Here is a 72089-nt window from a genome sequence, read left to right on the forward strand (position 1 = left end):
CCTCCACCTCCGACGGATCTGCTCCCAGGAGGACCAGTTCCACCACAGAACACACCAGATGGCCTCCTTCTTAAGTGACCGCAATTTCCCTTCCCAATTGGTTAAAGATGCCCTCCAACGCATCTCATCCACATCCCGCACCTCCACCCTCAGACTCCACCCCTCCAACCATAACAACGACAGAACGCCCCTGGTTCTCACGTTCCACCCTACCAACCTTCGCATCAACCATATCATCCACCGACATTTCCGCCACCTCCATAATGGACCCCACCACCAGGGATATATTTCCCTGCCCACCTCTTTCCACCTTCCGTAAAGACCGTTCCCTCCGTGACTACCTGGTCAGGTCCACGACCCCCTACAACCCACCGTCCCATCCTGGCACTTTCCCCTCCCAGCGCAGGAACTGTAAAACCTGCGCCCACACCACCTCCCTCAACTCTATGCAAGGCCCTAAAGGAGCCTTCCACATCCATCAAAGTTTTACTTGCACATCCACTAATATTAATAATTGCATCCGTTGCTCTCGATGCGGTCTCCTCTACATTGGGGAGACTGGGCGCCTCCTAGCAGAGCACTTTACGGAACATCTCCGGGACACCCGCACCAATTAACCACACCGCCCCGTGGCCCAACATTTCCACACCCCGTCCCTCTCTGCCGAGGACATGGAGGTCCTGGGTCTCCTTCACCGCTGCTCCCTCACCACCAGACACCTGGAGGAAAAACGCCTCATCTTCCGCCTCGGAACACTTAAATTCCAGGCCATCAATGTGGACTTCAACAGTTTCCTCATTTCCCCTTCCCCACCTCATCCTAGTTCCAAACTTCCAGCTCAGCACTGTTTCCTTGACTTGTCTGGACTTGTCCCACCTGCCAATCTCCTTTTCCATCTATCCACTCCACCCTCTCCTCCCTGACCTAACACCTTTATCCCCTCCCCCACTCACCCATTGTACTCTATGCTATTTTCTCCCCACCCCCACCATCCTCTACCTTATCTCTCCACGCTTCAGGCTCACTGCCTTTATTCCTGATGAAGGGCTTTTTCCCGAAACGTAGATTTCGAAGCTCCTTGGATGCTGCCTGAACTGCTGTGCTCTTCCAGCACCACTAATCCAGAATCTGGTTTCCAGCATCTGCAGTCATTGTTTTTACCACTGGAATGATGGTCTGGCTGATCAAGGAATGTGGAGAAACCTTGTGCCTGCAGTTGGAACAAGTAGGGGTCGTCCAGACTGAATATATTGCTTCAGTGTTGAGTCCTGAGAGTGATCTTGACTTTTATGAGGATATCGTGACATGGACGGATATGCCAGAACAGGTTTATGTTAGGAAGGAGGATGTGATTAAAATTTTGAAAAAATGTCACCCCAGTTAACAGAGCGGAAAAATCCGAAGTTATGCCAGGAAGTGAGGAAAGAAATTGCTGCACCTTTGAAGACGTCCTTTGCGGCTGCACTACCTCCTGATTGAAGGGTAACGATTATTATTCCTTTGTTCAAATAAAGGAATAGGGATAATCCTGGGGAAAAAACGATCCGTCAGTGCTATGTCAGTTTGGGCGAATTATTGGAGAGGATTCTGAGAGACAGGACTTATGATGACTTAGAAAACCATAGTCAACACGGACTTGTAAATGACAGGTCATGCCTCCGAAACCGAATTGAATTGTTTGTGTATGTGAAAAAAACAATCATGAAGGTAGAGCAGTGGATGTGGTGTACAAGGGTTCCAGCAATGCATTTGGAGTCTCATTCAGAATGGGGAATGAGGCATGAGGAATTGGGAAATCTGGCAGTCTGAATAATTAATTGTTTGGCCAATAGAGGACAGTGTGAGCTATTAGTTATAAAGTATTCAGCCCGGAGTGTGGTGACTGGTGGTCTTCCACAGGTTTCGATTGTGTTACCTTTACTCTCTTTAATTTTTATCAATCATTTGGATCAGCAATTGGAAGTTTGGATCAGTAAGATTGCTAATGACACGAAGGTTGGTGGAGTTCTGGATAGTGTGGAGGGCTGTTACTGGTTGCAATGGGACTTGAGAGGATGACACCTACCACCAGGGCAGCAAGGTGGCTCAGGGATTACAACTGGGTTCGATTCCAGCCTCTGTGGTTGTCTGTGTGGAGTTTTCACATTCTCCCTGTGTCTGCGTGGGTTTCCGGCGGGTGCTCCGGTTTGCTCCCACAATGAAAAGATTTGCAGTTGAAGTTAATTCGCCGTGCTAAATTCTCCAGTGTTCAAGGATGTGTAACTTGTGAGCACTAGTCAGGTGTTAAATGTAGTGAAATGAGTCTGCGGGTAACTCTTCAGAGGGACGGTGTCGACTTGTTGGGCCAAATGGTCTGATCTGGACTGTCGGAATTCGATGCTTTTGGGATGCAGACCAGATGGAATTCAAACCGGAAACGTGTGAAGTCATTCATTTGGAAGGACGAATTTGAATGCAGATTACAACATTTAAAACAGGATCCTTGGCAGTGTGGAGAAACCGAGCAATCTCGGAGTCCATGTCCATAGAGTCCTCAAAGATGTCACCCAAGTTGATCGGGTAGTTAAGAAGGCTCAAGTAATGTTGGCTTTCATTCACAGATGAATTGAGTTTGTGAGCCACGAGGTTATGCTGCAGTTCTATCGAACTCTCATTAGAACACAATTGGAATATCGTTTCCAGTTCTGGTTGTGTCATTATGGGGAATACATGGAATTTTTTGAAACGGTGCAGAGATTTAACAGGACGCTGCCTGAACAGCAGGGCATGTTATGAGAAGAAAGGTTAAGGGAGCGAGGGCTTTTCTCATTGCAGTAAGGAAGGATGTGAGGTGACTTGAAAGAGGAGTGCAAGATGTTGAGAGGCTGAGATAGAATGTATACCCAGATACATTTTCCCACCGTGGCAATGTTTATCACGTGGGCCATGCTAAATGGTAATTGGAGGAAGGATGAGGGGAGATGTCAGAGGTAGTTTCTTTACACAGAGATTGTTGGATGCGTCAAATTCATTGCCAGAATTGGAAGTAGAGTCAGGTACCTTAAGTACATTCAACTGTCTCTTGGATAGGCACACAGAAAATAATGCAATCAAGGTTCTGCCAGTTAATGTGATGTTTGAATGTGATAAAACGCCGGCACAACATCGAGGGCTGAAGAATTTAAACTTCCATAAGACTGCAAAGACTGTAATCGTGAGTATAAATTATTTGTGTGTAATGTTATCATTATCTTTGGAAATATTCATATGAATCGTAGATGGAAGTTCAGAAGGCCCAAGGTGCCATCAGGAGTATGGGCAGGAAGATAATGGTCTGTAGACCCTGTTGATGCATTAGCAGTCCGTTCAGACAACAAATAAAATTTATTGATTTACTGAAGCAGAAGAATCCCTGAATTCACTATCTCAATTATATCAACAATGGCCCATACTCGACAGTAGAGGGACAAAACAACTGTGGTCGCAGCCAGGATAGCGACTACACCATTGAATCTTCAGTCTGGCAAAAACCCGAGTTCTAATGAACGTGCACACTGGCCCCACAGGAGGAAGCGAGTATTTAATGAATTAGGTTTAATTTTTAAAACATTCAAGGGAGGTCTGTTTAGATGGCGATATGGCAAATAAAACACAGTGGACGCAGAAATAAAAAAAAAACTCGTGCCAGTTAAACTAGCTTCTTTTCGGGGAAACATATTTAAGATGTTACAATGGGATACTTTCGTTCAAATTAATCATTCATAGTCGACATGGTTTGCCAAAGGAAATTCATGCGTCTTTTACTTACTGGTTAGTAACTTTTTTTAATGTGTAAAGGAGAACGATTAGTTTTATTGAAGTTAGTTTTCCAGAAGATATTTTATGATATACCGCTTCGAAGGATACTGCTGGAAAAAAAAAAGACTCGGGTATGACATTTAACATATTGACATGGGTATAGATTGGGGGGAAAACAAAATGTAGACAGACTGAAAAGTTAGATCTTTTACAGGTTGGGTAATTTGTGCCAAAACGATCAGACCTGACAGTTCAACTTAGATGCATTGAGGAATGATATGATTGCGAATTTACTGCGACAAAATGATATATCAAACAGCATAAGCAGCAACTGATAGAAATAGCTAACCAATCTGACAATCAACGGATCACATCTGAGATCTGATCCCCTGATCCATCCAGTTGATGATATTGGTGGAGAATTAAATACCTCACCAGAGAAGCGGGCTCCACAACTATATCTGTTCCCAATGATGGAAGAACACAATGAAACAATGCAAAATATATGTCGAAAGGAGTCGGAATACTTTCATACCTAGTGACATTGGGAGATGTTTGGCGGCACTGAACAATTCAGAAGCGATGGAAGTTTGCAACATTCCCGCAATAGAACAGAACTATGCTCCAGAAAACTGCTGCTCTTTACAGGGCAGGCATCTATCAAAAATGGGGTACATTGCACGGATACCTCCTGTATCGAAACAAAATCAGAACAAATACATTCTGGTCGGCGACCGCCCCTGAAGCCCTCTCTCAATCATTGGTAAAGTGATGAAAGTTGTCATTAGCAGTGTTATGAAGCGGAATCTGCTCAGACACAAGCTGTGTAAAGATGCCCACCATGCATCCCTCCAGAACCATTGAGCTGCTGACCTAATTTCAGCGTCGCTTCAAACATGCACAAAGCAGCTGAATTCCACAGGTAACGGGAGAGTGAGAGAACTTGACACCAACACAGCATTCGATGGGGCCTGACATCAAGCGCTTCCAGGGATTAAAAAAAACTGTGATGAATGTGCACAGGGGGCAAACCCTCTGCCAGTTAGTGATAAACCGGTCAATAGGAAGATGAATATCATTGCCGGGTGTCAATGCATTTAGCTCCAGGCCATCGCTGCAGAATTTCGTCAGGGTAATGCCCAGGATCCAACAATCTTCAGCTCCTTCATCAACGATTTTCCCTCCATCATAATGTCAGAAGTGGTGTGTTCAGCCATGATTGCACAATGTTCAGCGTATTCACAACTTCTGAGATACTGAAGCAGTCGAATTTCAAATGCAACAAGATCTGGTTAATGAGCAGCCTGAGCCTGACAGCTAGCCAATAATATTCGTGCCTCTCAAATGCCAGGCATTTCCATAATTCTATCATATTATTGCTTTTCATGTCCATCCTGTCTTTTTATTGTCAAGCTCGAAGCGATTCACGTGTTTTTAATGTCTGATCAAATTGAATACACGAAGACACAGACATATTTCTGAAAGTAAAATACATTTACTGAGTCCGCTTCATATATATGCGAAATAAGATGTGAATGCATCATCTAACTTAATGTATATATCCAATAAGTGGGTTACAGTACCTTTAACACATTGAGTACTCTAGACAGACGGCTGGCAGACAGAACTCTGTTTTATTTTCCACAGCACCTGCCCACGAATCCAGTCTTATTAGATATTGAACAGTCCCATTGGCGGGGCTCAGCCCTTGATATTGATATTATTCTGAATTTGTGGTTATGGGCTGAATTTTCATTTCAGTACTTTTCAGTTTTCGGTGTCTCCATGCTCACTACTTTAAAATGTTTCTGGCAGACCATCAAGATGTTATGCATGTACCTCACAGAAAAAAACAAAATTATTTTACACCAGATGGATTGTCATGTATTTTCCCACGTTGTGTGAATTGTGCATTAATATGTCCAAATAACCCTTATCAATTAACCAGTGTGTTCTGATTTGAGGGTGTTATTCTTGAGCCGAACGCTCCATCTCTCATAATTCAATACTAATTATTCGTTTGCCCTCGATTAATACACTGTCTAAGATAGCATGCCTTCTACTCGAACATGAACCCAATATACAACCCAAGTAATGGACCATCGAGGCCATCTTTCCGTCCTAGACATAATGATCATATTCGCTCTGGCTCATCTCGTTGATGTATCAGCAGATTATATGAATGGGCGAGTTCCTTCCCATACCTTCAGCAGGGGAATAGTCCCTCGCCACCTGACATAACTGGTGTTCGGAGGGTAGAAGACAGGAGACATTCACTATGCTGAATCTCTTCTGAGACCCCAATAGCTTGTGAGGCCACTAAGAAACCTTGTTCTGTGAGAACTGGTCTGACTCATTCAGGCCGCATTAAAAAACACTCCAACTCCTCCACAGTCTTTTGTTTAATTGTTCTTCAGTAACCAGATCTGAACGTCTACATTACACGTCTCTTTAAAAAAAAAAGCCAGGACAAGAGAACTCCTTAAATTGACAGCACCGTCACACGTTCCCTTTGAATAAAAAGGAGGCTTCATTTTTGAAACCCTTAGACCAACTCTGCGAGTACAAAGTGTACGTTACACAGATTTCAAGCTTGCAAACATTCTTTCTGACAGTATATTTTTGCCCCATTACTCTTTCCACTGAACAGCTTCATCTTTCATCACCAGAGATGTGACAACACATCGGTAATTATGCTTAATCTTCCTGGATTTGTATGGCTGCAAAAATATCTTCGTCGAAACAGTCTGGAACTTCGGCCCTTAAATTGATCGAGACGTTTTAAGGAGTGATGCTCAGACATATTGCTGACATTATAATTTATTAAATGTTGTCAAGCCAGCATTAAACATAAGATTTCTGGCTGAACTGTGGACTTTGTTTGTTGCTGAGGATCCAAATTTCTGGAGGAAAACCGCACTAGGTCTTTCACGACGTCTTCTTCAAAGAGTACAGCACTGGTACGGACAACACATGCATCCACAGTCACCGAGGGCAGCATTCTGTAATTAGTTGTGATTTACACTGTGCTCAACTTGAATAAAACTTTTAGAGAGTCCGTTGACTCTTGAAATATTCTGAACTTGTTCAAGAGGTTAGTCAGTGGAGCAACTGCACTGCTATAATGCAGTCCGAACTTGCAATAAAACCCAGTCAATCATGGAATCATAGTACTTCCCTCTCTGTCGATGGTATCAGAAACATCCCAATAATCTTTGTCTTCACATCGCGTGGAGCCATCTATCAATGATCAATCACACGTCACAGGAGTGTGATTTGGACTGTTTCAAACTCACTCTCAGGCAGGTAGATAACTAGGCCTGGAAGAAAGTGATGCTGGAGAACAGAGTTAAATAATGTTGTGCTGGAAAAACACAACTGGACAGACAGCATTAGAAGAGCAGAAGAGTCGACGTTTCGAGCATAAGCTCCTCTGCAGCATCTTTTCGAGAATTGGCCCTTCACCAAGACTGCCTCCTGGCGTTGGTCAAACAATTTTGATAGATGCGACAAATGTTCATTCAAGTGTGACTAAATATCGCCAGGTCGCCGATGTACATCACTCATTTGGCTAATCCAGAAATGACATTAATGTTTAGTTTTGAAATGCGTTTGGAGATTGTTCATACAGAATAGCATGAGTTTAATTAGCTTAGCCCATTCGGTGTTACTTAACCAAAATGTACTTTGCTCTTTGGAATAATGATGCCTGTTATCAACCTTTGAGTATGCCAAATTTAGAAATATGAATTGCTTGTCCCACCTTATCAATGCAGTCTTCCAAACGTGAAATCGGATGCAAATCAGAATTTCTAAGTGCGATAGTTCGCACATAATCGTTGAGTATAACCTGTTTCTGGCATTACTAACATGGGTGACGTCCAGTCGCTGCAAATCACTGCTATTATGTTGTCTTTGAGCATACATGCACTCTCTTTTTGAATCTTTATCAACTTTAGAAGGTTACATTGATAAGGATATTGCTTAATTGGAGCATTCCCTATATCACGTGACATTCGGTTCTATTTGCCAGAATATTCCCACATTACTAACCATGTTATTGTAATAACTCTTTAAGATCATTTCAGATTTCCTCTGGAAGAGAACTCCATAATTTATTCCAATTGTTTTGAGAACTTCCTCATTGCCCAACTTAATTTGTTGCATGTCCAATTCAGAATGCACTGAACCTGGTTCTTCACTCTGTGTTATGTCCAGTAAAATATCCCCATTCCCACTTGAACATACTGTTTGAGCATACCCAAATTCTGTCCACTGCAAGATTTTTGTCTTTCTTGCGTTCTTATAAAATAGCTCACCTCACCCAATCTTCTATTGATTTGGTCGGTTCCATTAAATATTGTTGTTCAGGATTCACCGATCACTGGAAATTGCACTCTCACTTTATCTCCTCTATCAAAATGGATATTTTTGATATCTTTCTGTTTCCTATTTCATCACGTGCTGTGCTAGTTTAAAATGATGTAAAGTCAACTCACCCGCTCTGTTTTTCTTTGCGTCGTACTGCTTTTTCGTTGACTCTGTGGGAAATTTCCCAACTACTTTCGTTTATGCATCTTGTGGGACTATTCATCCATGTCCAATAACATGGCCCAGGAAGGTGACTTGGGCTTTAGCAAATTCACTTTTCGTTACGTTTTACCACCAAGCCTGCTTTCCAAAGTTGATCAAACAAGTCCGATAAATGCCATAAATGTTTTTTCCATGAGGGACTAAAAACCACCAGGTAATCAATATACATAACACAGTTGGGCAACCCAGCAATGATCTTATTAGTCAATCTCTAAAACGTGGCTGGAGCGTATCTCCGATCAAATAGCATAACTTTGACCTAATATTGTCCATTTCACGTTACCAAAGCCGAAATTACCTCTTTTGTCTCTGCCAGAGGCCCTTGCCACTAGCTTCTGAACAAGCCGAATTTAGAAATATCTGTTGTTTGTCCCACTTCTTCGACACAGTCCTCCAACCGTGGAATTGGACATGCATCAGTCTTTCTATCAGAGTTGCATTTGTGGTAGTCCACACATAACCATTTGGTACCATATGGCTTTAGCACCATGACTACGAGTGAACTCCAGTCACAGTAACTCACTTCACTTCTGCCATCTTGGCGGATGCACTGTATTTCCTTCTGGAAATCTGCCAACTTTCGATGATTATTCCAAAAAGGATATTGCTTAATCGAAGCATCATTTTCTATACATACATCATGGCTAATTAGGTTTCTACTTCCCAGTTCATTTCTGCATATCTCTCCATGTGATAGCAATAACACTTCCAGGTCATTTAGATTTTTTGTGGACAGTAACTCAACAATTTATCCCAATTTTTTACAACATGCTCATTGTTCAATTTGATTTGAGGACTGTTCAATTCAGAATTTTCTGAACATTTTGCTCCTTCTGTGATGTAATCATTAACACCTTCTTCGCTTGCTTACCTTCCAGATCAAAATACCTTTTAAGCATATTCACATGACACAGATTTCTTCCTGTCTGGAGTACTTATCAAGTAGTTCATTTCACTCAAGTTCTTCTCGATTTGATACGATCCACATAACATTCTTTTTAAAGGATCACCTGAAACTGGAAATAACACCAGTATATTACTGGTGTTGCTTCCTGAAGCTTGCTCTTATTCACGTTTTGTCAAACGTCAGCAGTCATCGCATCCACATCCAGAAAGTTTTTGACAGTGTAATCAAACAGAACTATCCCAAGCAAACCAAAACATGAAATAAAGATACGAACATCTATTACTCGCTGTTAAAAATCTCGGCAAGAACCCCTAATCTGTCATGGCCGAGGTCAGACCACTCAAAACAAACTTAAACAGGCAGTTCATAACATCGTTTTGCAATGTGTTTCGGTAGGTGCACAGTGAAAATTACCTGGATGAAGTTAGCGAGGTGGACTAACTGGTTTAAAACAGGCAAAAACATCTATTCATAATGACACAAGCGGAACAGAATAAAGAACCCCGACGGAACACATTCTCTCCAAACTGTCACAACAGACCCAATAAGCAAACCCTCTTTGAAACACTCTTTGAAACACAGTACAAAAACGATCAGATGCTTACAGGTTAAAGTTAGAAGTGCAGAATAGAGAGATTCCATGCAACTTATTGTTTAACGGCCAACCAGTTCTGGATTGAATGAAATTGCTCAACTACAGATCTGACCACTCCCCTATCATTCTACAGGTTACTTCTAAATCCTGAACACTTTGTCTGAAGACTCACCTGTGTACATAGATGAAAAAAGCCTCTAAAAATCATTTTCATTTCTGTACCAAACCAATTTGACTGGAGCCCGGACTGAGTTATTACCCATCTGAAAAAACTCAAGGGCAGAGTATCGTTGAGACAAGGAACAGCTTATTTTGAAATAGAAAGGACTACCTTTATCATACGACCTATTATGGCAATCGTACCTCTGAATGCTATATCCCTTCAATCGCAAACCAATAAAGCAAGACACGCTCCCATATCTCTTAGAACTACAATTTCTTTCCCTACCCCTCTTTGCAAGTGCAAGTTAACATTCCACTTGCAAAGTAATCGTGCACAGAAATCTGGCACATTCTTCTCATCCAACCTCTGGCCAGATTGCCACATTCTGGTGCAGCTTCTCAGCTTCCCCTTTGCTTTAATTCACCATTTCAACAGAATTCACTGTATTAACCTACTTCTCCACATCAGCGTTCACAGTGCTTTTCTTAAAGCATTCACTGTGCGACATTATTACAGTGAACATATCTGAGCCTTTTCTCTTCACTTTCCAACTCATGGGTTTGCTTTTGTTTACTTTGCAGTAGCGTATTCTTATTATCTTCAATTTGATCTCTTTTTAACCATAGCATCTGAGGATTTCTATTTTCCTGACTTTCTATCTCTTACACGTCGAAATTGATGTTGAAAAACCAAACATTGAATTCTCATAGAATCATCTAAGTTCAGTATCGAACCAAAATCCCTTCTGCCCAACAGTCCACATCTATGCTCCGTAGAGTTACTTAAAACCTATGTTTAACTCTGATTAAGCACCTAACCTGGTCATCCCTGCACACCATGGGAAATTTAGCATTGCCAATTCACTTGGTACGTATATCTTTGGATTTTGAGAGGAAACTGGGACACCAGGAGCGAATCCACATTGAGACACGGACAATGTTCAATCTCCACACAAGCAGTTGTCCCTGGCGCAGTAAGGCAGCAGTGCAAACCACTGAGCTGTTTTGTTTTATGAATCAGCAAATAAACATCAGCAATTTCAATTGGGTAATCTTGCAGTCTTAACTGACTGCTCTTCCAAGTGAGTTCTCACGACTTAGGGAAATGAGTTATTCTTCCATAACAATAATCTCTCAAAGAACGTCTTATTTTCAATCTTGTCTACCTTTCCAAATTACTTTAGATCGTCATTTCAAACCGAACGTACATTTAGTCAGGGTCCCTCCTTAGGTACCTGAAACGTTGTCTGTAGGCTTCTGGCACCAGCCCATATGCTGTTAAGATAGCATTTTTCTCTTCATTATACTCCGAAGTATCTTCCCTTATAGTGAGGCAAATGCCTAACTCCCTCTAGCTCACATCTTTATGTGGAACAACAATACCCACATGGTTACTGCTCAAATCATCTGTTTCTCCACTTTCTCAAATGAAACGAAAACGACTTCTACATCCTTCTCATTGTATATATGAAGTGTCTGGTCACGTTTGAATAGCTATACACCAAGGCTGTTGGGGACAATGTTACTTTGCATCACTATCCTCCTCACTAAGCACAACTTCTACATTCACCTCCGTCTTTTTCGAGTCGACCTTGCTCTCTATTTCCCACCTTCTGAAGTTCAGACTATTTCTCCTTCTGCTTTTGTTCTCTGTATTTCTCCCTTGCTCCTGCAAAGACATCTTTCTCTGCTTTTATTCACAATTTAAGCTGTATGATTCACTTTACTCTTTATTTTGACTCGAATTCAAGCTGTATCGTTTACAGCTGACCTTGAGCCATTTACAAAAACGACGATGATATTGTCGGCAATATTCAATGCTGTGCAGATGCCAGAACCACCTCCCCTTTCTTCGTAGATACAGACAACCTGGGCTCCAGCGTGTTTGCCAGTTCAAAAAGCTTTGCTTTGCTTCCCTGTTTGAAACTCCCCAATGTAACTTGTTCCACAGCCAGAAAATTCATAACGAATGAATGCACAATTACAACCCAACGCACACACTGTTTAAACCAGTTGAGTTCAACATCGGACATTGAACACTCCAACAAACATCACTCACAGCCTTTGCGTCCAACAATCCTGAAACCAAATTAGAGTTCAGGACTTTGATCCCGACTAGCCACCCAGTTTGTGATGGACCAACCAGACCTCTCACCATGTTTTAATGCCATAGTCGAGCTTTTTCTTATTTCAAGGTCAGACTTAAAGTGTCTGTTACTGACGAATGTGGCTGGTCAAAGTAGTCAAAGTAGTCAAAGTAGTCAGACAAAACGCAATTTGTTTGAACAATATAATTAAAACGCAAACAGCGAAAATATAACTTAGAATATCTTAACTCTGTTAGGCATGACACAATATAATATATCCAGAAATTACTTCTGATTATCTGTTCTGATATAATAACAGTCGATAAACTCTCCCCTTGGCAAACGAGGAAACTTCAGAAATGACTTCTCACATATCGTTCTCCAATTCACGTGGAATAGACATGAATGCAAAATTCAGTGAGAGTGGATGCCAGGTTACATTCACTGTGGCTATTAACTCTTTTGTGACCCCATAGATTCTGATTACAATCAGAAGTCTTAATCTGTAAGAACTGGACATACTCAGGCTGCATTTAAAAATACCGCATGGATTGCATGTGCCCGAAATGATTTGAAGATGTGGTAGTGGACTGGAGTGTACAAAGTTAAACATCACGCAATATCAGGTAAACAACTACCTGATCAATGAGCAGCGATCCGAATGCTTTTGCTTCCAAATAAACCTGTTGAATTATAACCTGGTGTTGGGTGGTTTTTAACTTTGTGCTCAAAACGTCGTCTGTCCTGCTCGTCGGATGCTGCTGATCTGCTGTGCTTTTCCAGCGTCACACTTGTCGACTTTGCATTTAAAGAAAGCCTGCCAAGCCGTTTCCTCAAGTGGCACTCAGCAAATAGATTGAAACCTTTATCTTCCAATCTCGCTTCCAGTAAACGGCCAATATCACCTTATTAAAGAGACAGAATCGTCACAGGTAAACACAACGGGCGTGTGGATTCCTGTTGGAGAGGGTATTGCATCACCCTGTTTAGTGTTACACAAAAACGTCTGGACTGAATGGAGGTGGAGAATTTGTAACGGAAAAGCGACAGACTCTGGTCATCCTCAACTAAGGAAGATAATGTACAGAATCTCTTAAACTCACATATCTCAATACTTGGAAATTTCAAGGTAGATTTGTTACAAAAAATCATTTAGTCACTCAGTTGAGAAGTAATTTATTTGAAAGAAACTTTTACACATATATTTTAAGTGATATCCGCTGACAAACTAGAACAAAGTTAAAACCTTCTCTTGCGTATTTGTGTTTACTTTTCCTTTGGCAGCTTATAAATATTAAACATGTCACTGGCAAGAGGACTCCACTGTACCGAGGCTTGCATCATTTCCTGTTTTTAACAATTGCAGTCCGAACTACACGTTATGTCTCAGTCTCTTAAAAACAGTGTTAAACCTTTCCAAGTTTGCAGAGAAATGGTTGATGTGCTGGCCTCTTTACATCTCGTCTAAAGGTCAATGGTCAACCTGCAGAAAACATTGTCTTTTTGCTCCCATTTCCATATCTTTGTACAATAAGCTTTATTGGAAATTGTGATTCAGCAATCGGATGAGTGACAGAATGAAAGTAACGGTTTTATGGGGAAAATCCATCACCCATCAACAGGTGTGTGTGTGAGAGAGAGAGAGAGTGTGTGTGCGTGTGAGCGTGTGTGTGTGAGCGCGCGCGTGTGTGAGCGCGCGCGTGTGTGTGAGCGACTGAGTGTGTGAGCGACTGAGTGTGTATGTAAATATGTGTATTTTTCTTCTTACATAATCGTATAAAATAGCATGTCCTGCAAGGACTCAAAACATAGTGTGTCTTCCAAGTGGGCCTTTTTTATGATTTTCACAAGAAAGATACATTCTGGAACGTAATTTACAATTTCTGTTACATGTTACCACGTTCATATTTTAAATGTTTCACCCAATATTTTCAGTGGATATGTTAAGCCAGTCTTTAACTCCTTCCTGAATTTACTTTGTGTCCCAGCATAAATAAACGGGTTCATACAGGAACTTAATAAAAGAAGCATAAATCCGGCCTCTTGGAGAATAAACGTGGAATCACTGACATTGGAACCTGTCAAATAAGTAACATGCGCAATTTGGACATTCAGGGTCGTCACAAAGTAAAGCAAATTTAACAGGATGAAATTGCCCGAGATGGCAAACAGTAAAATAATGGACTTCCTCCGTTTCTCTATCTCTGGGTCAATCTGATTCTGAACATTTTTCTGGATGCAGAATCGTCTACGTGCCCTATTGTCTGTCAGAATGTGCCTCACCATCAATACATTAAGTAGTAAAATGAGAATAAATGGGAGAAAAGGATTTAAAATGGATCGTATCCAGTCATATGCAGTCCAGGCTGGTGATGTATAGTATATTGCTTTTATGACACAAAACCACGGTACCCCATTAATTATGTACTGTGGTTCAAATTGAAAATATTTGAAGATATTTTTCAGAATGGCCAATGTAGAAACGATTCCTGTTACCCACGCTGTCACGTTTATTGTACAGAACTTCATTTTCAACTTCTGACAGGAGATAGCTACAAAACGATCAAAGGTGAAGGCAACAGTTAACCAGACAGAGCTATCAATTGCGATAAAAATTAAGACAGTACGCACAGTGCACACTGGCGTTACAGACAAGTAACTGAATGGGAAGTAGACAGAAGCAATCCTGTTTAATATTACAGCATTGATCATGACGAGGATATCTGTCACCGCCATGGATAGCAGATAATACGTAACACATTCGGAGAGACCACATCTTCTTCGATATAGAACCATTACCACTGCTACATTAGCTGGAATAGAGGGGGGGAGGAACAGATGGATGGAAGGAAAGAGTCAAATATTTACTGAATCGGCTGTATTTTCTATGATACATCGTGAATTAAATGCTTATAACTGTCAAAGAATAGTGAAAGCTTTGTTTTATCCAGTGGAAAAGTATTGCCAGATTGTAGCACAGTAATCAAGGTTAAGTTTATAACGTATCAGCATGAGTACATTGAAAAATATTAAATTGAAACCTAACAGACGCAAGGAATAAAAAACGCGTCTGAATCTCCACTCCAACAGAGGAAAACTAAATCCACCAGAAAAAAATAACACAGCAGTAAGAAAAGAAAATTTCAAAAAAGTACGTTTGTAGATCAATGCTGAAATATCAAGGTTGTGCAGAGAAAAATGTATTCAGCAAGGATTTTAACACGCTTAGGATGCAAGTGAGACATTTCTAGAATTAACTCAAAGTTTTCATTCATTTAAAGTTGACTTTCGACATTCATAAAGAACGCCGTATGCTTTGCAAATGACCAAAACTTCTGCTCTTCAGTCACCTGAATAAGCATTGATGGAAACAAGCATAAAAAGGGAACATGAAGTAGTGCGTGTTGATAAACACATGTTCTTGGTGGACCCAAGGAGGTGCAAAAGAAAATGCTCAACGTCAATCTTGTTTTATGAGCTAAACTGAGGTGAGAGCTTGTGATTTTTTGGCAACAGCGTTTGACTTTGGGAATGCTGCATAAATAATTATTATTCATAACATTTATTCTGTGAAAAAAGTTGCAAAGACTGCAAGCATTTCTTGGCCTGTGCACGACTCCAACCTCTTCAGCTAATATTAGTATCAGATAATCCGTTTCAATCTGCACCAATGCAACTCTCAGGTGATGGGATCATACTAGCAGAATAATCTCTTGATCTTTCCATGTTACCTCCCCACTATTACCATAAGTAGTTCTTGCTCATTGCTGATGTAGGTCATTGGTGTTGAATGTGAGCTGTATCCTGCAATGGTTATTTGTAATTAAACATTGTGAATTGCATATTAGAGATTCCACCAGCTCTGATGTTTCACCTAATATGAGGAGAATGGTGATGATGTGAAAAGACTTGCCCTGTTGTAGTGACAGAGTAAATCAAACAATCAATTGTCATATACTTAGACACATCAGCAACTGCGAACACTGAAGTGTTACAGTGTCCTGTGAATTGGGAGAAACATTGAACTGTTCAGTCATTTTCAACTGTAGTACACTTCTTGTGTCAATAGCTCAGTGATTGAGACAATTCACTTTGGGAAATCCGTTCATTTATTTTGCTGGAATTATTGGCGAAAGCCAATCGATTTTGAATCAGTTGCTGGCATTATTTCCCACTGTGAAGATCAATCGCACTATAGTCCTAAAAAAACTATCATCACAATTTGACAATTCAACCAGAGCACAATAAAACTTCATCGAGATTACTAAACAGCATACATATTCACACATATGATATTTCCACACCAAAATAGTTATTTATTTGACCATAACGTACTTCTGTTGATCATGTATAACCAGCAGCTTAACACAACACAATTGGATTTATACCATGGTGATTATGGGCAACGACACTTATCAAATCATGACCAAGGCCACTAAAGAGCTTGTTGTTGTGTTTCTAAGTTTGTGAGACGATTTGCAGGTAGGGTGCTCGATGCCACTTTACACTGCAGCACGCGAAGAATAAATGGCAGAATGGATACAATTTTAAAAGTTTAGATTGTTACCTGATGCATAAGTATATGTTAACTTTAGAAATACCAATTTATGTTGTTAGACGTGAACAACGGATATCTTTCGGAGAGAAATTATGTTTGGTGTGAGATATTGTTACATTTATGTTATGTGGATTGAAGAATAATGCAACAAATATGTTGCACAACACTGTCAAAACAGAACATCACATTGTTTAATGTTCAGACGTAGCAACGATGAATGGAAAATAAAATATCAAATATGATAAAGAAAACATCCAACATGGAGAAGCGTTCCGTTTAAATTTAAAATAAAACTGATGGAGCTACGAACTGAATGAAAGAACTGCTAACGCTCGACAGTGCCTTACCTGGAACCCCAATGGCAGCAATAACCGGGTAATAGATGGCAAACACAAGATCTGTCAATAGTGCATGCATTTCGGACAGAAACTCTGAAAGGACTTTGCAATTTATTCAAAATTATACTTTATATATCACATGTCATTCTCCAGGGAGGTAATTAGCGTTTTGATATTATGAAGTAATCAAAGTTAAAATCTATCTGATCAACAACTACAATATTTCCTTTTTTTTTGCTTTATGTTTTGCACGATGTGCATTTCTTTCATGAGATCGACAAGTTTCTGATGTAAAATATACAGAAATAACACACGCATCTCGGTTACATTACTTAAGTTGAATAAGTAGTGAATTGATGTGATTATTCGACTAAACTGGAGCTTTTGACGACGGACTGTCTTGAGAAGGAGGGTGTTGAATATTTTGGTGGTCAGGTTTGCTCGTAACCTAGAAAAGAAAATTCTGAACTGGGAGAATTGGCTACTCGCATGCCATTTGTTTTAAAAAAATACTAGGCTCTTCCTCGAGGCCTTGACACCTCTGCCTTTATGACCGCTGTTTAAAAGAAAAACAATATGACATTGTTAGAGTGATAGCATCGTCACTCATTTTGGCGGACAGGATTCCTAATTCCGCAAGGGACAGTTTCAGCTAGATTGGCCGGGGGAGGGGTGGAATCTACAACAGCAGGGAGACAAGTACGAGGCCTAAAGGAGATAAAGAAATCACAGTTAGTAAATTGAAGATACATATCAGGGTGGAACGCGAAAGGGAGCAAGGAATGTTCCATTAAATTGCATCTATTTTAATGAAAGATGAGTGCCAGATAAGGCTGATTAATTCAGGGCGTAAATCGTTATGTGGGACTGGGATATCATCGCCGTTACACAAACATGGCTAAGGCAGGGGCAGGACTAGCAGCTTGTGGTGCAAAGGGACAGTAATTTGAGGTGTTATCGAGGTGGTGGTCGAAGTAAAATGGACATTTCAGTTTTGATTAAGGCGACGATCACGGCAGTAATCGGAAATGAAATCACTGAAGGTTCATCCAGTAAGTCTTTGTGGGTGGAGCTAAGCTATAAGCATGATATGCTGACGGTATACGTAAAGATTTATGACCCCTCAAGAGAGGCCTCTTGGTTCGAGATCGGTCAAAGGAATCAATGGAATGCGGTCTGTACAAAAGCACGTGTCATTCGTTTAGTGAATTAAGGTACATTGACACAATTCTATCCAGCAGCACAGAGATTAAAGCTTCTGTGTTCCATGGTGAAGTTCTGCAATTACATTAGAAAATTACACATTGTTTATATGTATTTTATAAGAGATAGTAGAGCCTTAATTGCAAGAAAGATCAATCACATATAATAAGGTGACATGAATTGCAGCACATTAAACCAATGATATTTCCTGGGAAAGGGTTCTCATTTACGTCAATCATCATGCCATTATAGCTGTTCAAGATTGCTTCGAATGGTCAATTAACGTGTCATTATTCATTTTATGAAAACTCTATTGTCCTCTTATCCTTTGATTTCAGCTTAATTCTGCAAATCTGCAGTGCAAGTTCACAGAGTTCAATCACAATTCTCAGCCATTTTGTTATATTGCTTTAAATTTAAAAGCCATTTTGTGATTAATAAAAATCTACGTTTATTTGTTGCTTGTAATAAGAACCTAAATTCAAATTTTAAATCCTCATAGGGATTGTACGAGTGGCCACCAAATGTCAACGGGAATTAGAAAAATGAATATGCAGAGAGTTAGGGAAACTTGCAGGAGCAACTTGGTTTTCATAGTATGGGATTTTAATTTTCGTCACAGAGGATGGGACCAATGGAGTGCTAAGGGCTCAGATGGGGTGGAATTGCTTCGTACGTTCAGGAAATGATCCTCAAGCCGTGTGTAGAGAGTCCTACTCAGGAAGTGGCAAACTTAGACTTACTCTTGAGGGAAAGGGACACGAGAGTTGATTGAAGTGGCAGTGTGTGGAGCACTTTGGGATCAGAGACTACAATTTTATTAATTTTGAAATATCGATGAAGAGAGGCAAAATTGTTTCACAGGTTCCAGTTCTCAATTGGATCAAGGCTAATTTCGTTGGAATTAGGCAGGAGCTTGCAATATTTGATTGAAGGAATTTGTTTGTAGGCAAACGATTCTCTGGCAAGTGGGAGGCATTTAAAAGTGAGATATTTAGAGTTGATCTTCGTTATGTTTATGTGAGGGTGAATGGCAAAGTCGCAGGAACAGGGAACCCTAAATGGCTAATGTTATTGAGGCTTTGACCAGAAATACAGAAGGTGGCGCAGCTAAAGTAACGATAGCTGGGATTTAAAAAATCCATAGATTTATACAGGGAATATGGAGTTTACTGAAGAAGGACATCAGTCGGACTAAAAGGGACACCTGGTAGCCTTGGCTGAAAAATTAAGGTGAATCTAAGCAGGCATTTTAAGTAAATTCAAGTGATAAGAATAAGTTGAGACAGAATAGTTCCGAGGTACAGACGAAAGATGAGCAAAGATGATTCTCGGCAGGAGCGAGAGTGACATGACAGTTGTTGTGTTGAACTTTAACTGTCCAAATAGTGACAAGCAATTCTATACTCCATTTACTTTAGATGGGTCACTTGTTGTAATGTATGCAGGAGGGCTTCCTGACACAGTATGTAGACAAGCCAAGAAGGAGCGAGGCCGCATTTGATTTGATGCTGGGTAATGAAGATGGACAGGTGTTAGATTTGGAGGCAGCTGAGCATCTTGGTGACAGTGACCACAATTCTGTTATGTTTAGTTTAGCGATGGAAAGGGATTGGTACATACCACAAGTCACATGTTTAGCTGGGGCAAAAACAAATATGATGCAATCAGGCAAGATTTCGGATGCATAGTATGGAGAAGGAAACAGCAGGAATGGGTAAATTTGAAATGTGGAGCATAGTCAACGAAAAGACACCTGTTGTCCTTCACAAGTATGTGCCTGTCAGGTAGGAAGGGCGTAATCGAGCGAGGAAGCTGTAATTTACTGAAGAAGGTGAAGTTCTTTTCAAGAGTAAGAAGAAGGCTTATGTTAGGATGAGACGTAAAAGCTCTGTTATGGCGATTGGAAGTTGTAATTTAGCCAGGAAAGACCTAAAGACGGAACTAACAAGAGACAGACGGGGCATGAGAACTCATTGGTAGATAAATTCAAGGAAAACCCAATGGAGTTCTATTGGTATACCAGGCATAAAGGAATGACGACAGTAAGATGAGGGCCAATCAAGGATAGCAGTGGGAAGTTGTGAGTGGAGTCAGAGGAGACAGGGGAACCACTAAATGAATATGTTTCATCAGAATCCACACTGGAAAAAAAATATCGTCGAGGAGACGACTGATGTACATGATACTAGAATAGATGGGATTGAGCTTCACAATGACGACGGTGATAGCGATTCTGGAGCATGTGAAAATAGATAACTCCCCTGGTCCGGATGGGTTTTATACTCGGATTCTCTGGGAAGCCAGGGAGAAGATTAGTCTTTGATTTTTATTTCGTCATTGTCTACAGGAATAGTGCCAGGAGACTCAAGGATAGCAAATGTTGTCCCCTTGTACAAGAACGAGAGCGGAGACAACATCAGTAATTATAGACCATTGAGATTTACTTCAGTTGTAGGTGTTGGAAAAAGTAAGAAGAGATAGGATTTATAATTATCAAGAAACGAATAACTTGATTAGGGATAGTTCATACGGTTTTTTTAAGGGTATATCGTGACTCACAAATCTGATTGAGTTCTTTGATGAGGTTCGCCACAGTATTGTACAAAATGCGGAAGCATGTGATTGAGGGTGATTTAGCGGATTGCATCAGAAATTTGCGAGCTGAAAGCAGATAGAATGAGATGGTTGATAGGAAATGCTCATCCTCGAGTTCAGTTCCACTTGGTGTACCGCAACGTTCTGTTTTGGGGTCGCCGCTGTTTGCCATTTTTTAAATGACGTTGTTGAAGGAGAAGAAGGACGGATTAATAAATTTGCGGATGATCCTAAGGTCAGTAGAGTTTTGGATAGTGCTGAAGGATGTTGCAGTTCAAAGAGGGACAGGGAGAAACTACAGAATTGGGCTGAGAGGTATGAAATGTAACGTCATGCGTAAAATTGTGAGGTGATTCACTTTGGAAGGAACAACAGGAATAAGGAGTACTGGGCGAAAAGTAAGATTTTTGGTAGTGTAGATGAACAGAGAGCTCTCAGTGTCCATGAATGTAGAACCCTGGAAGGTACCACCCAGTTTGATCTGGTTGGTAAGACGACATACGATGTGTTGCTTTTATGAGTGGAGAGATCGAATTTCGGAACCATTAGGTCATGCTACAGCTGTAAAAAACTCTGTTGTGGCCACCTGTGTAATATTGGGCACAGTTCTAGCCTCCGCATTACATGAAGCATATGAAAACTTTGGAAAGGGTTCAGAGGGGATTTACTGAGATGTTACCTGGTATGGCGGGCAGTTCTTACGAGGAAAGGCGAAAGGACTTCAGGCAGTTTCTGTAAGAGAGAAGAAGAATGAGAGCTGGATTATTTGAGGCATATAAGAAACTCGGAGGCTCAGGTAGGGTGGACAGTGAGCTTAATTTTCCTAGAATATCGATGGTGAGCACGAGGGGACATAATATTTAAGTGAGGGGTGGTAGATATTGGACAGGTGCCAGAATATTTTCATCACTTAGAGGGAAGTAGGGGCGTGGAACAGCCTGCCAGCAAGAGTAGTAGACTCGACAACGTGAAGTGTATTCATGTGGTAAATGGATAGATATATGGAATACTGTAGGTTAAATGGGATTCAGATTGGTTTCTCAGGTCGGCGCAACATCGAGGTCTGAAGGACCTGTACGGCAACGTAATATTGTGTATTGTATGTTCTACCTTAAAAGGAAGACTCAAGGACGAATGTAGACTGTGTGTATGGAAACACCGGATATCAGCAACGTTCTCAATAAAAACGTCCACTCGGCGACTGAAATCCTGATTTTGGTATTTTGGTATAACACTCATTCTGTTGGGCTTGTTAAAGTAATTGGCTGTCATCAACAAGAGTGTATTACCCCTCGAGGTTGTTTGTAGCAGTATATACTTCAGCACGTGCGCTCTTCAGATATGTATGCATTGGGATGGAAACTACATCGAGGTTCGAGAGGTAGCCACCAGAGTTAGCATATAGTGCAGATTGCACTTCACTATTAAACTGTCTCGGTCCAGGGAACAGTAACTAGTAAAGTTCGTCATGTTCAAGTACCAAGACGTGTGGATCAGAGGGACCTTTGCATTGTCCACTCACACCGTGCAGTGAACCTCGTGATTTGAGAAACCCTTAGGTTGTAAGCCAAGTTGAAGTGCAGGAGGAGTGAGCTATTTCTCTTGGCAAGATGAGTCTTGATTTACGTTCTCCCAGCGGGGGAGGGGATCTTCAGTCTCTCCTGTTGGACAGCGCTTCTCCAACTTGTCATGGATAAATGGCTGGTTCTTGTCAAGCCTGTGAGTCACAGTGGATGGTTTGCTGTTCCGGAAGGGAAATGTGTCTACCTGATATGACCATCGGCATTGGTTTTGGCTTTGGTTTCACTTGGAGTCTTGTTGTCGGTGTGGTCAGGCCTCAACGTTGGGTCTCCATATCATTGTTAAGGCGTCGGGTCCATTCCATGGAATCAGGTCCTCGATCGACTAAGGGTGGGGCCTTGGAGAAACTGAAAACTGATTGGTCATATCATTGTCACTTTTGTCGTTGCTCACAATGTTCTCGTACGGCCCAAATAAGATTTTCACAGCTGAAATGCAATTAGTCAACTTTTATCCTCAAAGCACGGGAAAATGAGCGCAAGCATGTCATATCCTTTATTTACCAACTTAGTCGTTTGTGTTGCACTTGCAGGACCTGCAATCACAAGATCCCTCTGCATATCAAGGCTACTAAGGGTCATTCCATTTGGTTCTCTGCCGCTTGACTTGACTTCACATTTGTCTGGAGTTAAATACATCTGCCATTTCTCCTCTCAAATTTTCATTTGATCTATATCATACTGCATCATTTCAGAACCTTCGTCACTATTATAACTTCACCCATTCTCATGTTGTCAGCAAACTTACTTATCAGACCAACTACACTTTCACCCAAACCATTTACACCTACGTGTATGCATATTATATGCATATATGGGGCACACATGCACACATCTAAATATACACATATACTTACACAAATACACATAACAACACACACAACAGACAAAATATGTCCTCGCCCAGATCCTTGCTGGAAAACAAATGGTCATAACTTTCTATTCAAAAAAATGAAACTTCAACAATTGCATTCTGTCTTCAATGACAACTCCAATATTGCATTCAACTTGCAAATTCACAGACGATTGCATGTCACTTGATCTGGACCAGCCTACCACGGGACATTTCGTTGAAAGAGCATAGATCATAGAACAATATAGCACATTGCAGGCCCTGCGGCCCTCAATGTTATGAAAGAATTTTATCCTACTCTAAAATCAAACTGAGTTCATTTAACTATCTGCCATTTAACTAACTACTGAGACCCCTCTGAATCCTCGTAGCACACAAACCCACCAACACTCTCAAACAAAAGCGAACAAACTTAAAAGACCCAGTACAACCCATGGACAAAACCAACGTCAACTATAAAATTTTATACAAGAACTGCCACAAACACTACGTTGGACAAACAGGAAGAAAGTTAGTCACTAGCATACATGAACACCAGCTAGCCACAAAACGTCACGACCACCCCTCCCTCATTGCCCTACATACGGATGAAAAAAAAACACAATTTCGACTGGGACAAAATATCTATCTCGGGACAGGCTAAGCAAAGACATGCCAGAGAATTCCTAGAGGCTTGGCACTCCAACCACAACGCCATAAACAAGCACATAGATCTCGATGTCATCTATCAACCTCTCAGAAAACGAACAGGAAATGACATCACCACAAACCCCAGGAACCCCATCCAGGAGAAAGATATAAATGAAAGTAGGACACAACAGCTTAGTTTCATTTGGAGGTCGCCACTGATGATGTTACCTAGCCAGGTAATGAATCGTCTGGATATCAAACCTACAGCTCAGCGAGCAAACCTACAAACTATATTGTCATGTGCCGAGTTAGAATTTGCTTAACATTCCCTCATGTATCTCACGTGAATACCACTGTCGGCAATGGATTCCCTGCACCCAACAATCTCTGTGTGAAGAACCTATATTTGAATCTCCCCTAAACATCCCTCCAGATACCTTTAAATTATGCCCCTTCCTGATAGATATTTGGGAAAATGTCTCTGGCTATTCACTTTATGTACAACTCTCAACATTTTGTGCACCTCTATTAAGTCATACCTCATTTTTATTCTCTTTAATAACAGAATCGCTGTCTCTCTCAAACTTTCTTCATAAGAAATGCTGTCCCATCTAAGTAGTAACTTGGTAAAACTCCCCTACACCATCTTTAAAAGTTTCCTGTAATGATACGATCAGAAATGAACACAACATTGCAAGTGGGGTGTTACTAAGGCTCCATGGAGCTGCCACAAACCTCATGTCTCTTGAACTCATCCATCTGCTAATCAAAACCACCACACTGTACGTCTTCTTAAGAAATCTATCAAACCTGGGTGGTAACTTTGAGGCATCTATGGATTCGTACCTCATGATTACTCTCTTCCTCCACACAGCCTATAATCCGGCCCTTTAAACCCTAATTTGTGTTCCTCTGGAAGGACCGTATTTTCTCAGAACATAATGATAATTATGAAAAGGTTATCTGTAAGAAGAGAGCATTAGTAAGCGAATGGGAGACGCTGAGCATGAAAGAAAGGTTTATGCGAATGCATCAGCCTTGTCTTTTGCACTGATGTGCTGGACCCATCAATCATTGTGGATTGTAACGTTTATGGAGCCTCATCCTGCAGTGAGCTGACTAAACTTCGACCACCATTCCTAAAAGGCTGTAGAAGGCCTGCAGAATTTAGATCTGATCAGTTGGTTGTGGGATGGCTTAGATCTGTCTACACTTGCAGCTTATGCCATTTTTTACGTGCATTCGTCTGTTTGGTCGCTTCATGAGATTGACACCTCGTTTTTAGGATTTGCCTGATTGTCTCCTGACATGCTCTCCTGCACGCTCTATTGAACCTGACTTCATGGCAATGTTTGAATAGGGGATATGGCAGGCCATGAGGTTGCAGATTGTGCTGGAGAACAGTTCTGCCGCTGTTGATGAACCACAGCGCCTCATAGTGACTCTTGAGCTGCTAGATTGATTCAATGCCTGGTCTTTTTTTGTACATTGATCGTGCGACACAACACGATGGAGGTTATTCTTAATGTGAAGGCGTGACCTCATCTCCACAATGGCACGACTTTTACCGATGGACCAGATGCTTCTGCAGCCGACAGATCCGTAAGGGTGAGATCAGTTACGTTATTCCATTTTGTTCGTTCCTTCCCTACCTGCCGCAGACAGAGTCTCGCAGTTATATCATTAAGGAACCGAACAGCTCAAAGGATAATGCTACTGCAAAGCCACTCTTAGTAGGGGACATTGAAATCCCCCACCCAAAAGTGCATTTTACACATTTGCCACACTAAGTGCTTTCTCCAAATGTTGTTCCACATGGGGGAGTACTGATTCATCAGCCGAAGGAGCAAGATGTGTTATTCAGTAAGAAGTTGCCTTACATGATTACCCTGAGGTGATGAGACTTCCTGGGATTCAGAGTCGACGTCACGGACTCCCAGGGCAATTCCCTACAGATTTAATTTCACTACGCCGCCACCTCTTCTGGGTCGGTCCTGCCATAAGCCAGGACATATCGAAGGATGGTAATGGTTGTGGTCTTGGGGTGTTATCTCGAAGGTATGATTCCGTAGGGATGACTATGTCAAGCTGCTGCTCGACTAGACCGTGAGACAGTTCTGCCAATTTCGGCACGAGCCCCCAGATGTGAGTAAGGGGTGTTTGCATTGTCGACAGGAGTGTTTGTGTTTCTGCCGTTGTCTTTTATAGTTGCAAGATCGATGCCAGGTCGACCATCCGGTTTTATTCCTTGTTGTGGTTTTCTAGACATTGATACAACCCAGTGGTTAGCTCGACCATTTCAGAGGGCAACTGAGAGTCAAACACATAACTATGACTCTGGAGTCACATTGAGGCCAGACCAAGAGATCCGATTTCCTTCCCGAAAGGACATTAATAAGCCAGATGTAGTTTTCCACCAAGTGACATTGGTTTAATTATCATCAGCCGACTCTGTATTCCAGAGGGTTTTTTTTAAATTGAATTCAAATGCCATCATCTGCCGTGGTGGGCTTCGAGCCCACCTCACAATAGTTCGTCCTGTGTTTCTGCAATAATCGCTCAGCGATAATCCCATTGGACTATCTCTCCCCAGCTTGCTGTACGAAGGATTTGTTGAACTGGAAACAGTGCAAAATAATATTACAAGGAGTATATCAGGACTCAAGGGTCTGAGTTGTTGGGAAAGGTTGCACAAGCTAGGATGTTTTCTGCAGAGCATAGGAGCTTGAAGGTTGGTGGGTAGGGTAGGATCTTAGAGAAATACAGAAGATCATGAGACGAGTCAATCGCGTGAACACGCTTAGTCCTGTTCCCGGGATTGTGGAATCAAGGACGAGAGGACATCAATTTGATCCGAAGTTTAAGAATGCAAGGGAACCTCAGGTTCAATCTCTTTACACAGATGGTGGCATGCATATGGAATGATTGGAAGTTGTTGAGGCGGGTAAATTAACAACATTTAAAAGGCTTTTAGACACAGATATGGTTAGAGATTTTTTTTAAGAAAAGCTACAGACCAAATTCAGGGAAATAATTTAAACTTTCATGGGCAAACTGTCAGCATGGACGAGTTTGGGTCAAAGGACATGGCTCCGTCCTGTTGGACACTGTGACTATTAAACACGCTTTATAGCTTTATTAAAACATTCAGAGTTGGAAACCATCTGTTCGCAATAAAATATCATTGGTGCTTTTGAAATAAAATTGTCAAGGAAATGTATGACAAGCCAATGGCGTTGGCGCTTTAAGTTATACGTTGCAATTACGAAAATGTTAAGGTCATCGAAAGAAAGAGAATAGAGAAATCAAAATCCAGTTGAGAATATCAAGTCCGACAAGAGAGAACTGACAAATATTTTGCCTTATTATAAGGAACGATCTACCATTCAAAACACAGAGATAAGCCTGTGCTCTTCTGGTAGACACTTAGGTTTGTCTGTCAATTTGACCAGGCAACATTGTCTGACGCTGAGATCTTCCTGAGAGAGGAACATTTTACCAATCATTATGCCGCTCTTGTGGTTTTAACTGGTTATATTGTTTTGCTTTTGAATAGGGGTTTAAGCCAGCTAGAGAGAGTTGGCTACTAAAGAATAATGCATACACCTTGGGACGCCTTGTGTGTTTTTCTTTAAATTTGGAACAATATAAGCAGCCAGGATGATTGTGGCCAGCTTTCAGAGACCAGAACTTCCACCTTCCTTTTTAGCTTTTCAGTTTATTTTGAAGAATTATTTTTGAAGTCGCAACATGGCAGAAGTGGTTGGAGTTTTGAAGAAGCAATATATATATTTTTTTCCCTCGCTCAGTTACAGGTAGAATCTGTGGTTTTGTCCACTGCTGATTTGCAAATCTATTTTTCTGAATTCGTCTTCTTGTCAAGGAGTGCGTTAACGGGATGGGATTATACTGGCATGTTAATAAATAAAAGTTAATGTATCTATCATTCTATTACGTTTTCACTAGAATTAAGTTAACCTAAATTCTCTTTATTTTGTTTTACTTTAACTATAGTGTACAAAGAAATTTTGCTTTGTTAAGGTCGATTAGTTTGGCCAATTGAATTGCATTTGAACACAAAGCATAGCATTTGCCTTTAAATAAGAAAAAATGATAATTTCGAGGCTACTTTCTTGAAATATTTTCATGGTGTCGGTAGCACCATGCAAACCCTCCTCAGCACTGACAAAATTAATAATGATCTGTGTGATACTTTAGGTTGTGACACGAGAAGGTTGTGCCACAGTTGCAAAGAATTACCAAAAACGTGTTGAGCAAGTGGTGATTCCGCAATGTTGAGCGGCTTTGATTGTTCCTGGGATCACAAGGAAAACCAGTCAAACCAGATGTCACAGAGGAGCTTCAGCAACAATTAATTTTCAAGGTGATAAACGGTGAAAACTTAGACTGCTGGAGATCAGAGCAGAGACGTTGGACTCTATAGCACCAATATAAAAGCAAACAACTTTTGAAACAGGACAGTTTAAGTCGCTGATACTGCTGGCAAAAAAATCTTATTGATTGTTCGTGCCATTTCAGTAACTGAATTCATCAGCAAAAATGCGAAGCTATACATGGTTAAAATGTGTGTCAAATGATTACTGACTGGAATTATTCTGCTCCTTTAAGTATCTGATCCCAATATCGGTATAATTTAGCTAATGTGCACTCAATAAAACGCAGTGGATTAACACTTGCACCATCATAGTACTTCAAATCCTTTTTCACTGAACGAAATTCAGCAAGATAAATGCACAGACAGAGCTTGCGGTCGTTATAACAATAAAAAGAAATGATCTGCACAACGTTTCATCCAATCAGGATATTTATTTTGATTTTAGTCGACTTGGTGTTTTTTTTTTAAACTTGGAAATGAAATAGATGGTCTGAACAAAATGAAGAGACTCAATGAAAAACTGCAGTCAGAGAGAGATTCGAATCCACATCTCTTCAGAGACAACAACCAAATCCCTGCTCCAGAGACTGATCAGCTCCGTTAACGCAACTCTTCCTTCCTTCATGAAGGACTGGACAGCCACAGCCCCCCCAGTATAACACGAGCATCTGTTATGGGCCAGGCTGGACCTCCTGAATATTTTCTAAGAAGGGAGCTCACACACTAGCCTTTTCTGATTTGAATTGCAGATGTGAATTAGATATTCCAGGTGTGATGACAAATCAGACTTCCATTCAACAGTATGGATGAAACACAAGCAAAAGAGAATGGAATTTACAGCAACTTAAATTTTGAAAACGTAACTAACCGGACACAACACATTAACTCAGTAACTGCTCCAATCTAGTTACATCCCATAATCACACTCCTTGTCAAGAAGTTTAATTTAAACTCAGATTCTTCCAGGCAACAGATAAGGAAATCATACACAGAGATTTCAGAGGAAGTTAAGCAGGAATAATTTGCTGAAGCTTGGAGAATTCCTGTAATCCAGCACTTTGTGGCAGCCACAGATAAACCATAATGGAAAAAGTAACTTAAACGAGGAGAACTGGTCACTCCCTTGGTGTCGTTAAACCGGGAGCTTCCTCGGCTCCTTGCACCTCTGCCTTTCCAAAACACTTTTTAAAAGAATGTCAAAGAACAAAACAATCTTTCAACATTGACAGCATCACCACACCGTCCGCATTAAAGAATAACAAACTTTGATATATAAAGATAGCTTCATTTTAAACCCCATAGTCTTAGGCTGCTAGCACACAAAAATACATACACATTACATTGACTATAACCATGCAAATGTTCACTACTGCATTCCATTTCAGTGCGTTTACTCTTGCCAGTAAGTCGATAATTTCTCTTATTCATCCTGTCACAAGTATAAATTTCAAACTGAAAAACTGCAATAATAAGCTCCTTTGAAATATATTGGATGTTTGCTCTTACATATCTCCAAAAGCTTTCATGTATTATGATCAGTCCATATAATCGTCTCAGAGCTATTAATGTGAGGATGTGTGGCGCTTGCAAAGCAAAGCAGGACGAGCAGCATTGGAGGAGCAGGAGACATGACGTTTTCGGGATAAATGTTTTATCAGTAATAGAGAGGGGTATCGGGCTGAGAGATCAAGAGAAGGGTGTTGGGACTGGGGAGAAGGTATTTGGAAGGCGATTGGAAGATGAAAGTTGTGCTGATGTTGACAGGTTGGTGTGGAAAGTGGAGTGGATTTGTGTGAATGAATAGGTCGGACACTTCACGAGAGCGTTGTTGAGTTGGAAAGTTGCATCTGAGGTAAGGTGGGGATAGATGAGGATACTGGTGAAATCGACATTGATTTTTTGTGGTTGTAGGGTCCAAGTGTAAGATTAGGGGCTCTTACCTTCAGCCTCTGGTGGCTTGGATTTGGCGGTGGACGAGGTTCAGGACTTGCATGCCCTCTGCGGAGTGGGAGGGGGAGTTGAAGTGGTCGGCCACAGTGCAGTGTGGTTGTTGGGCGCGTGTGTGTTAGAGGTGTTATTTAAAACGTTTCACAACTTGGCTTCCAGTCGCCTCCGTGTCGAGGAGGTATTTATGACATTCATAAATGAATATCCAATTTCCTGGAGAAATGTCCAAAACGTCTTTCTATCTTCTCTTTGTCTTCTTGTAAGAGTAATAACACTGGAAGCCACCTCACTCACATTCATAGCTACCTTGAATAGTTTTGCGTAATTAAATGTGGTGAGTAAAGCGTCAATGGCTAACACAGCTTTTAGACTGTCTTGCAGTTTGCTGTCCAGTGAATCTACACCATTTCTTCAGTGCTTCAGTGAGTGGAGCAGCCATCCTACTAAACTTCGGCATGAATTTCCAACAAAACCCACTTAATCCCAAGAATCATAATACTGCTCTCGTCGTGAACATATGGAAAATATCCCAATGATGTTAGTTTTCACATTCAAAGGGCCACATATCCATGTCTGATAAGATGGCCCTGGAATGTGTCTTGAACTGTTTCACACTTCCCGCAGGTTGATCACCTATCTTGCCATTTGCAGTCGTTCGTTCTATTTCGATAATTGCTGGACATTTTTCTTCCTTGTGTAATTAAACGCCACCAGGTCATCCATGTACACCACACAATTGTGTAATCCAGGAAAGACTTGATTAGCTAACCTTTCAAACGTGGCTGGGCATTTTTCATACCAAGTGGCATGACTTTAAATTGATATAGTCCATTCAGTGTCACGAAAGCTGAAACAGTCTTCACTCTTTTAAATAAATGTTCTTGCCAGAATCGTCTGAGCAAGTCTAACCGAGTGACATACATTGCTTTTCCAGTCTTCACAATACAGTCATACAAACGTGGAGTCGGATATGAATCTGAATTTGTAACTGTGTTGATTATGCGATTGTCAACGCATAACTGTTGGGTTCCGTCTGGTGTTAGCATCATTACTATGGGTGAACTCCAGTCACTTCAACTCACTTCAATTGCGTTGTCTTTGAGCATGTGTTTAAGGTCTTCTGAATCCGAGCTAACATTACAAAGGTTCAGTCCAGAAGGATGTTGCTTAATCGGAGCAGCATTTTCTATATCGACATGCAGAATTACATTGGCACTGCCCAACGAATTTCCACATATTCCTCATGTGATAGCAACACATCTTTTGAGAGTCATTTTGATAATCGTCTCGGAGGTAACTTAACACCTTATCCCATTTTTGACGAATTCCTCACTGACGAATTCAATTTGAAGTATGACCAATTGAGAATACTCTGAACTTGGTTCTTCAGTCTATGTTGCAGGCAGTGACACATTCTGCTTGTGTTCTCCTTCGCTCTTAAAATGTGTTTTGAGCATATTGCTGTCGCACATTCCGAGAGATTTCAGTTGTTTTTAGGCCTTATCAAATAGTTCACATCTCTTAATCGTCATTGTACTTAATAATGTTCACATAACCTTACGTTTAAAGGTTCACGGACACTTGAAGTTACACATCTTGATATTCGATAGCAAAATTGTGACTTTTGCTCTTTTGCAAATTCCTTTTTTCATCATATATTGTAACGTTTCGACGTGCTGTCTTGTCAACTCCCGCGCATTATTTGACCTTTCTCTAAAATTTGACTCATAACCCAAATATATGTCTCTGAATTCTGACTCATCAATTTCTCCATAATTTAGTTCATGCTCCTATCACGTTCGGCCCAAAATGTAATTCAAATTCAGTACATTCGTTTGATTCATTTGGTGCATGCCAATGGCAAAAAAAAACGTACAAACTGAATCCTTTCATCCCAAATATCTGGACAACCATAATGAGAAACATTCATGTTCTTGATGGTCTGAGGTCTTCGTTTAAGCGTCTCCCGTGACTCGGGATGGTCGGCAGTAGATTACAATTGTTTTATTCCTAAACTGCCCATAACTTCCATGAATAATGTTGATGCAAAATCTGACACTTGATCTCATTGTGTCCCTGTGTGTAGTCCATATCTCGTAAAATATATTGAGCAACCCTTCTACAATCCTATTAGCTGTGATTTTGCTTATGGAATGGCCTCTGGGAATCTATGGGCACCTCCATTATTGTTTACAAATAATAATTCTCACTTTTGTTTTAGGTAGTGGTCCTATGCCATTAATGTAAAGCTTTGTAAAACGTTGCTGAAATACATGAATGATTTTTGAAGGTGCTACTTTTATTAGTTTTCCAATTACCTTACATATATGACATGTCTGGCACATTTCACCCACATCCTCATGATGTCCAGACCAGTAGAAATGTGTTTGTATTTTAGCTTGAGATTTCATTGCATCGAAACTAACGTCCCATAACACCTCCGTTCCATAAGCAACTGTTAATACAACTTCATTAACTCCTACACTTTCTCATCTGCCTCAGTATGTTATGTTCCCTATTTGCTCATCAAGCTGTCATGTTTAAGGCATTACCATTCAGGCATACACTCACATGCATCTTCCTTGGACTCTTGTTGATGCAATTGTTTCAGTTGTTCGTCTTTTTTGTAGTAACTCAGTTAATTTCTCTGAGCTGGTAACATCCACTTTAGCTTCCATCTGGTTTTGTTTCATCTCATTTGTTTGATCAACTCTGGTCTTTGGTAATTCAACCTCAACTTCTTTATCTGTGTTCTTTGAGTTCTCCTCCTGTTTTAAATGATGACTTTGTGACATTGTTATCACTCAGTCAGGAAACATCCTAGTGTATACCTGTTTTATTACCTCAGTTGTCTGATTTTGCTCTGCATATTCAACGGCAGCAGACGTCACTTCTCCCAGTGACCCAGCTATATTATTCGCAAGAACAAGTTGTATTTCTGGTATGGAGAGATTTTCCAGTAATTCTACCAACAGTTCTCCTCTTCCACTGGACACTTTACCCTTTCTCTTCCGTCATGGACGAGAAAAAGCCTCTCAAAACGTTTCCTGAAGGAAGCCCAGACTCGAACATTTCTAGTAGTTTTAAGCAGGTGTGCAGTGGATCTTCCAGGTGTGATGCAACTGACCCAATCACTCAATTTTACACAAAACCATATTTATTTAGATATGCACAAAAGAAAGCCAAATTTGGAATCATAGCACTTTGTAGAAGCTTCATTGACTCTATTGCGACAAAACTATACTATTCCAAATACTTGCAACATTCCCATAAACACCCCCTTGGCCAAAAAGAGGTAAACTTCAACACAGGTTCTTACAGGGGAGATGGGTGAGTGAGAGAAAAGATCAGCATGGAGCTGTTTGCTTGACAAGCAAGCTGAAAAAAATACTGTTTGCTTTCTGAATCCAAAACAAACCAAACTCCAAGATGTGCTTTCGGAACTGGCCCTCCCTTTTCATTGTGCAAGCTTCTTTTTTCTAAGTTGAAAGCATTTGCCTGAGACAGTATCTGTTGGTTTCAATTAAATTGGTCCTAAAAACCATCAAACTAGTTACATCGAAACCTACATGTTTACGGCCCCTTTGCAATGGAAGAACAGCCTGATCTTGTTAAAGGAACCGCATCGTCATGCCACTTAACGAACACTCATTCTCTCGATATGACCTCCACATACTTTTGCAGTTTCTCGACAAAAGTCCTTCGGAGTTGCATATCTCCACATCTCTCATCATCAATGTTTGACAAGATCTGTATCTGTTAATACTATGACTTCTTTACCTGCTGCTCCTGGCTTCTGCGAGTAAACCTCACCTCTGCAAACAAATGATTTATGACATTCTGGCTTTTTCTTCTGCACCAACCCCCGACCTGTTTGTACATTCTAATGCAGATATTTTGTCTCCACTGCGCTTTTCCTTATTACTTAAATAAAATTCACAGTTTTATCCTGGTTTCCTCCATCTGTCCTCCCAGTGTTTTCCAAACTAACATTACTGAAAATTCACGTCGCCTACTTATGTTTGATGTATTTTAATACCATTGTCCACCCATCAAAATTGGTTTGATCCTTTCAAACTCAATGAATTTTTAACGAGAGTCCTTCGTTCGATTCCTGAAAACTTGTCTGGACATATCTGGCAGAATCTCTTATCCATTTAAGATGCCTTTCCTCACGCCCTCATACTTATCGGACACCTCTGATATTGCTTTATACACCTCACGAGCTCTAACTCGCAGTTTTGTTTGGATCAACAAAACCGATATGGTCTTTGGCCACTTCAGTCAATTTGCCACCTTCTCAAACCAGATGAAGAAGGCTTCCACATCCTTTTCGAAGAACATGAGGACTTCAGATGCTGGAGATGAAAGTCGAAGACGGTGGTGTTGGGAAAACACAGATGGTCAGGCAGCAATTGAGGAGCAGGAGAGTCGACGTTTGGGCACAAGCCTTTTGTGAGGAATGAGGTGTGAGTGCCAAGAGGGTTAAGAGAAAAATGGGAGGAGGTTGGTTTGGCGAACGTAACTAGGAATACTATATGGAAATGAGGGTGGAGTGAAAGTGATAATGCGGAGAGGAAGCTCGAGCAGATACATGAGAAGGAGCATTGACATGAAGGACCATTCAAGATGGTGGTGCCGAGTTGGGAGGCTGGGACTTGTATAATTTGAAGAGGAGGTGTAATGGGGAAGCTTTTGAAATCCACATTGATCCAATGTGGTGGAAGGATCCCAAGACGGAAGACGAGACACTCTTTCTCCAGGTGTCAGGAGGCCAGGGTTTGGTGATGGATGATGCCCAGAAGTTGCATGTTCTCAGTGCAGCAGGTGGTCTGTAGTGGGATAAATTTTTTCAAATACAGGGTGGCGTGGTTCTTTGGTGCAGTTGTCACAGAGATGCTCTCTGAATCGATTTGCAAGTTGATGTCCTGCCCCCGCCCAGTGTAGCGGAGGCCAAATCGGGTGCAACGGCTGCAGTGGATGACAATGTTGGAACTACAGGTAAATTTCTGTCGGATGTGGAAAGATCATTTGGGATATCGGACGGAAGTGAGGAGGGATGCATGGGAAGATGATGGGAGGGGACATTGGTTTAGGGTCTTCGATCTGACAAGGGAGTCGTGGAAGGATGGTGCTTCTGAATCTAGATAGAGGTGCGGAGGAAAATATATTTGTGGTGGTAGGATCTGTTTGTATGTGGAGGAAATGATGGGGGATGGTGCGTTGCATCAGAAAGTAGGTGGGGTGGAAGGAGAGGACCAGCGGTGTTCTGTCATCGTTTCTGTTTGAAGGGCGGAAGTGTGGGACGTGGAGGAGATGCATTGCAATGCAGACATTCTTCTCATTAAAGTTATGAGATCGCTGGATATTTTTAAACAGTTCCCCATCAGACCTTTGGCTGCGATGTGTTTGCTCGCCTCCTCACTATCTTCTTCACTAAGCCTGTGTTCTATCTTCACATCCATCCTTTAAAGCTGACTTTCCTGTCTCAGAGACAATTTCTGAAATTCAAGCTCTGTCTCTGTGTCCCATTCAACTCTCTCTTTCTCTCTTTCATTTCTTTATCCTTTTCTTCTGCTCGGGCTGTCCTTTCCTTCTCTTTTTGTTCTGGTGAAGCGATTCTTTCACTTCATTTTTGGTCTGCTCAGGCGATCCGTTCCGATTGCTTTTCATTGAAATTCAAATTGTTTCAGTTTCCTTTCGTGTTCAAGCTGCTTCACTTCCAATTGAATTCTAGCAATTTACGAAAATACACAAGGCATTTCCTGCAAATTTAAATGCAGAATCATTTCTGTAATTGCCCATCCCTTTTTCTCACAGCTGAAGGCAACCCGAAGTCCAGCTTGACTGCCAATTCCAACAGGTTTACTTTTCTCACCTTTTTTGAAACAACCAAATTCAATTCTTCCAGCCTCAGTAAACTCTTAGTGACTGACAGAGCCATTACTGCACCAAACCCTGTTTTAACCGACCATATCCAGCATCTGAAACAAAAGGCACCAACAAACTCGCCATATTTGTGTCCAACAACCCTCATCCTCCGTTGTGCATAAAGAATGAATTCCAACAAGAGTCGCCAGTCTATTATGGACCAGGCCAGAATCCCTCAAAATATGCTAAGAAGGTGGCTTGAAACTTCACAATGTTCTTGTTTTATAGGCAGGTGTGAAGGAGATTTACACACGTGATGAAATCAGCTTTAAGCAAACCAGAATTTAATGAAAACTAAAGCTGGAACACGAAAGGAAAAAAATGTAGTTTAGAGTAACTTACGTATTGAAAACGTAACTGACCCGATACAACAAATTACGAAGGAACTGTTCCAAAGCGGTAGAATCCCATTAATACACCGATTGGCAAAAGGTAAATTGAAATGCAGATTCTGACAGGTAGCAGAAAACAACATTCAAACAGATTTCCTCGAGGAACTCAGTCAGGAATCATTTACCGAAGTCTGCAACCACTCCCGAACTCCATCATCGTCTGACTGCCACAGCTAAACAAAACTAGGAAAAAACCTGAAATTGGAGAACGGGCTACTCCCTTGCCATTGTTAAGCAAGGCTCTTCCTGGTGCTCGTGGCACCTGTGCCTTAATGTCTTCTCTTTAAAAAAAATTCCAAGGAAAAAATAACCTTGTTAAAGTGACAGTATCATCACACATGAGCAAAGGAACAGAATCATTAGACCAACGTCCCAGCTCCATTGAACTATTAATTGTTCCGAATTTCCCAACTATCACATCAAATTGCCACCACATTGTTATCATGCTTCGCTCAAAAAAGGCTAACACAATACTCAGACATTTGGAGGCATGATGAACGACAAATGTACAAAACTCTGGACAGTGTGAATTGTTTTCTCATTCAGTAGTAACGATTAGCTGCATAACGTTTCTCATATTTAGATCTTTACTTGAGATAATGTTTTGATCCTTGGATCGAGCCAGAGTAATTTTCACCTGAAAAGTAAACTGAGCAATGCAATTTAGAGTAAAGTGCCCCAAATCCAATATAAGGGCTGGTGGAAAAAAAACTGATCTTAGGAGGAAGTATTTCCCTCAAAGGTTTTTGAATCTGTGACATTGTTTTGGTCGATGTGACACTGTATACGTTTTAGCACATAGATTATTTTATATTCATTCTTGCAATGTTCGCTTCACAGGCCAGGCCAGCATTTATTACACATTCACAAGCACGTTATTGTGTGCCTGGAGTCATATGCATGCAAGATTGGGTGCTGATGACAGTTTTCTGACTCAATGAAGCGGATTTCTTTTCTCTTACGATCGATTCATGTTCTTCATCAGGCTTTTAATTCTAAAATTTTCTGAAAGTCAATTTCCACTAGTTGACATGACAGGACTCAAACCCGATTTATCAGACGATAACCAGCGTTAATAGCTCCGACAATGCAATTCGACATTCGCATCCCTTAATTTTTGTATTCATGATAAATTGAGTAGTTGTCGGCAGAAAATGACAAACGAGAGTGGATTCACAAATGAAATCAGCATAACTACATTGAATGCTAGAGCAGATGAGAGAGGCTAAGTTGCATCCTATGGCTCCCTGACCGTTCATTCTTAGTTTCAAGGCAGTTAAATGAACAGTACACATTGGTAGGGATTATCCTGCATTCCCTGCGAACAGCAAAGCAATATTTGCATTTATCCACTTGTCTGGAAATCTCACTGTGGGTCAGGACGTCTAACATATTATGGTCATTGCCACTGAGATTAATGACCTCTGACAGGCAATGTTTTGACGTGATATTAAAGAGAAACGTCCAACCAAACACCTGTTTTAAAAAATGATTGTGAAATTACCGTTTGACTGATCATTTGAACCATGCAAGGGAGCAATTGATTAAAAAGAAAACAGAGAATATCAAATTTCCATGACAATTTCAACATCATCAAATATGTCGTCAAGGAACAACTATTATGAACACAATTCTGAAGATTTGCCTTCCTTTTCTCCGTTATAGTGAATATTGTGTAATAAATTCAATGCAAGGCTTAGAAATGAGTAAGTCAGTAATATATCAAGCTTCAACTGGAGACTCAGTAAATGCAGCACACGCTGACATCATGCCAGTCAAAAATTAACATTATCGGTACTGTTCGAGTTTCAACACAACGTGTTTTCACTGGTAGGTCTTCTTGAGTTTGATGAGTACGTTTTTAGCTATGGACTAGATAAAAAATGCACATCTGTTGTTGAATCTTCTGGCTCAATCATTATTCTGGTGTGTACAATATCGAAATAACAAGAAAAGAATGACAAGGAAATTTCTTAAGGCTTTGAACATTTCAAAAGTAGGAGTCATATCATTTATAATGGGTCTATCGAAGGGTAGGGATTGAACAGATTTATGAATTTTGGTTGTATCAGCCAACGAAGAGGAACACAACTTGCTGTCACAGCAGGATGCTTCACTACCTTTAGAGATTCTGCCCGATTCGCTTCACATATGAGAAAAACGTGATATCAATCGCAGTGAAACAACGTTGTGCTCGGAGTTGTATCAACTGTGAACATTTTCGGTCATTCAGCACATGATCGTTCTGAGTCAAGTAGATAACTTTTGATCTGAGTCTAGCATTGCTGAAAAACATCCCAACTAACATGAAACATGGTTGTCCATTTGAGCAGAACGATACTGATCATTTCCCGTAATACAATGCTACAGAAAAAAACTGGGAAAGTAAGAAATCAATATAAGGTATCAACAAAAGAAACACATTCTTGAAAGCCACAGGCTAAAGTTTAGTGTACATGAAACACCAGATTACGCAAATCCCGAGTTCTTGAAGGACGTGTTCACAGAGAAAGTGGATGAATTGGTGATTATTTAAAATTGATAACCATGTCTGCAGGCTGGTAACTTGCAAATTCACTGGTTCATAAATGAGTAGGACGGAGAAAGAAGAGCCGTTCGATTCATGCCAGATGTTAGTTAAAAAGCCATACCCAGTTGCAAAGATTGTGAACACAGGTAACGTCAGAAAAGAACTGAATTGGAAAGATAAAACATTTACTTTTATTGAGCATGGATCTGATTAAGTGATGGAAAGCAGAATATGAGCACAGAACGAGTTATTTTCTTTCCATCAAGTTGCTGCAGAACATGATAAGTCACTTTAAATACACGATATTTCCTGTTCACAGTCAAATTTGTTCGTACATTTTCTTAATGTACAATAATCAGTTTTGACAGCCATGACGAAATGCCACACCCTTAATCAGGTTTATGCAGCCAGGCCTTAAAACTTTCCCTGATCACAGTCATACACAATGTGGAATGCTAACGCACTAAGTTCACTCGATCCCAAATTTTCTTCTGTCCCAAGGTTAATTACTACTTTTCATTGCATGATGTTTGATCTAAAATAGACAAAAAGAATATGAAATTGATACAACAATGTCAGATGTCATTTAATAAGACAAGAAAAATCTCAAGAATATTTCTGCTTTTTTCCACAATGGCGAATAATATCGAGTACATTGATTGCACGAATTAGAAATGAGATTGCTGAAAATATTAGAAAAAAATTTCAATGAATGAAACCAACAAATGGAACACCTCTTGTTGTCACATAAGGTCAAGACAACCTGAAAATGATGGTTTTTGCTCAGTTTTGCTTTTCCCTGCATAATATGTTCTCACTGATGGCCTCTTCTTCAGTCTGCTGAGCTATGGAGATGTTCAGATGAACTAGAATGTTAGAGGGCAATTCAAATGACAAAACATGCGGATGTAAGACAGGTAGAAACAAGAAGAAAAAGATAGTAAATTTTGGGAGTCTCTTGAACAATTTCGGAATAGGACAAGTTTGTCACATGTTCGATTTGGATCTTCAATCTACTTCTCCAAAAATATCTCATTCATATTCCAAGAACTAGTCTTCAACACAATTAATGCAGATTAGATTTTTCCAGTGAACACGTAACAAGAAGCCTCCTTTTTTATTGCATTAGCCTAGTTGCATGAATCATGATTTGCCCAGTTTAAACTGTAGTCAACTATGTGTCCTATTGTTGACCAGAGCACGACCCTCAAAATATTTCAAAAAAGTAGCCGGGTCCCCAGCTTTGCTGGTGGTTTTAAGTGGGTTTATAGTGGCAATTACAGGAGTGATGCAGCTGGTCAAACTACTTAGTTTTAAACCAAATAGAATTTATTTACACGATTACCAAATGAAACACAAACAGAACAGAACAGAATATAGAAGATCTTCACTTACGCCAAAATCCAACCAACTATCCGAAATTAATTATGCTGTTCCAAATTCTATATAATTCTGATAAACACACTTTGACGGAAATAAAAAGGTAAGATTAAACATGGGTTCTTGCAGGAGACAGAGATATGGCAGAGAGTCTCAGCAAAGATAACCTTCTTCCATGAAGCTGCTTCTTGGACCAGCAGCCACAAAACTGGCTGGCAGCTTTCAATGAACAGTCAGAATGCTAAAACCCAAACCAAAGTAAAGCTGCGCTGTGAGAACTGACCACACCCCTTTCACTATACAACTGTTTTCTTTTCAAACTTGAAAACGTTTTGCTTGTTAATTTCGAATCAAAATGAATCAAAAATCCTTCAAACCCAGGCCTTGCGGAACTGCTGCATTTCCAAGCTGTCTGGAAAAGAAAAAGCCCAGGATGCCATATCCTTTTTTAAAATATCAGCATCGTCGACGTCCATTGTCATTCCTCAAACGTCCCAAAGTTGATTAAATAGCAATTCTTGTTTTGGAGGTGCCGTTATTGGACTAGGTTATACAATGATAAAAATCATGCAACATCAGTTTATAGTTCAACAGGTTTATTTGGAAGTACCGAGTTTCATAGTGCAGCTTCTTCATCTGGTAGCTGTGACGTTTTAGATCATTCGATGTATAATTTACAGCAAAAGTTTGCAGTGTGACGCAGCTGAAATTATATCTTGAATAATCCAGACAGTTTTCAAGTTATAAATCCAGGTATGTTCAGTATATAATTTCAGTTGCATCACACTATAAGCTTTTGCCATAAATTTTGTCATACAATCTTATACTCCTCAAACACCTGATGAAGTAGTGGCGCTCCGAAAGCTAGTGATTCAAAATAAACCTATTTGACTATAACCTGGCATTGTGTGATTTTTAACTGTAAACAGCTTTGGGGCCCTTAACTACATTTTAATGTTGCAACAATAAAAGCAGAATGAATGGGTGATGTCACGTTCCCGCAGAATCCAGAATTTTCTTGCATGTTATAGTCTTCAGTTTTAGTTACTGAGGTCGTTAAGCTGAATCTGGACGTTGTTATTCCTCTCCCGCTTGCAGTTAAAAGCTATCACTTTCTTTCACCTCATAAAATGGCATGTGAGACAATTAGGCTTGATGAAGTTGCCTTTGCCAAAGCGGGGGGTCATGGGATGTTATGTTACTGAAGCAGGTGACTATTAGTATGAATGAATGAATTATGAACATAGAATAGTAAAGCATGTAGAGGTCATTAAGCCCTCAATGTTGTACTGACATTTTATCCTATGTGTCCCAATAAGAGTTGCGAAAATGTCTGTCATGCATCTGACTCTCCTGCGTGGCTGGCAGTACATTCCACACACCCAATACACCCTGTATTACGAAAAAAACACTACCCCCTGATATCTCTCCAAAACATTCCTCCAATCAGCTTAAAAACGTGCCCCCTCGTGATAAACAATTCCTTCTGGGAAGAAGTCTCTGATTATCTACACTGTCTATGCCTGTCATCATCTCGTGCCTGTATCAAATCACATCTCATCCTTCTTCCCTACAATGAGAAAACCCAAGTTCCATCAAACTTTCTCATAAGACATGCCTCCAGTTCAGGCAGTATACTGGTTACTTTGCTCTGCACTCTCTCGAAAGTTTTCACATCCTACAAAAAATAAGACGCCAAGAAAAGAACAAAATTATCGAAGTGTGGTATAACCACGGTTCTATAGAGCTGCAATATAACATCGAAGCTCTTAACTTCAAACTCCCTGCTACGGAAAGCCGCCACAACATCCGCCCTCTTCACAGCCCTATTAAACTGGGTGGCAACATTGAAGGATCGATGCCTGTGGACACCAAGATCATACTGTTCCTTCGCACTGACAAGAATCTTGTCTTTAACCCTGAAACCTGCATTCAAATTCTACCTTCCAAAATGAATCACTTCACATTTTTCCAGGTTGAATTCCACCTGCCTCTATCTCAGGCCGTCTCTGTATACTGCCATTGTCCCATTGACAATTTCCAATAGATCTCTACATTATCCACGATTCCACCCAGCTCCGCGTCATCAGTCAAATTATTAACCCACGTTTCCACTTCCTCATGCAAGTAATTTGTAAATATTACAAAGAGCAGAGATCTCAGAACAGATCCCTGTGGAACGCCACTGATCACCAAGCTCCAGTCTGAACACTTTCCATCTGCTTCCAAAATCTGCCTTCTGTCGGCAAGCCAATTCTCTATCTCGACAGTCACATTTCCCTGTATCCAATGCCTCATTACTAGCTGAATGAGCATACAATGGGGAACATTTCAAACGCCTTGAAACTCCTTTCCCACCACATCCACTAATTTACCTTCATCAATGTGTTTTCTCAATCTTCAAAAAATGCAACAAGGCTCATGGGGCATGATCTACCTCTCACAAAGCAATGATGGCTATCTCTAATCAAACTATTATTTTCCAAATCGTCATAAATCTTGTATTACCTCAGAATTACCTGCAATAATTTGCCTACCACCTATGTAAGTCTGAATGGTTTGTACTTCACAGGAGTACTCCTGTTCAGTTTCTTGAACAAGTAGATAATATTTGCCACCCTCCAATCAACTTGGTCTACTCCAGTGGACAGTGAGGGCAGAAGGGACATCAGGAAGTGCACCAACCTCGTTCCTCACTTCCTGTGTAAAGTAGATAAATACCATTTGGTCCAGGGAGCTTATCTATCCTTATGTGTTTCAAAATTTCCTGCAAAGTCTGTTTCTTAATAGCAATGATTTCGAATGCATCAGGCTGTTTCCCACTGTCCTCACAAGCGACAATGCCTGTCTCACGAATGAATACTGAAGCAAGGTATTCATTACGGACTACCCCTACCTCCTCTGACAACATCCGTCCACTATCCCTGATCGGCCCTCCTCTCAGTCTGGCCATCCTCTTGTTGCTCTTTCAGTGTCGAACGCATTGATATTTTCGTTATCCGACCCTCCAAGGCTTTATCATTCCACTTTCTAGAACCCGTAAATCTATTTTATTAGTTGCATCCTTGATTAGTTGTAACCCTCAAGAACCCTGTTTAATTCTTGCTTCCTCCACATGAAGTAACCTTCTTTCTTCATCTGACCAAATGTTGCACATCTCTCGTCATCCTGTATTCGTTTGCCCGACCATCTCTAATTTACATCAGTAGGACAAACATATCTGTCACTCGCAGGAAGTACTCCCTGCTCCACAGTTTCAGCCGAATAACGTTGTAATTCACTATCCCTAATCAAATACTTTTCAATACCGTAAACTACAGTAAAGGCAGGGAGTTGTGATCAATGTCATCAATATATTATTTTGTTCAGTATTTCGATAGAATGACACTTAAGACAGGGAGAAAGTGAGGACTGCAGATGATGGAGATCAGAGCTGAAAAATGTGTTGCTGGAAAAGCGCAGCAGGTCAGGCAGCATCCAACGAGCAGGAGAATCGATGTTTCGGGCATAAGCCCTTCTTCAAGAATGAGGATGGTGTGCAAAGCAGGCTAAGATAAAAGGTATCGAGGAGGGAATTATGGGAGGCGCGTTGGGAATGCGATTGGTGGAATGAGGTTAAGGTGACGCTGATAGGCCAGAGAGGGGGTGGTGCAGAAGACCGCAATTTCCCCTCAGACGTGGTTGACGTTTTTCTCCATCCCATCTCCTCCACTTCCCGCTCCTCCAACCTTCAACCCCGCCATCTCCAATCGCCACCAGGACAGAACCCCAACTGGTCCTCACGTAGCAGCCCACCAACCTCCAGATACATTGTATCATCCTTCGTCATTTCCAACACCTCCAAACAGACCCCACAACCAAAGATATATCTTCCTCCCCACCCCTATCATCGTTTCGGAAAGATCACTCCATCCGCGACTCCCTCGTCAGATCCACACCCCCCACCAACCCAATCTCCACTCCCGGCACCTTTCCCTGCAACCACAAGAAATGCAAAACTTGCGCCCACACCTCCCCCTCACTTCCCTCCAAGGCCTCAAGGGATACTTCCATATACGTCACTAATTCACCTGCACCTCCACACACATCAGTTATTCTATCCGCTGCCCCCGATGTGGCCTCCTCTACATTGGGGAGACAGGCCGCCTACTTGCAGAAAGTTTCAGAGAACACCTCTGGGGCACCTGCACCAACCAACCCAACCACCCTGTGGCTGAACACTTTAACTCCCCCTCCCACTCTGCCAAGGACATGCAGGTCCTTGGCCTCCTCCATCGCCAGACCATGGCAACACGACGCCTGGAGGAAGAGGGTCTCATCTTCTGCCTAGGAACCCTCCAACCACAAGGGCTGCATGCAGATTTCTCCAGATTCCTCATTTCCCCTTCCCCCACCTTATCTCAATATCAAACCTCGTACTCAGCACCACCTTCTTGACCTGCAATCTTCTTCCCGACCTCTCTGCCCCCACCCCCTCTCCGGCCTATCAGCCCCACCTTAAACCTCCTTCCACCTATTCCATTCCCAAGCCCCTCTCCCAAGTCCCTCCTCCCTACCTTTTATCTTAGCCGCTTGGCACAACCTCCTCATTTCTGAAGAAGGGCTTATGCCCGAAACGTCGATTCTCCTGCTCCTTGGATGCTGCCTGGCCTGCTCCCCTTTTCCAGCAACACATTTTTCAGCTTACACTTAAGGCAGTTTTATTTTATTTTTGTATTTTTTCCCGCCTTTTACTTACAGTCAAAGAATAAAATGTTTTGTTTCACACCTGATCGTTTGACTCGTAGAGTTCCATCCATAACACAACGTCTTGCATGTAGATTTAAAATACGTAATTAGGTTATGGTCTCGCTTGTCTTCAGTTCCAGAACACTATCAAAATAATCAATGCATTTACTGATTTTATAAACCGGTATAATCTCAACACTCAGCGTCTGAAGGTCCAGAATTAAAGGTACCCCCCTATCCAGCCGCTCTCTATCTCAAAAAAAAACTCCAGTCCTTGGAAAATCATTGTAAACATTTGTCTGTACCTTTTCTCGTTTCGCAGCAGTATTCCTACAGCAGAGAGATGAGAAGTGTGTGCAGTACTCTAAAAGTAGCCTCAGCGATGTCTTGCACATCGTAACATGACATCTCATTTACTTGACTCAAGGCTCTGACTAATAAAGGCAAGCTTTCCAAACTCCCTGACCACCGTCGTGTCTCCTCAGACGCCACTTTCGAAGAATTCTGAAACTACGCACTTCGGTCTCTCAGGGTCATCAGCACTCCTCGGGGTCATGTAAGACATGTCTCGGTCTCACTTATGAAATGCAACACCTTACATTTACAGAGGCTAAGCTGTATCTGCCAGTTCTCTGTGCATAGGCACCGAGCATGAAAAATTATTAGCATATTTTGTTTCAGGAGTGTAATAAATGGATCGTTGCTTTGCAGGAAAAAACAGACCATAAAAAAAATCTGCCTCACTTTTCTGAAGCCACAGTTCATGTGATTGAACATTTTCTGATCGGCATAGAATTACGACTAAACTGTTCGGCCACACAATGCTTCATGCAATGCATTAATCTTGTATATTCCAGACCAGAAGTGTTCTGTCTGCCTCCACTAATACTGACAGTTGATTAATACTTGTATTTTATTTCAGCGTTAGAAGCCACGACTTCTGCTACATCCAGGTGGATGCCACCACCAGAGACATATTTCCTTCACTCTTGTCAGCCTTCTGCAAGAGCCACTCCCATCACAACTGTCACAGCGTCACGACACTGTCCCTTGTCACCGCAGAAAGTGTAATGCCTGCCTGTTGACTTCCCCCTCCTCAGTATGTGTTGGCCCAAGCACATTTTCCAGGCGAAGCACTATCTCTATCTCGCCACTTATTGTTTCTACTAACCCTGTTCCCCCACCCCGTCATTCGCTGCACTTCACTCAGTATAGTATTCTGTATTTGCTACTCACAATGTAGTGTGCTCTACATTGCAGAAACACAGCATAGAGTAGGTGACAGCTTCCGAGAAGACAAATATTCTGCGCGACAATTCTGTTGCCTAGTAATTCAACGCAGCACATTGTTGCCTGATCAACTTCTCTGTTACAAGCTTACTGCAATGCTTCATCGAAGTTCAGCCTAAGGTGGAAAAAGACAACCTCATTTTCTGCTTGGGAACACTGCAACCTTCTGGGCTCAATGACCAATTCCACAATTTTAATTTGAACAAATTCTTCTCTCCCGGACACATCAGGCCTTGCTATCACGAAGTCTATAATTATGCATACACCGATTTTATTCAAAAAATTCCCCATTAGCTGTTAACCATTTTCTTGCAGCATAGTCGTTATCCACTTTCTTTGCTGTCCAACAGTTTTGCACACTCTCTATCTCTATCTTGCCATCTATTGTTTCTTCTAAGCCTGTTCCCCTACTCTGTCTTCTACTGAAAACTATTTCCTTAGCTGCTGTAACGACGTGAAATCTGATGCCCTCTGCTCATCGAAAACACCCAGAAAAGCGCGCCTTGCGTCATAATCTGCTTAATGTGAGAAAGTTAAAGAAACTCCCTGAGTTCCACTCTTTATGGAAAAAATCGATTTAATTTCCTAACTCTAACTGTGGACACTGAATTGAATCCATTGAGAAATCAAAGCCCCATTTTTGCAAACTTAGCGCAATCTGATCCCACCTGTGTTAAAATCCTACTTGCATTACACAGTTAATAGACATTAAGTCTCAAAGTCCATCCAGTCTCTCAGCAGTCGTCAGCATCTGCTGTTTCCTTCCGTCATACAAATCGTTCTGCCTCCTCCTCGGGGCTTCTTTTTAATCTTTATTGCTGTAGCCTTTCTATAACGTAACTTGTTACATCTGAAAGCGGATGGCTTCTGAGAGATCACCTTTCAGACGACAACTGCTATGCAAATCGATGCTTAGTTGTCTATTACTAATTTTCAACGTGCCTTTTTTAGTTGAAGCCTGCAGGTTCATACCTTCTGAATGATACAATTTTATCAATATTATAAAAATCAAATGCAATACGTTTTTTGTGTCCTGCGCACACATTAAAATGATTGGTTAAATTTCAAATCCAGTGCCTTTACATCAAAACTCAACTCCAAGCTGATTCTTGCATATTATCAATTCTCAAAACACGCTGAAATGTCATCCACTAACAGATACATGTGCCGTTGCAATCTCTCATCTCAGGAAAGTTATAATCTCTCTTAAAGTGACCATGCGCTCTTCCGGAGATAGCAACACAACTATCAGGTACTTAGAAGGGTTGCTGAATCCACTACATTAACTCTGATTTCTCTCAACAGGTGCTGCGAGACCTCCTTAGTCCTTACAGCAATTTCTGTTGATGCTTCTGATTTCCAACATCAGCAGGTCTTTCAGACTATTTTTACACATTACATCTTATTTCTATATTTTCTTTTGTTTCATTTTTTTTGAATGTCCCAAATTCTGCACGGTTTTGAAGTCATCCTTTTGAGTGAGTGTTGCTTACAAAGACACAGTTAAGTGCCTATGCACATATTAAAAAGATACAAGTTAACGCTTTGAAACTGTTTTCTCAGTCCATTACGATGCACGTCGTTCTTCCTTTTGCGGTTTTAGTGTAAGTGAAATATTTGTCAGCTGATTTGAAAGGCGCTGAATGGAGAAATGCGTCATTTGGAACTGGAGTCACTAATGTTCCAGAGTGATAACGTGGTGAGATTTCCTCTTTTAAAAGACTTATTTAGCCATGTGGTAATTTATGTGAAAGTTTAAACACTCATCATCATTTTTCATTACCGTTCCGTGTATGTTTTTTTTAAAAATCAGATTGCGTAATTAAAGCCAGGCAAAGAATTTGCTTGGATTGGCCTGTAATTCGACACGATATTTCTTTATATTCAATGGAGAATGTTGCTGGAGTCAGATTTCATTGAATCCCTCCATGATGGAAGCAGGGAATTCAGCCCATCGAGTCTATATGGTCCCTGCAATTCCCAAGTCTACTCCATCTTCCTGCACATCCTTGGACACACTGGGCAATGGAGAATGGCCAAACCGCTTAACCTGCAAGATTTTGCAATGTGGGATGAACCGAGAGCACCAGGATAAAGCCCGCGCAGACACATTGCCATTGTGAACACTCCATATAGACAGTTCCCCAAGGCTAGAAACGAAGCTGTGACCCTGATACTATGAGGCAGCAGTGCTGACGACGGAGCCACTGTGCCGCCCCGAAACATCTGGATTAATTACATTTATCTTTTTAACTTATCCTTGCAAAATCTCTGACAGTCTGTCTTAATGTGTCTCACTGATTTGTTTTCATATTTTCTTTTCCTTTATCTGATGCATGGTCATCCATTTGATGCCCTTGAAATTACTCTCAACCCGAAGAAATTGTCTCTGCCATCCCTGCAAATCACTTCTTTTGGTGTAATACAATCTTAAAATGAATTTGATAGACGTCATTGATTCACATTTTCGATTGAGTTTTACTTTCTTCAAGGTATGTACGTCTAATGCAGACTGTGTTTATTGTTTTTAAATGCAAACCATTTCTGTGCGCCCTCAAAAATAATTAGCAAATTATTTTATAACGTCTAATTTGCAAATAGAACTTTTGTGACTGAAGATTGGGAGACAGACAAACTCAATATCATATCTTTAAACCATTTTCTGAACTGAGATGTCACCATTTGGTATTATAAAACATTAAGTCATCTCGCGAAGTGAATTACAAAGATTTCTGGGATTTACGTATAAATAAACTGAAATATGCAACCCAATCGAAAAGATGAATGACTTAACAGCAATCCAGGTTTGTTCAATATATTATTGCATCTGCATGACACAGCAATCTTTTGCTGTACATTCTGTGTCTTATGGCCCTGATTCACAGCTGCTTAATGAAGGAGCAGCCGTCCCAAACCTAGTGATCCCAAGAAAACCTGTTGGACCAAAAAATGGTGTTGTGTGATTTTTAACTATGTCCAGCCCAGTCCAACACCGGCTCCTCCATATCATGGCAGTCAAATCTGTTCGTCCATATTCTTCTTCATTTCACAAACAAATTTGACAGCCATCGCAAAATTCCACCCCCTTATTAAGATTTATGCTCCTTGTCTTAAAGATAAAAATGATCACATTCATACATTAGGTGGAGTGCTAAAACATTAACGTGACTGTATCCCAGATTTTACGCTGTATCAAGGTTAATGATAATTATTTTCTCAGTGCATAATGCTTGACTTAAAATAGACAAATAAATGAAATAGAATGTTTAATTCACAACAAATTCAGATGTCATTCAAAAAGAGAGCAAGGAACAGCATTTATGACCACAATTCTCAATAATATTTCTCCTTTTTCCCACAACAGCGAACACTTTCGAGTAAATTCAATTCAAGACTTACAAATGACAATGTTGACTCTACTATGCATTTTAAAGATGGAAACTAACAAAGGGAGCGCATCCTGTCGTCTCTCCAGCCAATGACAGGTGAAATGTTTTTTTTATGTGCAGCATTTTCTTCTCTGCACGATATTTTATCAGTGGTGGAGTCTTCCTGAGACTGCTGAGTAGATTGTGAGCCATGGCGGAGACCAGATGAATGATACTTTTGGATGACAAATTGATGAATATATCATGCGGAAATAAAAAGAAGAAAGTGCCAGGAAAATATGGGAGGCACTTGTACAATTCCGGAAAAGGGCAATTTTGTTACATTTTCAATGTAGATTTTCAATTAACTTCTCCAAAAATACCCCGTATAAATTGCAAGAAGTAGTCTTCTTCATGATTAATGCCGGTTAGTTTCCTCCAGTCTGCATATACATTGAAGTGCCCCCTTTCCTGACTGCATTACCAAATTATGGTCAGATGCACGGCAGATGCAGTTTAATGTCGAAAAATGTATAGTTAATCACTTTGGTGGCAAGAACAGGAAGGCAGATTACTACCTAAATTGAATCACTTTAGGTAAAGGGGCAGTACAGAGAGATCTGGGTGTTCTTGTACACCAGTCAATGAAGGTAAGCATGCAGGTACAGCAGGTAGTGAAGAAGGCTAACAGCATGCTGGCCTTCATAACAAGAGGAATTGAGTATAGAAGCAAAAAGGATCTTCTGCAGCGGTACAGGGCCCTGGTGAGACCACACCTAGAGTACTGTGTGCATTTCTGGTCTCCAAATTTGAGGAAAGACATTCTGGCTATTGAGGGAGTGCAGCGTAGGTTCACGAGGTCAATTCCTGGAATGGCGGGATTACCTAACACTGAAAGACTGAAGCGACTGGACTTGTATACCCTTGAGTTTAGAAGACTGGGAGAGGATCTGATTGAGACATATAAGATTATTAAAGGATTGGGCACTCTGGAGGCAGGAAACATGTTTCCGCTGATGGGTGAGTGCCGAACCAGAGGACACAGCTTAAAAATACGGGGTAGACCATTTAGGACAGACATGAGGAGAAACGCCTTCACCCAGAGAGTGGTGCCTGTGTGGAATGCTCTGCCCCAGAGGGCAGTGGAGGCCCAGTCTCTGGATTCATTTAAGAAAGGATTGGATAGAGCTCTCAAGGATTGTGGAATCAAGGATTATGGAGATAAGGCAGGAACAGGATACTGATTATGGATGATCAGCCATGATACTATTGTATGGTGGTGCAGTTTCGAAGGGCAGAATGGCCTACTCCTGCACCTATTATCTATTGTCTATTATATGTATCGCACCTTTCCCGGTTTAAACTGTTGACAACTGTCTGTCCATTGTCATTCCTCAGAGATGCTCAATTTGGATTTAATATTTATTTGCCGATTCCAGATCTTTTCGAAAAGAGGCAGTTTCCAACCTTCTTTGTGTTTGCATAATGCTGCTTACATTGTTGCAATAAACGGCAGATTCATTCTGGTTACTTCTGTGAATGCGTTTGAATTCTGTCTAAAATGAGATCGTCTGAAAGTGATTTAGAAAGAAGCATAAATATATATTTTTTGTCGACGTGTGTGCGTCTTCCCAGGTGAATAGATCTCTGTGAAATCAATAATTATTAGATTTTTGTGTTATCCTCGGAGACGGGAGTGAAGTATGCCATTGCATTTATTTTTTATTCAGTCAGATTCATCGAACATTTTTTTCCTTACACTGGGATTTTATACATAATATTCCAGCGTTTCGAGAGACATGGTTTTAAAGCGGTCGACGTCGATCAGCAGGTAACTCTCATCTTTTGGTGCAACTCCTCCACGACGGGAAGGTATGCTGAACAAGTCTCATCCGTCTGTCTTTGGCTGATATCACTCAAAATCTTACCTATGCACGTACCTTTTCAAAAAAGTTATTTAGTATTGTAACTGCTCACTTCTACTGGTTGCTCAGGCAACTCATGCCAAACAAGTCATACATTCTCAGTGAAAGGTTGTCCCGCAGGTCTCTTACAAATCTTATTAATGTCACCTTGAAATTGCGTTCTCAGATTTTGGAGTGTACTAAGCTTGGGAAAAGACATAATCAATTGTGATTTTAGTATGACTTTAAGTGGTGTTTTTGTACTTTTTTACAATGAAGAAACATTGAGATAGAGGTGATGCGTGGTGTACACTACTCTGAATAAAATAGCCTTTTATAGCCTTTTTTTACAATAAAAAGCGTTGGAATCAAAGAAGCAATCGGAATTATTTTCCAAGTTATAAACTTCAGTAGCATTTGTTTGGTTCTTTAATTTGGATTTGGATGTTCCTATTCCTTTTCTTGTCACAGCGAAAAAATATGATTCTCTTCCTACTGCTAAAACTTGCATGAGAGACAATCGAATTTTCTGAGTCTGCCTTTGCCAAGATGTGTTTATGGGCTGTCATTATATTGGAACTGTTAACCTGTAGTTGCTGATATGCCATTTAACAAAGCATTTAGTCGAGTTACAGTTAAGCCAGTTGTTTTTTATATTTTTATTTTTTACTTTTCCACATTTTCCTCACAGTGTGTGAATAAAGTGTTTTACTTCAATGCTCAAAGAGTGACGATTCAAATTTCAGCAAAAACAAAAGCTTTTACACCTAGCTTTAACTTAAGAAAAAATAAATCCGCGGTCAAGACTGTCCTTTTAGTATATTTTGTGGGAATGTTTCTTTTTCTGGTCGAGAAAACTACACCATAAACCTCTATAAACACGAGCCAAGGTAACAAGGAAACACATGAGGGGGAAAGGGAATTTTTTTAAAAAAATGATCCATTGTTTTCAATGCATAAAGTAGGCTACGTCAAGTCAGTGTTAGTGGGTGAGAAAACGCACTCGGAAGAGTAATGAAGGAATATCGGAATGTTTGTAGTGGACGTAACCCCAAGAAGTTGGCACAAGTTAAAAAAAAAGAAGACATGCTCCAAGATAACATAATCGAAGTGAGTTGAAGTGGCGAAGAAAATCACATTTGAGGCTGAAATATTCACCAGAATATATGACATATTTGCAGCAGCAAATGTCAAATCTTTTTACAGGATCACCTGGACACCCTGGACAAGTTAGGTGAGTGGTCAGATGCATGGCAGATATAGTTTAATGTGGAAAATGTATGCTTAATCACTTTGGTGGCAAGAACAGAAAGGGAGATTATTACCTAAATGGAATCAATTTAGGTAAAGGGGAAGTACAGTGAGGTCTGGGTGTTCTTGTACACCAGTCAATGAAGGTAAACAAACAGGTACAGCAGGTCGTGAAGATGGCGAATAGCATGCTGTCCTTCATAACAAGAGGGATTGAGTATAGAAGCAAAGAGATGCTTCTGAAGCTGTACAGGGCCCTGGTAAGACCACACCTGGAGAACTGTGCGCAGTTCTGGTCTCCAAATTTGAGGAAAGACATTCTGGCTATTGAGGGAGTGCAGCGTAGGTTCACGAGTTCAATTGCTTAAATGGCGGGATTACTTTACACTGAAAGACAGGAGCGACTGGGCTTGTACACCCTTGAGTTTAGAAGACTGAGAGGGGATCTGATTGAGACATATATGATTATTAAAGGATGGGCACTCTGGCGGCAGGAAACATGTTTCCACTGATGGGTGAGTGCCGAATCAGAGAACACAGCTTAAAAAATGGGGTAGACCATTTAGGACAGAGATGAGGAGAAACGTCTTCACCCAGAGAGTGGTGGCTGTATGGAATGCTCTGCCCCAGAGGGCAGTCGAGGCCCAGTCTCTGGATTCATTTCAGAAAGAGTTGGATAGAGCTCTCAACGATTGTGGAATCAAGGGTTATGGAGATAAGGCAGGAAAATGATACTGATAAGGATGATCAGCCATGATCATGTTGAATGGTGGTGCAGGCTCGAAGGGCAGAATGGCCTACTCCTGCACCTATTGTCTATTAAACAATTTACCTGCGATGGTAAGATTTACATGTGTAGGCCAGGAGAGCAGGTAAACAGGTTACGGTATTAAGACATATTGAATCATGTCCATCTTTGATTTTGACAGGTGACGAGATATGCATAGTGAGGTTAGAGTTTTTAGTGAAAAGTCGAGTAGTTGATGTAGGAATATTGGAAGAACTCTCAGTTCCAAGGATTATAATTTGTCCTTGCTGACGATAAGGAAGTTCACAGGTAGGAGTGCTGCCTACATTGGTGGAAACGCCAGTGGAACAAAAAACAGGCTGTTGAGTTAGTATAAGAAGCAGATCTTGGGGATGTTTGCAATTACAAATTCAAAAAGCCACCATTTGAAATGGCGAGGAGGAATCAATTAATACATATGAGAAACTTGACATAGAATTTTCATATGCCACGTTTGATCGAATGGATGGGACAAAACAAGAACAGAAAGTAGACAAAAAATCAAAAACACACATTTTTGCTCGCGGAGTTAACGTTTTACTGTTATTTCCAGTGATATGTGAACATTCAGAAGCGAGGTATAGTGGTTCTTATCAAGTCTAAATGGAATTGAGTGACGTGAGCGACTTGTTAAGGACTCCAGGCAGAAATAAGTCTCAGAGAATGTCACGTGAATGTGGTCAAAATTTATTTTGACTGGGAAGAAAAACAAAAGGAGAATGTGTTACTGCTTGCAAGACACAGTTGAAACACTAGTTCAGAGAATTCGGAATTAGACAGTCTTCAAATTTAATTGAACAGTAAGGAATTTGACAAAAATTGGGAAATATCATTGAGTTACTTTCCAGAGGGAAATCGAAGTGGCATGGAAAAGTTATTGCTATCTCTTGTGGAAAAATGTGGGAATATGCTGGGAAGTGCCAATCGAATTATGCATGATCTAGATAGAGGAAATGCTGTTCCAATTAACAACAATTTTGTAGTGGACGTTACGCCATGAAGTTGGCACAATTAAAAAAAAATGAAGACATGCTCCAAGACAACATAATCGAAGTGAGTTGCATTGATTGGAGCTCACACATGGCAAAGGTGCCAAACCCAGACCGTACACATGTTCTGTGGAAAGTGTATGCGAAGTCAATGCAGTTACAAAGGATGATTCATATTCGATTCCACATTTGGGATACTGTATTGAACAAGTGGGACAAGCAACTCATATTTCTAAGAGGATGCTGGTAGGTACCATTATCAGAAAGAGCAAAGACAAATGTGACTTTTGTAACATAGAATGTACTGCATCAATTTGGCATGAAGAGTGGGCAGCCACAATTCAAAGACAAACCAATAAAAATTTTTTTGGATTAACCAATTGCGTGGTATACATCAAGGAACTGGTTACTTTCAGGCAAATTTGGAAGGACAATTTGCAGCATTTAACAGAGGTGACCATTTGAATTTGGGAGTTAGGCTTTGCGAGAAACAGGCAAAGAGTGAATTGGCCAATACCCAAGACACGTTCTTGGGGCCTTGTTTCCAGGCATGACAATTTGATCAAAGTAATTAGGAAGGTTGCAATGCCAGTAACAAAGACAGATGTTGTACGATTCCTGGGATTGATGGTCTTTATCAGAAATTTGTACTGAACTTTAGTAGTGCGGCTGCTGCACTCATTGCCTTGCAAAAAACATGCAAGACGTTTCACTGGATGGTAGACTGTCAGAAGCCATTTGACAGTCTGAAAACTGTGTTTCTCACTGCCCCAGTATGAGCCAAATCTAATTATGCAAAGGCATTCAAGGTGGCTGTCGTTGTGAGTCATGTGGATTTTGGTGCCGTATCCTTACAAGAAGATGACGAGAAGATAGAAAGGCCTATTTGATATTTCTCCATGAAAATGAACACTCATCTGCAGAAATGTTTAAAACTTGGATAGGAGGCTTTGAGCTTGGTGTTGCCCTGGCAACATTTCAATGTTAATAATGAAGCTAACGTGTCCGAGACCGTCATATATACGGAGTATGACATGGTAAAGTTTTCGCAGAAATTTAGGGACGAAAACCCAGAGTATTTAGGTTGCGATTATGGTAGCAGCCATTCAATCTAAACATCGTGCATGTTGCAAGATGACAAAACGTTATTGCTGGTACGTTGTGGAATGCTGTGTGAATAAAAATCAAATGTGTGTGATGGCAGGAGTAAACAGTCTGAAACAGTCTGTAAATGTTTGCATGGTTATACACAACTGAATTACACGTCTGTCACGTACCAGCAGAGTAAGACTGATGTTTTTACAAATGACGCCATTTTTGTATATTGACGATTCGTTTTTGGTGTCACATTTAAAATATTATTTTCTCGCGTCGTTTTATTTGAAAAGAGTTTGTAAAAGCAGAGGCACAGTCATATTTCAGAAAGAGGCTCGTTTAACAATGGCAGGGGAGTGGCCAGTTCTCTCAGTCCGGTATATTCGAGATGAGTTTATTCCCAGCAAAAAAGCTGCTGGAGGCAGCAGCAGAAGCTATTGCAGCTATTCCAAGTTTCTTGTTTGCTGGTTGGCGTTCTGTCTAAAATCTGTTTGGAAGATGTTCCCTGTTATCTGTAAGAAACTGTGTCTGAATTTGCAGTTTGTCAAAGGGTGTGTTTATGGTATGTTACAGACATTTCAACAGTTTGTTCGTTATGAGGCGGCATGGTAGCTCAGTGTTTAGCACTGCTACCTCACTGCACCAGTGACCCAGGTTCGACTCTCTTCTTGGGCAACTGTCTGTGCTGACTTTGCATAATCTCCCCGTTTCTTCTGGGGTGTTCCGGTTTCCTCACACAACCCAAAGTTGTGAAGACTAGGTGAATTGACCACGATCAATTGCCCATGGTGTTCAGGGATGAATAGGCTAGGTACATTAGTCAGCGGTAAATATACAGTTATAGGGGAATGTGTCTGGTTGGGATTCTCTCCAGTGTGGCAGCATGGTCTGCCTGGGCCGAAAAAGCTATTTGCACATTGCCGGGATTGTATGATCAAGTTCGATTAGCTTTCAAAGAGCTATGTTATTCTAAACACTGCGTTTTCAATCTGAATGTGATTCTTCACAGAAACTTTTGTTACATGGCCAGCCTCATTGTACTGCTTCTCTTTCTGAGCCTGCTCCTATTCTGTCAGTACGAAAACATTCCCCAAACTAGTTCCAGTTTCGCCTCCACTTCCAATGGGTTATGCTGCATATAATATTTCATTTGAAGTAAATGCAACTGGCGCTTCTAAAATGAGCTCCCCATCTAAACCCCAGCTGGAAGGGAACCCCATCAATACGGAGAAAGTTAAAACCATCCACGACAACAACAGTGTTATTTTCGCATATTTCCACAATCTACCTGCATATGTCTTCCTTTGTTTCCAGCTGTCAGCCTGGCGGTCTGTTGTACAATCCCAGTCTTGTGGTTGAATTATTTCAAATGCTGATTTCTAAACATGAAGCCTCGCTCAAGATCATTCCATGGTGGTCTCCCTTAACTCAGTAGTGGTATGCTCCTTCACCAGTAACGCAACTGCCTTCGCACATTTGATTCCTCCTTTATTTCATCTAAAATATCGATAAAAAAGAAACCTTCCCTCTTTCAAATATGTCTTTGTGATCGCAACGCCATTGCATTTGCATGTATGAGGCGAGACTCTAAGTTCATCCAGTTTGGGTGGGAGACGTCTTGCATCAAAACAAATATATTATAAGCCTTCAATTGAAATGAGATTGGCAAACTTCCTCTGACTGCTCGTCAAATTAACTATATTAGCCTTGCCTCAAGCTCTTCTTTATGCGTACTGACCTGAACCTTCGCTTCCTGCCTGATCGTTCCCATCAGACCAGTTTAAACTTACAGAGTGACAGTATGAAACCTCTCTGCCAGGATTTGATGCCCATCTGGTTTCGGTGCAAGTCATCTTTGTTGTACACATCCCACCATCTCTGGAAGACATCCTAGTGATTTACAAATCTGAAGTTAACTCCCTCCCAATCACGCACCAGTTCATTAATCATGTTCTCAATGTACGACCTCTCCATTACAGGCCTCAGTCCCAGGTGTGTGAGGGTGCTGCTCTTTTAAAAAAGGTTATGTTGTCATTTTTTTTTCAGAGGGGTCATAAAGTCATGGGTTCCGACACGTCTGAGCGCATATAAGTTAAGAAACCATTAAGTTTAAAAAGAACTTGCACAATGTAAAGGGAGTGGCCAGTTCTCAATCTCAGATTTTCTCTGTTTTGTATTGTTTTTAACTGTCTGGCTGTTCAGAGCTGTTTGTCTTCTTAGCCTGGGAGATCAAAAGAAACAGATACATTGGAAGAAGTTTCCATGTAAAATCTCTCCGCCATCTCTCTGTCCTGAATGAACCTGTATCTGATTTTACCTTTTAGCCAAGGGGGTTGAATGGGTACTTTTGCAGATGTTTCGAACAGCATCATCAAGTTGGGATAGTCTGTAGCCTGGCAGTTGAAGTTATTCAATATTCTGCTCTTTTTTGCCTGTGTTTTATTTCTTCCTCTGTAAATACATTCTGTTTCGTTTCTAACTAAGGGGTTTTGACCAGCTGCATCATTCCGGGAATATCCACAACACGGCTGCATAAAACAACTCGATTAGTTAGGGCTTAGGCTTCCTTCTTGAAATGCTCTGAGGGGACTGGCCTAGTTTAAACCAAACGGCAAGGGGAGTAATCCTGAGATTACGACCCAGAGGTAGGAGTTTTAGTTTACTACCTGACTCCCTAGATTGTCTTTACAGGTCTTCCTACTTATGTCATTGGCGCCAATGTAGGAAATGACCACTAACTCTCTGCCCTCCCATTTTATGATGCCCCGAAGTCTATTTGCATCATGTTAAACCACCACCGCAAAGAATTTCAAATTATAAATAAAGGTAAATAAAGGTAAATAATCTGTCAAAGTAGGCTTTATTCTGGAATTTGCCTTGTGTTGACATTTGCTACGGGATTAATAGTTTCAAAGGTTTAAATATATTGACATCCCATAAATTTCTTCTGTAACGTGTTTAAACAATTTAACCACTCTCTCTCACATACTCAGCTTCTTTTTTCACTCAAGCATGGTCTGTTCCATTAGTTGCTCTTGCGGGAAGATAGCTGCATGAATGTGTTTTCCTCCAGTAAGGGCTGCACAAAGTACAAATGATGATCAGAAATAATTGTGTCTCCAGTGGCGAACATCAGATATAAATAGGTGCACCGTTTTCCTTATTTCAGATGCCAGAAGAAAGCAATTCAGCATTCTGATTGAAAATGCATGCTCCTGCAAAATCGCTGATATTTCTCATCTATTACTCTGCCCTTGCAACTTTCGGAGTACCAGGTAAGTTCCGAGAAAACAAAATATTTGACATACTAATGTTTAAACCTGTGTTCGCAAAAAGAAATTCTCAGCTGTTTGATAACCTTGTAAATTAATCATTGGACCATTGTAATAGGTTTACGTCTTTTTATTGTTCATGCATTCAAAAAGAAAGTTAGCTCACTTTGCGAGACAGTGAGCAATGGCAATCAATGGTATTCATTCTCGTTTCAAATGATCTGCTTACAATCCCAATCTGGTTCCTCAGATATTTAGTACAGTTATATTCACACTCATATCTCTTATTGTATTTCACTCGATTCCTTTATGAGCACTTTTCATTTCTAGACTTTGTTTTGCAAATTGTTGTGAGATATGTGTTAGTATGCATTACCTAGCCCCCCCACCCCCACCCGATTACCTTCATGTATTAAGTTGTTAGTTTAAATCAGTGCAGTTCATTTTATGCATACACACCTAAATCTGATGAGGGAAGGAGTTACAGAATACTGACATGGCAGCCCTGAAGGACAAGTAATATGTTTCCAAGTCTAGGTGATGATTAGCTTGCAGTGGACCTTGCAGGTGTCACTATTCCCAGTGACATGCTGTCTTTGCTCTTCTTTCGGGTAATGGTCAAGATTTAGAGGGTTCTCTCACAGCGGTCCTTGTGAATTTCTGCAGTGCGTAAGGTCTATGATACAGACATGCTCTATATTCTATTATTCTATGCATCAAAGCAGAAAAATGTGTTGCTGGAAAAGCGGAGCAGATCAGGCAGCATCCAAGGAGCAGGAGAATCGACGTTCCGGGCAGAAGCCCTTCTCCAGGCTTATGCCCGAAACTTCGATTTTCCTGCTCCTTGGATGCTGCCTGATTTGCTGCGCTTTTCCAGCAACATATTTTTCAGCTCTGACCTCCAGCATCTTCAGTCCTCACTTTCTCCTACGCTATACATCAAGTCAACGCTGCATTGCACACGGTCTGCCTTGCAGAAAATGTGCAAGGATTAGAATTTATCAAGTGAGCTCCTCAAGCATGCACTATATTGTTTCTTTTCAGCTGGCAATTCCGTGGCACTTTCGTGGCACGAGCATTTGCCACTTACAAGTCCTAAAGCAAATCTATGTATTTCAGACTCTGATGAGCTGTAGATGACATTGAACTTTGGGCATTCATAAGTGAATGTCCCAATTCTGGCTCTAAGTTGGTGGAAAGAACGTTTAGCTCTGAGACGAAGAGGTGAGTTTCTTGTTTCTAAGTCTGTTGTTATTGTTTACCATGATCAGATATGACTCAACTGGCTTTCAATAACCATTTTAGCATAGTTAATCTGTCTACTTGGATCTGAAATGGAGTTCAATCCCTTACGATTGTATCTCATAGGAATTTTCAAAACATAAAGATCCTGAAATAGTTCGCATCCTGGGTTCAATTATTATTTGTGACAGACCTTCTTGGCAAGAAAACTTTAAAATTGCAAGAATAAAAGACGTATTTCCATGTTTAAATACAGCATATATCGATCGAATTGTGTTATTTCGCTTCGCCGAATTAACAGTGTCATTTTTTCTATTTCCTCTGTCTGCCTGTATGCCAATGTCTCTGATTGTATGGCTGTCCCGCTCATACTCATTTTCTTTGGCACTTTGTCTCTTACAGCCAATCTGGTGACGATAGTGTTACTTTCCCGAGGAAGATGTGGTCTTTCAGGATGCATCACCCGATACCTTGTATCTATGGCAGCAATGGATCTCCTTGTAATTGTCGTTGCAGTGATTTTAAGTCGGCTTTTGGCAATTTATTTTCCAGCTAGTTTACTAAATACCACAACAGGATGTCGTCTGATAATTCTTCTCATCTACTGTTCCCGAAACTGCTCTGTCTGGTTGACTGTTGCTTTCACCTTTGATCGGTTCATAACCATTTGCTACCAGAAGCTGAAAACGAGATACTGCTCAGAAAAAGTAGCATCTGTAGTTATAGGAATAGTGTGTTTGCTGAGCTGTTTGATAAACATCCCATTTTGTTTCATACATGAGCCCTTATATATAATTGATAAAATAGGCTGGTACTGCAGCATAAAAGATGTCTATTACACTTCGGTTGCATGGAGATTGTTTGAAACGTTTGACCGAATTCAAACGCCATGCCTCCCTTTCCTCCTTATTTTGCTGCTTAATGCAGTAACTGTCAGACACATTATAGTTGCCACGAGAGCCCGGAGAAGACTCCGATCCAACAGTAATGAAATTAGTAAACATGACACTGAAATGGAGAGCAGGAGAAAGTCAATCGTTTTATTATTTGCCATTTCAGGCAGTTTCCTCCTTTTATGGATGTTGTACATTTTACATTTTCTACGTGTGCAAATTTCAGGCGGTAGCTATTCGATCGGTTCCAATCTCAATGACCCAAAATTTATTCTGCAGGAAAGCGCATATATGCTACAACTCTTAAGTTCATGCACAAATACGTGTATTTATGCAGTGGCACAGACGAAATTCAGAGGTCAATTGAAAGATGCTTTCACATGCTTATTTAAGGTTATTACAAAATGTAATAAAAAGTGATTGCAGCTGAATAACTTGATGTGACTGTAACACTTCAATGAACCCACAGTCAGCACCATGAAGCTGTAGCGCAGCAACAATGACATGTGTATCATCACGATGCCCAGGCTTGTTAATTTATACGACTTACAGACAAATCAAGCTCCTGCGTTAAATCTTCGTGGCAGCCAATTGTGAAGAAATTGTTTCTCAACATTTAGTCTCTGCTCCCTGACCCAAAACATCACGATAAGATTTCCTTTTGAAACGGAATTGATTGACGTCTGTTTAAGTTCTGAATGAGAGGATACTCTTTTGTCTCTGTCATAACTAGTGACATACAGTCAGGTGATTTTTTAAAAATCGCGCAAATGCACATGTGCTCACCATGATTGCTTCTTTTGAAAAACGTCAGAAATAAAACAAAAGCTTAATGTTCTGTTTTGATATTCTTGGGGCTTCATGTCAAAGAAACTAAAGAGAAACTGTTCGCATTATAACTCGTATGCACGTAGCCGTCAAGGAACAGATATTAAGGTCGACATTAAAGTTCCAATTAATGAAATATTCGCTAATAATAAAAAATAAATTCCAGGAATTGAGACATTTTCTCATTTTCCCCTTATTATATGGAGGTGCCCGTGGTAGGGTTTAGTGAACAAAGTCAAAAATCACGTGACACCGAGTTATGGAAAACACAAGCAATCATATAAATGCACATGGGCACACATAAAACGTCAGAAAAAGAAAATAACTTTAAGATTCTATCTTTACTTTATTGAGGCTTCATATGTGTGAAATACGAGATAAAATGTTCGACATATATGTCGTGCACACGTATCTTTCAAATGTCATGTTAAGGTCGATATTAAAGATCCATTGATAGATCATTCGTAAATAATAATAAACAAATTAACATTTCCAGCTCCCGAGACATTTTCTCATTTTCCCCTTAATATGTGGAGGTGCTGGTGGTGCACTTTGGTGGACCAAGCCAAATATCACATGACACAGGGTAAGAGAACATAGAACATAGAATAATACAGCGCAGTACAGGCCCTTTGGCCCTCGATGTTGCGCCGATCAAAGCCCACCTAACCTACACCAGCCCACTATCCTCCATATGCCTATCCATTGCCCGTTTAAATGCCCATAAAGAGGGAGAGTTCACCACTGCCACTGGCTGGGCATTCCATGAACTCACGACTCGCTGAGTAAAGAATCTACCCCTAACATCTGTCCTATACCTACTACCCCTTAATTTAAAGCTATGCCCCCTCGTAATAGCTGACTCCATACGTGGAAAAGGTTCTCATGGTCAACCCTATCTAAACCCCTAATCGTCTTGTACGCCTCTATCAAGCCACCCCTAAACCTTCTTTTCTCCAAAGAAAACAGCCGCAAGTGCCTCAGCCTTTCCTCATACGATCTTCCTACCGTACCAGGCAACATCCTGGCAAACCTCCTCTGTACCCGTTCCAGTGCCTCCACATCCTTCCTATAGTATGGCGACCAAAACTGCACACAATACTCCAGATGCGGCCGCACCAGAGACTTATACAACTGCAACATGACCTCAGGACTCCGGAACTCATTTCCTCTACCAATAAAAGCCAGTACGCCATATGCCTTCTTCACTGCACTATTTACCTGGGTGGCAACTTTCAGAGATCTGTGTACATGGATACCAAGATCCCTCTGCTCATCCACACTACCAAGTATCCGACCATTTGACCAGTACCCCATCGTTTTGTTACTCATACCAAAGTGAATCACCTCATACTTACCCACATTGAACTCCATTTGCCACCTTTCTGCCAAGCTCTGCAGCTAATCTATATCCCTCTGTAACCTGCCACATCCTTCCTCAGTGTCAACAACTCCACCTACTTTCGTTTCATCCGCAAACTTGCTCACCTAACCTTCTAACCCCTCCTCCAGGTCATTTATAAAAATGACAAAATGCAATCTTCCCAAAACAGATCCTTGCGGAACACCGCTAGTAACTGCACTCCATGATGAAACTTTACCATCAACTACTACCCTCTGTCTTCTTCCAGCCAGCCAATTCCTAATCCAAACCTCCAACTCAACCTCAATGACATACTTCCGTATTTTTTGCAGTAGCCTACCATGGACAACCTTATCAAACGTCTTACTAAAATCCATATACACCACATCTACCGCTTTTCCCTCGTCCACCTCCTTAGTCACCTTCTCAAAGAATTCAAAAAGGTTTGTGAGGCACGATCTGCCCTTCGCAAAACCATGCTGACTATCCTTGATCACATTATTCCTATCCAGATGTTCATAAATCCTATCCCTTACAATTCTCTCTAAGACTTTGTCCACACAGAAGTGAGGATCACCGGCCTATAGTTACTAGGGTTATCCCTCCTCCCCTTCTTGAACAAGGGTACCACACAGTCCAACTGGTTTATTTAAAACCCTAAGCTTTGGGAGCTAAATGTCGGAGGAAGGAGTGGGAGGTCTGAAATTTAGCAATTTCAAATAAACCGGTTGGACGAAAACCTGGTGTCTTAGGATATTCGACTTTCCCTTTAATAAGCATTAGTCAGCAATATTATCGCGAATTAATTATGTTTTGGAATTTGACGCAGCCAAGAAAAGGAGTAAAAACGTGCAACATTTCCCAATCCATTAGTGTCATTAGAAGCTTAGATACATTTCAAATACTTGTTTGGCAACCTTTGTTCAGCAGAAGGAGAAAAGTTCATAGTTTTCTTGACACGAGGATGAGGTGTTGTCTCGAATACACTGAAAGCTTTCTCTCACCATCGTATTTTTTTCAAAAACTCTTCCGACAGATACTATGGCACAGTACAGAACTATTTGTATTACCTTACATTCTAACTCAATGAGGCTGTGATATCTGCACTTCGTGAACTCCAATCGATTGCAGCAGTCCATTTCTTCACTTTTGGAGCTTGTGACTTGAGGAAGGGTTTGGGAAGTCCAAAGTAATGATATAAAACACCTGACTGTACCTGCTGGTGGTCAAATAACTCAGTCCAAGTTTATGAAAACAGAAAATCCACAGGGTAGTGTCATAGTCAAAGAGATGCACAGCATGGAAACAGCCCCTTCGGTCCAACCCGTCCATGCCGACCAGATATCCCAACCCAATCTAGTCACACCTGACAGCACCCGGCCCATATCACTCCAAACCCTTCCTATTCATATACCTATCCAAATGCCTCTTAACGAAACATATTTAGATGTAATGAATGATCGTCCTTCCATTAAAGTAGGTAACGTTGCTTCTAGCTACACAACGTGACAGCAATAGTGGTCGCACTTACTAGAAAAAAATTGATAATCGAGAGTACAAGAGCGGCGGAGTAGGATACTCAAACGGGATCTCCTCTGTTCTTTTCTATTCCCTTCTCTTGTTTCTACCTTTTTGTTTTCCTTTGGTCTCTGGTCGGCTCTCAGCCTGGCTTAGTAGTCTGGTATCTCAGCAGGCCGTGGCGGTCCCTGCCTGCTCTGTCAGCTGTTCATATTGGTCATAGCCTCGTCTCTCATTAGCTCATGGTGGTCCCGGCTTTGTCTCCCAGCGGCTTAAGACGGTCCCAGCTTTCTCACTCAGCAGGTCATGGTGGTCTTAGCCTGTGGTGTTAGGGGCTCACGGAAATTCCAGCCTGTCGTCTCGGCGCCTCATAGCGTTCCCAGCCTATTATCAATGGCTCATGGCGTCTCTCAGCCTGGAGTTTGGGCGGCTCATGGCTGGCAGATTTTCAACGGCTCATGGTTACTCTCAGCCTTGTCTCTCGGCAGAATATCAGCGGATCTCTCAGCGGTTCATGGCAGTATCTCTTCTGCAGTTTCAGTAGGAGTGATGCTGATGTGCTGGGTTGGTGTGTAGAACAGACAGCTGACCGAGCAAAGTGAAGGAGTCATCAAAGACTGTTGAACGTTCAACTTATTCCTTTATCATTCTAGTTGTAAGTACGATTTTTAATGTAAATTTTGCCGATTCCTTTACCTTTCTTATGTTCTATGAAGTAATACATAGCTTTTTAATTATTGTTTCTCTAACTACTTTTTACCTGAATTTCTTCTTTTTGTCTCATGGTAGTTGGTACCTAAGATGGCGTCATGTGTTACAACATGAGATAATTTTCACGGTTAACCTGTAATTCTATGCCTGATTACAAGTGATATTAATATCTAAAAAGATGAAATGTTCAGCACTAATTAGAACATGAATCGTTTGCAACTGTAAGTCTGACATGATCTTTCAAGATTCGAAGAATTATTTTAGTTTTGACAGTGAAATTGCACTAAAAGTGAGGGCAATACTCACAGCTCACGGCACTGCTGGTTCAAAATTTGTTCATTCAAAAAACACGTCTTCAGAATTTCCGTCATGCAATCAAAGGGCATCAGGACAGGCAGGATAGTGGAGTTGTCACTACAGCCAAATCATCCCAGATCTTATCAAATTAGGGAACTGTTGCAGTGGGCCAGACAATTTACAGCTTTTGTTTTCAACTCATCCAGTTGCATTTTATTCCGAGTAGTTTTACAAGTAAAAAAAAGGTAATTTTCCCAAATGTGCCGGAGTTAGATTTTGGGAAAATCAACCATTCTTCATTCAAAATTGCCACGTATTCACAAACAATGGAGTGAAATCATTTTAATGAGATCAGCAATGATTTTACCGACAGACAAAAAAAAGCTAGAGTTACGTTGCTTCCACCTCGCTCAGAGCCATTTGTTTGTGAATCATTTTATCTTATTTTATCCTAACAAGTGATCTCCCCCTTTCCAATTTATTAATGGATTCAATGCACACATCTTTTCACTAATTCTCAACAAGTTATTTGTTCCCTCATCTACTGGCTTTTATTTTTTTTTTGTCCCACAGTACATTGGCTGGAGACAAGTGGGAGTCACTCCTCTGAACTGAGAGTAACCTAGTGCCCTGGTGTCAACTATATAGCGTTGTGACCAGGGAACAGTTCAAAAGCAGAGTTTACCAACAGAAATGCCGAGGTAAAAAAAATGTGAAGGGGAGTGTAGAGATCAAATCAAGATAGTATTGGAGGGAAAAATAAAGCACTCCACATCTCACTGTGCACTCTTCTCATTGCAGTGATGACATTGCATTCTCCTTGTACAAGGAAACCCCGTCCAGGCTTTTATCAATAATTGAGAAAGTATGACTGCTGGCAGTCGAATATAATTTATCGCCATCTAATTGGAATTTCGGATGGCTGTTAAAATTTGGATATGTTTCATTGCGAGTCTGGGTACTCATGTTCCGAACTCGTTATTCTCTCAAACAACAACAACAGGAAAATATTTGATGCTCAACACAAATAAATTACAGAGCAAAATACTTTTTAACCATATAATCAAAAACTCCCAGAGCCTATTGGCACAAATTAATTTCAGAGGAAAGTTTTTTCTTCTTCCTTCCCATTAGAACTTTCAGGGTTGGCACAGCTCAATGGGTCGTACTGATAAAACAAATCCCTATAATGTGTCCAAAAACAAGACATTCCTATTTCAAATACAAAATTTGTTACGTACAATGTATAATTATATCCACACTGTTCCACTGAAAAATGCCAGCGTTTGTTCAGAATAAACAAAATCATAATGAAAAACTGCATAGAATGCTGCAATATAAACGCTCATGTTTAAGGTCAAATAAACGCTCATGTCGAATTCAGATCACGAATTACCTATCCAGATAGTGACAATATCCAGTCTTATCTCCGTATTCGTCTAACGTCAATATGCTGTTACAAGTTCAGATCAGGTTATTGGATCGTTGGAGAGAGGGAAGACTCAGGTGTCAAATCGGAAAGAGTGAGAGGTAAGATTGAGACCCAGGAAATATCAAAGAAACATTTGTTATGACACTATTGTTGCGATTCAGCACAACGTTTATTAACTCTAAATGCAGAGAGCAACTTTTATTCTTTTCGTATGACTTCAAAAATTGAGATCAAGACGTGTGAGAGTAATAAGTTGATATATTTGCTTGGGTATCTCTATCAATGCCGCGTTGTTTACAGGTAGATGTTTGTTTTATTTATTTCATTCAATTGTCTAATCTCGGACTTCTATTTCTGGATTCATACTGATGAATACCTCATTGGTTACACAAGCAAAAACAGCGTAAAAACACAGACTGAGTTTCATTGGAAACAAGGAATATTTAAAGAATATTGATGGAATTTCTAAATAAGAAGACACTTCTGGAGCATTGCTCACAAGAGATGTTCCAAATATTTCTAAGTTAAAAATTCTATATTGCATGTGCGGTGGACAGTATCAATGAATCATCTCAAACAAGGTCAATATTCCACTGAATGGTAATTTGATTGAGTTTTTAATGGACTGAAGTAAAAGGAATCTCGGACTTTTAAATGCACCCATGTTTACATTTTACAATATGAATGTTTTCAACCTCTTGTGTTTCTAATAATGCTTCTAAGATCTCGCGAACGGTGCAAAATTTTAATGGTTATGTTGCCCTTGCTTTTTTTTTCAGCAGGTCGTAAAGCCTCACGTTCTGAAATGTCTGGAGATTATCTACTTGAAAAGCTTTCAGGTTCCAAACAAAGCACTTGTACATTGAATGGGGAGTGGCCAGTTCTTCCAGATACGCTTTTCTGTGGTTTGATTTCGTTTTGAAAAGCACTCAGTTGTGAAGCTGCTGGACGCAAAGATACACATCAATGCTAATGTTCCCTGTCTTTGACATCTCTCCTGCAAGACATGTTTTGATTTTTCCTTTTTTGCTATTGGATGGTTGCGTAGATCTTTGCAAGTATTTGGGTAAGCGTCATTAAGTTGGCTAACCTGTTGGGTTTTCAAATAGCTTACTTATTCTATATTCTGTTCTCTGTTGTTTGTATTTCATTCTGAAAACTTGCAAATGACTTCCGTTTGGTGTAAAACTGAGTGGATTGGTGAGCTGCACTACTCTTGCAATATTCACTTACCATCTGCTCAACACAACTAGGAAGGTTAAGATCGGGGCTATTATCTTGAAGTGCTTCGAGGGGCTCTGGCCTGGTCCAAAATTCGCGCCTTTTATTGCGTTCTATACAACTGCACTAGTGTTAAAGACAAAGCAGGTAAAGTACATAAAGCAAGTTTCCACTACCAGTTGTAACAAACTATCACATAAAATATTATGTCGGTTGAGAATGAATACTGTCCTCAAGTACTGGAGAGAATTCAAGTTCTTTTTTTAAAAATGATCATTCGCAGCATTCTTGTTCAGCCAAAGATCAACAAAGAAATGCATCTGGCGATCTGTCGAAAAATACAAACCAATGTGGTGAGTATGATTTGCATTTTATTTCGGGATTATTTACCAACACTTCTGCCACCTCCAGCGGAATGACACCACCAGACATATACTTCGTTCTCTCTTGTCAGCCTTCCACAAGAAACATTCCCTCCAGCAAACCCTGGTCTCCTCCTCATTCACTCCCGATACCACCCTCCACCATGTTGTGACCTCTTCGCCTGCAACCACAGCGGATGTAATGCTTTCCCGATTACTTCCACCCTCCTCAGTATCTATGGGTCCGAACATACCTTCCAGAAGAAGCATGGTTTTACCTGCACATCACTCAGTATATGAATATAGTCTTCTGTATTTGCTGCTCAATGTTGTGTGCTCTATCTTGTAGAGATATCCTGCTTCGGTGACCACAAACATTTTGTCCACGGAGCAAAATCCCTGTGTTTTCCGTTACCTGCCCCTTCAAAACGTCACATTCTTCTTTTGCCAACATTTCTGTTGCATGCTTACTGAAATGCTTCAGTGAAGTTCCGCACAAGTTGGAAGAGCAGCACCTAATTTCCTCCTCTGTCAGTCTGCAGACTGCTGTGCTCAATGTAGAGATCAACAATTTTAGGGCATGGACAAACTCCCCATGTTTTCCTCCACCATCACACACGAGGCCTTGTTTTAATATAGTTACAAGTCTGCACAACCCATTTTTAGACACGAGTAATCCCCATTAGAAGCTGTACATTTTCAGGAGGTGAATGTCATCCATTTATTTGTCTGTTCAACAGGTTTGCTTTCTCTCTGGTCTCGTTAGCTCCACCAATTGTGTACTCCTGACCCCTTCCCGTTTCTCTACCTTCTATATGTAAATCATTTTCCTAGCTTTCATCAGTTCTTTGGAGATTCACTGGATCCAAGGCGTCAACCCTGATTTGTGTCCACCTATGCTACCAGACGTGGTGAGTTTTTCCAGCAATATCTGTTGTTGTTTATGGTTTGCAGCTTCAGACGTTCATTCAGTAATTTGGTGATATGTTGCATCTTAGTACTGCATTTTCTTCTGTTTGATGTTTTCAGAATCTCACAAATTCTAAATGGCTTGAACTCATTCTTGTCGTGTGAGCGTTCCTAACCAAGAGACCATTAATTGGCTATCTAGAAAAAGAATGATATCAACCACCTCTTTGAAACGTTTTTTTCTCAGTCCACTTCGATTCATGTCTCAGTTCGTATTGCAGGTTTAGTACAAGTAAAATGTTTGTCAGGCAATACAAAGGACTTAATGGAGAAGTGCATCACTTGCAACTGAGTAGAGAGTGGGAGGTGAGATGGACAGGTTATGTCAGGGGTCGAGGCTGCAACGGGGATGAGGTGGGAGATAGGAAGATTTGTAAGCGCGCGATGTGAATGGTGAGACCATAAGTTTGTAAGCTCCCGAGGTCGTAGACGAGGTGTTCTCTTTCCACTTTGTGTGAGGCCTTATTATGATGGTGGAGGAAGCCCAAGGTCGTCATGTCTTTGGGAGAGTTGAAGGAGGTGTTGAAATGAACGTCGTCTAATGATTGTTCTTGTCTATGTTCCCGACACTGATTTGCCTGCTTGACTATCGTTTTCTCTTTTGATCACTTACAAACCATTTATTGCCAGGAGCAGGTAAGGAAATACTGCACACAAAGAGTAACACCTGTAATTATAAAAATAGTCTGTATATAGTGCTGTTAGATCGACATCCCTCTTTATTTCGTGTGTGGACACTTTTATATTCTTAATAGCGTCAGCTAGTCATGCAACATAAAAGAGATTGAACAGATACTCAACTTCAGTAGCAACTATTCAATCACCCACAAAGGGATGTCATTTAAACCAGCCACAAGACACTGCAGCACCCAGGAATTTCGACAAGGCGAGGACAAATACATATGCAATGTATTCAGGAACAACAGATATCCTATAAGTGCAGTCCGTCGATTCCTGCACAACAGACTTGAACAGGATGCCTCAACACACCCAGAGACTAACTACCTTACCATACATCAAAGAATTTTCAGAGATGATGGCCAGAATACTTCAGACACTAGGCATAATGCTAGCCCACAAAGCTACCAACGCACTGAAACAGTTACTGACGAATTTAAAGGACCACATACCCACAACCAGCAGAACGAACGTTATCCACAAAATGTCCTGCAAAGTCTCCAACAGTAATTACAGTCGACAAACTGACAGGACAGGACCAACCAGGATATATGTGCATCAACGATTCAACAAAAACAGGACCAACTGTCAGAGGAATGCACACACAGAGATGAAGAGGTACATTGGGTTGACTGGGGCAATACATCCATCCTTGGATAGACTAATGAAAGACACATGGATAAATTCCTCAAGGCCCGGCATTCAAACCGGAACTCCTTTAATAAACATATAGTTTTGCACCCCATCTGCCTTATTCTTAGACACAGTACTGGAAATGATATCACTTACCACAATAAAGTAAGCCGCACAACTAGAAAGCGGGACAGAACAACTTCAGCAGTGTCTAGCTTATGGTATAGCAGCACGGTGGCACAGTGGTTAGCACTGCTGCCTCACAGCGACAGAGACGCGGGTTGAATTGATGACTCTCTGTATGGAGATTGTACACTCTCCCCGTGTCTGCGTTGGTTTCCTCCTACAATCCAAAAATGTACATGTTAGGTGGATTGGCCATGCAAAATTGCCCGTAGTAAACATATGGAAGTGGGTCTGGGTGGGTTGTGCTTCGGCGGGTTGTTGTGGACTTGTTGGGCCGAAGGGCCTGTTTCCACACTGTGAGTAATCGAACACAAATTACTGAGAATGGTGACGAAACGTCTAAGAATAAAACAAGCCAGGTCAGCGAGCAAATTTCCAAACTGTTCAAAGACATCAATTGCATGCAAACTAGTTGACATTTTTGACCACTTTCAATCTCCATATCTCCCATTCCTCCTTATTTTGCTCCTTATTGTAGTGACTGTCAGACAAATTAAAGCACATTGGACTTCCACCCCACAGCAAGGAAATTAGTTCAGGCGACACAAAAAGGAAGAGCAGGAGAACGTTCATCGCTCAAGCCAGTTTCGACCAGTCGTGGCTCACGTGCAAGTC

Source organism: Chiloscyllium punctatum, chromosome 51 (assembly GCF_047496795.1).
Source record: "Chiloscyllium punctatum isolate Juve2018m chromosome 51, sChiPun1.3, whole genome shotgun sequence".
Classification (NCBI taxonomy): domain Eukaryota; kingdom Metazoa; phylum Chordata; class Chondrichthyes; order Orectolobiformes; family Hemiscylliidae; genus Chiloscyllium; species Chiloscyllium punctatum.